Below are 72,089 nucleotides of genomic sequence, written 5' to 3'. Positions count from 1 at the left end.
TACAATTGTGTATCTACAGCTTGGTTGAGAAGAATGTTGGTAAGGCTTGAAAAGAAGCCCTATACATGTATCATTATTCATAAAATATACGCACACATAAATCTTACTCCAAATAGTAATTCAAAGATGCGATATCTATTTATTGATTTTTTTGACAAAGTAAAAACTGTGAAACAGGGTTGACATCTGTAGTGTCCTAAACAAAGACAAGTCAAGACTGTCACACTGCAAACAATGTCCAGAAGGACCAGCCCAGACAGTGGCCAGTATACCTGATATTGATGCTGCTACCTATTTGATTTACCCTTCAAGCTTTATGAAATGCAAAGTCTAAGCCACAAGATCCTTTGCCTATTTGACATCAATATTCTGATGAAATTATTACGTTGCTTGAACATAGTAGTTGAGAATGATCCAATTGCGCACACAGGCTGTATCTTTTTTAGAGACATCAAAATCCTATGCAATGTTAGCTTTCCTCTGTATACTCTTTCCTTTATGGTTGACTTGTAAGACTGATGGACAGTCTTCTTACCTACACCAGGTGTGAGGGACATGATAGGCTGAGCTGCAAATGGAGAGGAAAAAGAGAGAAAATCAATTTTGTATAATCTGATCAAACAGATCAAAGTACTTTACGATAACAGACTGACAGGAGATTCAATTCTCATTAAGAAATTGGATCTCTCAATCACACTTTTCTGCACATATAGATAAGACAGTGTTGCCCTGACTTTTTCAACAACAGACAAAAAAGACTAGAAGCTCATTACTGTGGAGTTTAAAATTACTGCCATCATCTTCCATTGAATGGAAAAATAAAGAGAAAACACAGACACATTCAAAAACTTTGCTACTCATGAGCTACCTAGCAGAAATACACACATACCTATAACCTACTCAGATCTGCTTTACACACATACACAACTTCCTTAATGGCATTCACTTACACTGCTCAAGAAATCTGCCATGGAATTTTTGAACTTTAATGAGTTATTGTCATATTGGATCAAACAAAAAACCAAAAATACATGTCTAATGAGTCACTGTTTGACTATAGGAATCTCAGGGATGCAAGCAGCAAACTTACTAGCGACAACTTTGCAGATGAAAACTCGGCTATCATCACAATCTCCTGTACTCCATGTACCATCACTTTCAGCTAGGATTCAATGAAATGTAGAGAAACATGAGAGAAATAATTTCAGCGTTGAAAACAAACACAGATATTATGTGAATATCAATTGAATTAGATGAAATGATACGTAGTGGTCTCATACTCAGAAGTCATACAGTATCAGTCTGAAATTCAACTTACCGGTACTCCTTATCTCTCATCATCCTACCATTAAAGGAACAACTGTATGTTAACACTAAAATGAAAGAGACATACACATTATTTGCATTAATCCCTGCAGTTCTGGTATCACTGCATTAACTATATACTCTGCTTCAGGTTTATTTTTGGTTAACTCTCTGATTGCCATTGCCAATTCTCCAGTACACATGGGTAATAGCATTTTTAGATGATGAATCTAAGAGAGTTAAAAAAGATTGGCTAACGCCAGTCACAATATTCTCATCAGCAAGCTAACTTGTCAAGGACTACATAGGTTTGCTGAGGTAACACATCCCTAAAAGATGAGATCTCCCAGAGTATATAACCCTAGTAAAACTATGGAGAGGAGAGGCAAAACACAGTCTCTATGAGAGTTTAACCCTCTTATTCCTACTGGTTAACACTGCTGGTATACTATACAAAATATCAATGGTCCTCTAAAGATGTGGTGCTGAGTGGGTTAATACCTGTTGTGATGTAAGCGCAGTCATCCACCCCAGTCCTGAGGGCTGAGCCAGAGGAGTCCCAGTTAGTGTAGCCAAGGCTGCTGCTCTCTACCCACTGTAGACTACCATCAATCTCTGTGTCTGAGAGGGGTAGGGGAGAGGAGAGATATACACAGATATATACCTTCCTCCTACACCAATTCACTAAATCACATCAATAACTGAAGAGAATCTTGCTTGAAAATAATGGAATGAGTTGGTAAACTGTTCTTCTAATTTCAAGCATCTATAATATCATCCATATTTCTGAGTTTAATTTTTCTTTTTAATCATCGTTACACATGATGACTGCCATTCGGATAGTTTCGCCCTGATTAAATAATTGAATATTTAATGAAAAATGTGTGGGACTATTGGAACTTACAAGGTGCCTTTTCACAAGTGTCTACAGAAAATTTAACACACATCTCTGCAAGTGCGACATACCGGCAATATGAATATTGCTATACAGTGTGTGAATTCAATAGAAATAAAAGATATTTTACAAGATATGAAATGAATAAGATAATTGAAATTGACATGTTTGAGAATTTTCTTAAACCAGTCTGATGACAATTAATCATGTAGCATTCAATAGAAACTTAAAAAGAATGGAAGCAAAGACAAAATAGTTGAAATAGTTAAAGAAATTATAAGGCAATTATTCCTTCTGCAGAAATATCATTAGGTATATCATTTTTTAATACCAGAAAGTCCCAACCAGACTGAATCGACATTGACGTCACTGAAGTCAGCCATCCGCTCGACGATGTAGTTGTTCTCTGCAGCACTTAAGTCGGTAAGAAGATATGTGCCTTGTGCTTCACAGGTGAACTTTGCCTTAGACCACGTTGAGGCCTGGTTGGTGTTGTACTGGTAGCAGTAACCCCTGAACAGGTGCCAACCATCAGGACAGCTTCCTGTTAAAGGTCAAAGGGCATCACAACATTGGTTTAAACTCTTCCTACTTCATCACTTGCATAAATGTTTAGAAAATCTTTAAAAAAATCCCTTTCCCTGCAGTCATTACTCAAGCTTTAGTTGCCCTTTATTGATATTTGCATGGTTGAACCTCTGTCTTTTTCCTGTGTTAAGAAAAAAAAAGAGAGGATTATTTGTATAGACTTGAGTCTGTAAAAATGCAGGATGCATTATGGGCCCCCTGAAGGTAGTAGGCATATGTGAGTACAAAAAAAAAAATCTGCATGGTAGATGTGCTGTGTGAAAAAAAAAAAAATTGCCCGAGACATGCTGCTCAGAAACTTGGCTTTCTGAACAAGCAAGAAAAATTAGCATTTTGTGAATCTGTATCTTGTTATGGCCCTCACTCACTGTGCTAATAAAATAGTTACGAGTATAAAGTCTAAATGGCAGCAATGGCAATGAAAGACTGGTACAATATCATGTCACCCTAACCCCTCGACACTCAAGATCCCTAAGCAGGAGACTACGTGACCATGAAAATGTGGTCAAGCACCCACCTTCTGGCCTTTCACACATGAAAGCCCTGGTTGATGTACAGGCAGCTGTGCTCCACTTTCCATTAGAGGTGGAAGCGATCTCCCCACAGTCACCACCTAGGTTGTAATAGCTGAAAAGAAATTGACATATTGAATATGTGCCAGGGACTTTGAATATGGCCAAAACATGAAGTGAACTACAGTGTTTCGAGTAATTCTACACTTTCTAGGTACAGAAAAAAAGGAAGGAATCATTGCAAAAGGTGGATAACAATAATAACAATAATAATACACACAATTTCTACAGCGCCATTTTCTGTTCTGATTATATGCTCAAGGTACTTTACACCAAAGCAAAAAGACTGAAAATACATTTACCATAAAATAAGAAGAAGACGAAAAAGAAGACATGAAAGTCTGCCTTCAAAACGCACTGTCAAACAAACAGGATTTTAGGTTACTCCTAAAAGATGGGAGTTGATATGGGGCTTGAGTCTTTCAGCTCACGAGGATGTGAATTCCACAGGGTTAGTCCAGCAAGAGCGAAAGCTCGTTTCTCCCCACCCCCCCCCCCCCCAGATTTCCAAGAAAGCTGAATGTGTAAGAGACCAGAAGTTGAGGATCGAAGAGTTCATGTAGGTTGGTACTGACAAAACAAACAGACATTGTAATCAGGAGCTGTTCCTTCAATGACATGATAAACCAGAAGAAGTATCTCAAACCTAACACGCTCCTTTACAGCTAGGCAACCAATGAAGACTCTATAGGATAGGGGTGAATTGACTGCATTTGCTTGACAAAGAAAGAAGACAAGTCCAACTGGAAGGAATTGTTCTTTATTTTCTTGACTGGATCAAAAGAGAATGATGTCTCTATAGAAAAATACACACAAGCCTCATTGTTAGACAAACAGTTGAGAAAATGTTATGTTACATTACAACAGCAAAATATGGTGCCACACCTGTTATCAGGTTGATTGGTTGCCCACTGGGCGTAGCTGTAAGCTTCACCATCACTCCATCCATAGTTTCCGGCAGCATTGCCTTCCTTCATAGCACACATGATAAAATAGGCATAGAACAGAGGTGGGGGTTTTGTTCCAGTAATAACAGGCAAGCAGGTTTTACGCTCATGATACAAACATCTAGAAGACAAGATATAAAGCTAAACATGCATATGGAGATTTAGAAAATGGATCATTAATCTCCCATACTAGCAATGTATGTAAAAATATTTGCAACCATGACTTATTACAAATTGTCGGTTGAGAATGAAAAGGGCGTTAGTTGTCTCAAAAACTATGGGTTAAGTGGCAACGTAACACTCTTCTCATTCTCACCTAACGAAAATGATGACATGGGCATGATGATACTGATGATGATGATGATGATGACAATGATAATGATGATGATGATGATAATAATAATGATGATGGTACTGATGATGGTGATGACAATGTTGATGATGATGATAATGGTGAAGATAATGATGATAGATGGAGATCATAAGAATGAAACACATTCATACCTTGTCAGTCAGACCAATCCACAAGGTCACACCAGCAGCTGTGGCAGTATTCGCCACCATCTGCTGTTCAGGGTCAGAGTGGATGGAGACGAGATCTCCCCCGACAGTCCTACAGTAGCTCACCGCATCATCCCAGTTCTTTTTGCTACTGTAATACTTGAAGCATTTGCTATCTGCCGTATACCAACCATCACTTTCATCGCACTTCAGTGGGATGTCTACAACATGGGAACAAGTACACATATCACAAAGTTAAACATATATTCTGCATCTTTTATAATCCAATGTTACTTCAAGATATGGCACCATCACATTGCTAGTATCTAAACTTCATTGTCGCTAGCCGTGGCAACTTGAAATGTTGCAACGAGAATGCAAAAAGTTATTTTGAGAAAAAAAAATGTTCACTGAGATTCATTTAATTGTCTTTATGTACTGACTCACATCTTCATTGATTTGTTTGAATCAAAAGTGTCGATATGCTTAATTTCCTGAAATTTCCAAACTAGAGTGTGTTCAAGTCAATAGGACAGTACTGAAGTATTAATTGATATGCTAAAAGAGGGCAAAATATAGAGAACCATAAAATGTCTGATTCCGACCATGACTTTTCACAGTGGATATGGTCTCTTATAACTGCTGCCTACATTTGTAGTAAAGTAGGGGCAGCTTTGTATATTGATACAAACAATGAAATACTACACATATGTCTTTCTAAACTGAACAACAAAAACAAGACAAAATAAAAAAGTAAACATTTATAGAATATTCATTTGAAAACTTTGATTTCATTCAAATCTAAACCGGACTACCTTTATCTAGCCTACCCTTGTAACAAATATATATGTAATATGAATGATTAGAAAAATTGAGAACGTCTTATCAAATATGAGAATTCATAACAGAAAGATATATAATCTAATGATATGACAGTAGCATACAACTGAGCAGCTGCATATAATATTGACACATGCATGGATAAATAATTGATTAAACATACATTGTGATTACATGTCATGAAAATATACAACAAATACTGAAAACAAACAAACAAACAAACAAATGAACGAACATACATCATGCAGCAATTCAACACATGGAAGATTCGTATTTGATGTTGCCCTCATCAAAAAGGAATAGGTAAAAAAAAATAATAAGTGAGCTCAGCACTTCTACAATCTGTTGTACTCTTTTGTTTGCAGCACACTGGGAAGCAGTAACACATCTCTGTGGTGTACCTACAGCAAAAGCTGAAATCAGTAAGGTATGACCTAAGTATGAATTGCTGAAGAATTCCACTCAACTGAAAAATCCAATGCATAAAAATTGATAACTGAAAATAAAAAAGAGAGTACCATCAACCACGGATTTATATTCCACATCTATGATTTTGCATACAGATGGGGTGCACTGAAATAGCGGTAATGTCATTCAATGTCTTACAGCTATCTACTTTAGATATTAACCTAGGGTAACATTTGTAGTTCTTTTCTGTTCTTTGGATTGTCCAGTAGCTACAGTAGAGTCATCAGCAGCAAGTTACAAGAGGGAGACATAGTAAAAGCAATGCAATAAAGACTATTGAACAAAACAATATTTGTACATAAAATGGAGCTCATCTATAACAAATAACATTTAATGCATACAAATATTACAATACTCACAAAAAATTTGGGGTGCATTCCACTTGGCATAGCAAAAAGCATGATGTACTAGTACATTATATGTACGTGGTGTAGAACATACACAGTGCAACAAAAACAAAACAAAGCGTGAAGACAGCACATACAGACAAGCAACTATTCACGACTAAAATGGATGAATACATAGACAAACACAATTGGGATTATACACAGATTGACCTAGAAACATAATGCACTAATTTATGCATGTCAGCCTAATGTCAAGTTGCACAACTTTGACACCTTGATCATGATTAGAGAATTGCACAATTTTCTTCTTTCCAGCCAGAAGCTTTTTATTCTTCACTCTACAGTAGTTACACACTGTTGACATTCAATCAAAAGAAGTTCACCTATTCCATCCAATTTTGACCCCATGAAGGTAATGATAATTCTCAAATGGCAAGTTCAACTATTTGCTGTGGTCACACTGGCAAAAGATCAAGAAGCTTAAGATCGCCATCTTTAAGATCTCAAAGTTTTGCCAGTGTGACCGCAAACTTCCTGCAAAAGTATCTGCAAAATTTTTGGCGAATCTTCCCACTCAAACTAGGGATATTTCCCCATCGATGCCAAACTTATTGATCTTTTGCCATTGTAACCGCTAGAAACTGAAACTTTGCAAAGTTTGTCAGGTGGCCAGTCCATCACCTGTTTTTCCGGGCAGTGCCTCAGAAGCGCACAGCCGTTGTGTTGTTACATCACAATCAGTAGCAATCAGAGGGCATGCTCTTTGTTCGTTCTTATGCATGCACACTAATGACCCAAACTTCTCGATCTAAAGATCAAGAAGTTTGGCTACCAGTGTGGACGGACGACAATAGATCGCCAAGACGTCGCGACCTTAAACTTCTCAATATTTTGCCAGCACCTTATATGAGAAATTCATCATTTCTTGCTCTATCTAAAATCATGACATGGGAGATGGATAAGGGTTAAACTCACAATACATAACTTGATGGGAAGACATGATTACACTGTAGTACAGATGATGGTATCAAAGGAATAGGTCAAGCTTGTTCAATCAAGCATATACGGAGCAGCCATTTGTAAGAAATATGAAAAAGCAGCCTAAGTAAAATGGTGGCCTTTCTTGACCTGTTGCCCGTCACATTAGAATAAGTATTAGAGTAAGCATTAGAACCAAAATAAGAATACATGCATGTTTTGTGCAAGATGAATGAAAGCAATAAAAGTTGTAATTCCACTTGCACTGGCCACTACTTTGTTCACTATTGCCCCGGTGTTTGAAATCATGTCTATCATGCTTTATGACCAAATATTTTACCTGCTTTTTTTCTAAACCTAATTTCACAAAGCAGACTTCATTCTTTTTTTTTCAGCATATAATGACAAGAGATTCCATGGCTGCAGCCTCTAAATAGCTAGCCAGGTACAAACACTTAACTCATCAAGACCGTAACCACCATTACAGAGACTACAATTACCCATGTCTTGAAGAATCAGAAGCCTCGGTCCCATTTCATAAAAAGTTGATCTATAATGGCAACTCTTGCTGGAATGGCAATTGTCATGGTAACAACAAGGATACAACTTCCAGATTGGCAGTTGCTATGGGAAGTTGCCATTCCAGCAAAAGTTGCTACCCTAACATATTTTCTAAAATGCGGTCCAGATCTTACAATACTAAATCAAAACAAATTACCTAAAGGGAGCCACAAATGCTATTCAAAGATGACTGGTGTGTACAAGATGATGCTGCAGCAGAGTTGGGGAGGGGGTGGGGTGGGGGGGGGGGGAGGGATATTGGTAGGAATTTGGGTAGTGTCCAGCCAATCTCAAGAAGACCTTGGATAATGTATTACAAACAGCGATGATGTGCATATATGCAGTATAACATCCCCATACCATTGTCTCGCTCACAAATGTAGGCCCTAGTTAGGTCACACGAGATGTCATTCCATTTGCCACCCTGAGCAACCACCACACAGCGATCGAAATCAGTATTCTCGTTTGGTTCACCAGTATTCCAATTCCTGTAAGATCAAAAGAAATACGGCTAAAGCAAAACTACGCTCATTTGATGCTACATACCATTGTCTCGCTCACATATGTAAGCACGGGTATTGGTACACTTTAAGTCATTCCATTTTCCGTTTTTCTTTGTAACAACACAGTCCTCTCCATCAGTGCCATAGTCATTAGGTTCACCAGTATCCCAGCGCCTGTAATAGAAATATATATTATTAAGAGTTGAGTCATAATTCACAAAAAAAAAAGGGATTTCAAACAACTTACAATGCAACAGTCTACACTTTCTAAGGTTTCAGGTTTGTGGAATATTATATTGTTGTTGTTGTTGTTGTTGTTGTTGTTGTTGAAAAGATGCCACAATAATTGCTTGAAAAATTGTGAGGTGTCATCAATATCATTTCCACTTAATGTTAAATACAGTAATGGTTTCACATCATAATTGTTAGATTAGTTTATAATGCATCATGAATTTACAACATGTGCTGATTTGCACTAAACTTACCACTAGTTGAACCGGAGTGATCTCAGCAATTCTGTGCATTAATTGATGGAAGATTTTTTTTCCTTCTAAATCACTAAATCACAAAGTATACTTCTAGCTGTGTGCACAGTGGATATTGTACACATTTAAGTTTTCCAGAGCTTTAAAGTATATAGATAGATAGATAGATAGATAGATAGATAGATAGATAGATAGATATATATATAGATATACTTTGCCAGATTCTCATACTCATGGAATATAAAAGTTTCTGGCCCATACCTGGAGCAAGTCATCCCCAAAGAGCAAACTAGAAATTCAAGAATTGGGTTGATATCCAACCAAAAAAGATAAGAGGAGAAGAAGAAAATCATCAAAATGAGGTGAATACATCTAGATTATTGTTGTGTTTTCTCTCATTCTTTTTTACTTACCATAATTAAACTGGCCCTTCACTTTCCCTTTCATGTAATATAAAAGACATAAATCACAGTCAGCCTCAAAGACAGAAGCCCACATGCAAAGGCATGGTAATATCCATTGTAATCAACTGTAAAACATGATATATATTCATGGCATGAAATTTTCAACAAATGGAACCAATGGCCTTTTGCAAGGCATGAAATTTTTGCCAATTGCCACTGGCATTCATTGCATAGCGTAGGAAAGAACTTTCGTGTGCATTTTATCGCGAATCTTGGCTCTCGAAAAATTTACAAAAATAGAATGCACACAAGTATTCCTCGTTTTACAGTATCTCAACTTACTTCTCTGAATCCTGGAGAGTAGACCCATCCGCCCACGAGAACTGGTCCTCTCCTGCTAGGTCTGACAATCCGATATAGGCAGCCAACCCAGCATCCAAGGTCATTGTATTAAGGAGAGCCTGTGAGTAGGTTTGGGGGAAGTCATTGGCATGACCTGGTCATGTGGTACTGTCCCTGACTTCTGGACTGTAAGGTCATGGGGTCACAACTCAAGCATAATTCATAACACTGAAAATGAAAAGCCACTTTCCAGCCAGATTTTAGTAAATGCCCTTTGACAAGTTAGTCATCACAGTAAATGTAAACTGGAAGTTCTAGAAAAGCCTGTGCCTCCAAGTGTGAAGGTGGCGCACATGAAAACTTTGAACCAGGAAAGAATCCAATAATCTGGAAGCATCAAAGTACAAGGACGTTTTATGCTCTACCAGCGTCGGTCGTTATGAAAAATCACATTGCAAGCTACAATGAATCCATATGCAGAGGAATTGATTGAAATCAAAACCCCAAAAGGAATGAATCGGAGTGACTGAAGAAGTATCTGAATACCAGCATTGCAGCATATAACAATTTACAATTTATTCCTCATGTCATACATATACATCTCCTTTCTGTGGATTTTTATAAAATCTACATAGCTACACACACACACACACACACACACACACACACACACACACACACACACACACGGTATATGTCCTCTCTTTATTCTCCTATATCCACTGATCAGTCCGAATTTACAGTATTAGTATTATTATCAGCAGCAATTACCATCAACTGCACTACACAGTAGATACACACATCTTAATGTCACAAAGTGTGACAGAGGTTGAATGATCCCAAAAAAGACCAAAACCGCAAGAAACACTCTATTCTAAAAAAAGGTCTAGACCCTGTTGGACTTACTTACAATAACAAATAATTGAAGATTATTTTCAAATAGATTATTTCTCAATGAGAACCCAGGTCACTTTGATTTTGTACCATTTCATCCGAGTTGAACAACAACTGGCTGCACTAATCCTTTAAACTACATTGCATATTGTATTTGATTAAATGAGAATAACAACAAACTATGGGGCAAATGTTCCCAAAAATACAATGACAATGCCTCTGAATTTTGGCAAGATACTTTGCATACTAAATTCTTTCAATCCAAATATCAAGATGACACTCACCTAAAGACACTGCACTAAATTTAGACATCAATTGATTTAAATTATATAAGTTACTTGTAGATAATTACAGATAAATCATAGATAAATAAAACTTAGACCTAGATTCACAGTAGATATCACAGATACATGTAGTTGCTCCTCAGTGCTCTCCACTAAGAGGAACAGCGGCGGTCATCTTGATACTTACATGGACAGCAGATGTTTTGTCCATGGCCAAGTCTCCATCCTCATTCTTACATGCAAGGACAGCTTCATGATAGGTCTTCTTATCAGTGAACATTTGGTAGCAACTGTCACCCAGCAACGACCAGCCATGGGGGCAGAGTTGACTATAAGCTACAGAGTTCATAGTATGTATAGTAGAGAGGATATGAAGAGATTCAAAAACAAGTACATATAGTATACAAATATACTTTGCCTTGAGAGTGTCTGGTTAAAACTATGGGCAGAGGTGACTCCCAAATAGTACTATTCACTGAGGGGCGCAGCCCCGAAGTGAATAGTACTATTTGGGAGTCACCGAGGCCCATAGTTTTAACCAGACACTCGAAACTAGGCAAAGTATATTTGTTTTATATTTTGGATCAAAAATTTGAATGAAAAGTGAAAATGATCATGGCTTACCTTATTGCTTGTATCCTGTCTTGCAATCCTGTGCATCAAAATTTAGTGAAATTCAAGGCTCAACAGTCAATGAAGATACATGTCTCGATGAGGCAAATTATTGTCCAAAAACTGTAACATATCTACACTATAATACATATTTTGCTCTGTGTGGTCTTGGACGTATGGCTACTTGTTGTAAAAATTTACAACACAGCCATGGAAATGGTACTGCTGGGGCTGGAGATTTTGCTGGTTCATGTTCATTGTTCGAAAAACACGGTCCTGTTGTGGTTGTGGTTGTGGTGATGGGGGTTCTGATGAGAGCTGTGGTTGTTGATCGGGCAACTCTAGCTCTCCACACGTCAGAATCCTCAGCAACTGACTGTTAGAAATATCAATCGCAAAATCTGGCATGCCGTCATCGTCAATGTCGTCATTTTCTTTATCATCTAGCGATGCTGTAGATGTTGATGGCTGATCAGGATAAAGTGCAGATGTTGATGGTTGATCAGGATGAGGCACAGATGTTGATGGCTGGTCAGGATGAATCGTAGACAATGTGTTAGACATTTGACGCTTGGTTTGCTCACTAGTACGTGCATAGTTCTTGATAGATGATTCAGAGCGGTGGCCGGACACTGACATGATGTCTCTAGATGCATAACCTGCATGATCTAACAAAGTGATGCTAGTCGCTCGCAATGAATGATTAGTGTAATGCTTCGAACAGCCAGCAGCTTCACAAATGACAGTAGTCATCTTGGAGAGAGTCCATTTCCCCAAAGGTGAATTGGCATACCACACTCCATCTTCATCAGAAACCCTCTGCTTTGGCCTCTGCCACATCCAATCACAAAGAGGATTTAGTCTAGACAAGTACTTTTTCATGTTCATGACAGGGCACCTCGGGTTTCCTTTCATTGCATGCATTTGCCCCCCTTGACTTTCTCCTTCATCAGTTTGATGATTTTTAGTGTGCATATCTCGGAGCGTGAAGTATTCAGAGTCACCTTCAACATGAAGAACAAAATCATTAGTTGTCATATCTCTGACGTTTTCCATTCCACGGTTTGCGAAGTATATCATTGTATCTAGAAACACCTTCCTTTGCAGACCTTCGGCCGTATCTAAATCAAGGCTTGCTTGGATACGCACCATATCATCGCTAGTGATAGGGGGGTGATGCTTCACATTGGCCTTGCCACTAGCCTTCAGTTTAACGAGAAGAGCCTTGAAGGTCTTGTTAGATCGAGGAAATTGCTCACCTTTCACAATGTCCACTCCTCTAGTTTCCATGAAATGGCGTTGAAGTCCAAATCGAATAGCTTGCATCGATTTTTTGCTATACAGCTCTCCCTTTTTGTTGCGTGCCCCAGCGTAAAACTGTGACAAGAGTCCATCAAGGCCTTCAAGGCTTAGATCCTCAAAATTCTCTCCAACCTCTGAACAAAACTCCCTGAATACTGACAGTCCATATTTTATTTGCTTCCTTGTGTTTTCGCTGTCCACTGAAGTGATGAAATCATCTAAATCTTTGTCAGTAAACTGACCAAATCTCCGATAGCTGGAAGCCGCCATCTTCCCACAGAGCAGACGACTAGTTGTTTACAATTTATTTCCTATCGAAAGCTGGCGCTCTATCGGTATCGTCAGGGCGTGCGTGCGTGCGTGCGGCGCGGGCTGCTAGCTCTCCCCGCACAGCAGCCGCAGCGCAGCGCCTTCAATGTACGCAACAGTGCGAGAGATCGGAAATCGAAAAGCGTAGTAGCCGTGACACCGCTAGAGTTGGCCGTCGCATGTATTCAAGCTCTCGTATGGCCGCTGAATGACACAAATGATTGTGACATCATTTTGCAAATAGTATACTATTTGCAAAATGTCGTCACAAAAGTGACGTCATTTTGCAAATAGTACTTCATGGAGTGTCAAACACATCAACATTCTGAAATAGTTCAAAATACCTACAATCACGTGAAGCTCTTTTAACCAATCAATGGAAGACAAATTTTTGATCCAAAATATAAAAACACATAACAAAGATATGCTTTCTGAATAGCAACTGATGTGCTATAAAAGGGCATATTAATGCAGATATATACCTGTACTCTGTGTCTTTGAAATTGTGATGCATTCTGACTCTGTACACGGCATGAATGATATCTCACCTAACGTAGGCCTGTAGTTTTGTTTTTTTTTACAGGCTACGCAATTATCTAAAAATGAAAAAATATATATATATAAATTTCACATGTTGAGAAGCTCCCTTTCCTATAGTGGATAAATATGTCACAACAGGCAATACACACACTATATGCACAAAACTGAAAGCACGTAGCTATAATCTTTTATCGTTTCGGCCGACCAATATTCAATCCCAAGCAGAGGAAAACAATAAAATGTTGATAAACTTTTCAGCTATCAACATTTTCAGCTATGATTCCAAAGTGATGGGCATTATTGGAAACAAAACATGCAATGCGGATTCTTGTGTTTACAGATTGACCTCCAAAACTTGATTTGGGAGGCATGTGACCTATCTTCCTACCACTTCCTTTAAAAACCATGTACTACACATGTATAAAAGGTCTATATAACATGTTGCTGCATACATAGCTGCCACTGCAATCCAAAACTTTGGAGTAACATGGCACATATGCATGACTCCTTTTAAAAATTCACATTCAAATCATAGTTTCCAAAGTTCCATGTGTATGGTCCAATCATTAGAGAAACAAATTGCAATTATAATTCCAACCTTCATTCCAATATAATTTTTTCTCTGTGTAATTGTTTGTAGTCACTGAAAAATGTATCAAAGATAAGCTCAGTCAACACGTTTCTGATAGAGGTCAATCGCATCAGTCAACAGCATCAGTGGAATGGTAACCATTACTAGCCAAAGTATCATTATCTACCTCCAAGATTATATTTCCAACTTGTCTCAGAAAATAACATGAAAGTTAGCAATATGTTGATGATTACATGTTACAGCTATGTAATGTCATTGCTAACAAACAACTCGATACCCAAAATTCCAGAGACCCCAATCCCAAGAATATTTGAATGTGGAGATTCTTCTGCCTGGTCTTGGGCAAACAGGTGATTCTGTTCAGCTCTGATCTCGTAAACATGTGCAAAATATTATGTGTGTGTTGAGCACATCACAAAAATAGAAAGTGGAGTTCAGCCTTCAGGGTCCTTAAGTGGGTCCTGAAAGCTCTATAGAGTTTTAGATGCTCTGTGGTATCATCATAACTTTACTTTTTACCTCGTACATGTGTACAATTAGGGTGGGAGAAAGCCAAAATCTAAGTGCGAGATGCAAAACTAAAGCAGGAGAAATTCAAAACTCAAGTGGGGGAGAAGAAGATTTTGTGAAAATGACTTCAATAAAGTAGAAGAGGGTCGGAGTCTTTGTAATTCCATCTAAAGTCTTTAGGCTTTTGAAATATGTAAGACTGTTACAAAAACTGGTTACATCTTCTTTTTCTTTGTAAAAGGGGATAGAGATACAATGTATATTTCATTCTATCAACTAAAAATACACTGTTAAACAGACTTTTTTCCAAAATAATTATCATTAAACTAAATCATCGCAACATATGTAATAAATCCCAGCAAGACAAGCAAAATCTTTTTATTCTGTAATATTATTTACACATTCTAAACTTCATTAAAAGCATGCACATTATGTATGAAGAGTCTGAAAAGACAGATACATGTACATGTACACTTTCATTTAATCACAAAAAATGGAAACCCTAACAAGTTAAATGTAACCAGGACTCTTCTCTCAAAGTCATTTCTCAAAAACTTATTAATAGTTGTTCATATTGAAAACAAAAAAGCAGAAAAATACGGTTTTATGATGCAAGACATGGTTACTTTTTTGCAGATATAGATCATATTAAAGTACTTGTAGCTTACATGGTAGATTTGACTTAAATATTTGAAATGAGTTACTTTGTCACTTTATAAAGCCAAAATTATAATATTACAACCTAGTTCCTATTGTGAAATCATGACTTCTGTACATGTCAGAAGGTTGCACGAGGTGATGGTAGAATCAACCAACAAAGAGTGTACATTCATTATTAACACAGTTGCTAGATCTATTTACATGAATTCAAACTAGTCCTTAGATCTCTATCTATCAATGGATGAAATTATATGAAATCATGACTAGTCTTGATATATTTACCAAGTAGTGGCTGCACCACAAGGATTAACAACACGTTCAGACTCTTCATCATAACTCCTTGTCTGGACCACTGTCTTATAAAATGTCCAGTTCACACAAAGTTGTTGAGCATCAAGCCTTGTCCAACAAACTCACAAGATGAATGGTGATAGTCCACAAACAAAGATAAACGTATACCCAAAAACAAGCTCACAGAGGCAGGTGTGTCCAGATTACAAGATATTTGGTGCAAATGACTGGCCAAACAGTATAATGGCACAAGCAGAGAAAGTTCACTCCCAGGAGACTAACAATCTGTAAATCAGAAGAAAAAAAATCCCTCAGAGCGAAAGGGAGAATAGCAACAGGTTGCTATGAGCAAGAGCCGAGGAAGCTGGACACAATATCCCCATCCAAAGCTCGCTGTGGCTCTGTAGAGAGACAAATGAAACGCCGTCTTTCGCTCCAACCTGTTTTGTCTATATACATGCTGGCAACTCCCCCTTACCAGACACATAAAAAAATCATCCTGCAATCAAAAAACAAATAATAAAAGAATAAAACATGACGGCAAGACATAAATGCTTGTACCTCCTCCCGTTTGCCTCTCTGTATTTATCTTTCTTACACACAATACACAATCCACTGCAGAGGTGAAAAAAATATTTCTGAAATTCGGTTTATGACTTTATGACTTTGACTATGATAGTACAGTTTACTCTGGCTGATCAAAGAGAATAATATCTTCAATAATCCATTTGTGTCCTGGCAATTTAATCAAAGTAGGGTTTATAGTGCCTTCATCCTCTAAATGCTATGCCAAGCTTTAAATGGTATCAGAGATATTAAATCTAAAGTATCTTTAGCATGGCACAGCATCATTCTACCCATGAAATATCACATCCGATAAACAGCAGATCCAACAGGCTTGTAATGTACACTCATGCTATCATGTTTTGAGAACTTTTGCAGAAACACATGACCTGATGTGCAAAGTGTTGGGTTACCTGCCTCAATTATATTTTGTTGGAATACTATCAGAAGACACAAACACTGATGACACGTACCTGTCACAAATGTTCACAAAGAAATGAAAATGGTCACAAGTAACTAAAAAACGGAAGTGGTAAACTCAGAAGAGAGTAGCGCTTCTCCAGCAATGATTTTGAATGCCATGTTTCAAAGGTCAAGTCTGACATTCAGCACCTGCGTTTGTTGATTTTTTTTTTCCTGGATTTAGGTAAACCTGGAGACCATACTTGGTACTTGTTTGGTCTGTGTTTCAACTGTTGGCTATTCATGCTTATGGAATTCTATAGGTATAATGTGTACTGATGCAACTTTGGCACTGGATAAGTTTCAAGTAGCTTTGCCATCAATTGCTGCTTGTTACAGGCGAATCAAAAACTCCATGCACCTATACTGATATCTAATTGGTCGAAATTGATTAAAACAAACACAATCCTTTCAGGAAATAAACAAAAATTCTAAATTAGGGTTTGATAAAAGTCATCTGTGGGTCTAAAACCATTTCTCGTACAATTCGAGATTCATATCTCTTCAATACTGATTTTTCATTACTTTCATCTTCTGCAGCTGACAGTGATTATTGATATTTTGTTTTTCCTACGATACTCTTGCTTTTCAATCTGAACAAATTCTGACTGTAATCAGGTATCTAAGGTGATTTTTTTGTGCAATTCATGTAATATGTGATATAAACATTCAAAAATAGCAGTGCAAAATATTATGTCAGCAATGCGCATATTTTACTTAGTACATAGAGGTGAGGGTACAGATCAGCACAAAATTTCTGTATTTCGTTTTGTTTTGTTGCTGTTTTGGGGGCAACACCTATTGAATGATTACACACTAGTTTTGTGTCCTATTCATTCTTAATGGTGAATACAATATGGCCACATTCAACATACAAGGTATACCACATGAGGCCAACATATCAGTCTTGCATGAACGCTGTGCAGTGTTAATTAATGTGGCAACAGGTCGTAAGAGTTCCCCCTTTTCTTTTCAATTGAAACACTGTGAAGAAGATAGACTGCAAGATATCAGATGCAATACATATGGTCTACTGTAAGCATCAATATTTTTCCCCATGAATCTTTTATGCTGCATGGCTCAAAAACGTACTTGCGGGTTCTTGAATTTATGCTGCAGAATTGGTTACTTGTATGTTTCATCCAAGGAAAAGACAGAATTTTATTTGACATTTCCTTGCGTGAAAATTGAAGTGCTGCCCAATCAATTTAAATGTACAGCTTGCACATAAACTACCGTACTGCATTATACACACATGGAGTCATGTCACTCATTTCCTGCAGTCTAAGTTTAGTGACAACTAGATGGCAATTCATTTGGGGAATATTCTTCAGACCTAGGCTAGGTATCTAATTTCATAGAATTTCATTGTAGAAGTACTGGTTTATAAGATTTTCTACATTTTCTACTAGAACTAGAATTTAGAACTAGAAGTAACAATGCTCGGTTCTGCACAGTATAGGAAGAAGAGGAAGAAGAAGAAGAAGAAGAAGAAGAAGAAGAAGAAGAGGAGGAGGAGGAGGAGGAGGAGGAGGAAGAAGAAGAAGAAGAAGAAGAAGAAGAAGAAGAAGAAGAAGAAGAAGAAGAAGAAGAAGAAGAAGAAGAAGAAGAAGAAGAAGAAGAAGAAGAAGAAGAAGACTTTTTTGACTTTTCAAAATGGTACTTTATTTACATCACTCTTGCACACTATTCACACAGTGAATATAGTGTTTACATACAAATTATTTTAAAAGAGGGGGTACATTCGCCCTCGACATTTTCATTTTTTTTTTTTTTTTTTTGCATTTTAATACACCACGTGTGGTTCACAATTTCCATGGGGTAAAGTCGAGGTGTTAAATGCAAATCAAATGAAGTATAACAGTATTTGATGACTGCATTTGCAGTCGGCATGATTACATTGTCATGACAACTAAAGGAGGTTTTACAACATTGTTGCAGTCAGCTTGTTAGCAGAAAGTTCGTAACCATGATATTGAGAACTAATTGTTGTTTTCAGTGGGTATATATGCATGATTGACTCAGATATCCTTATTTGGCCAGGTTATGGCGTACATGCTGTGGTGACAGCGGATGGTATATAAACGTCGCAAAGTACTGTGCGGCGTAATATGGGGAGCAATAAGCTCTACACCGAAAAAGAAGAAAACGTTATGGCTTTTCAAAAATTGCTTTGTTTACATCATGCTTGCAAGCTATTCACATTGATACATGTTATGATGTGTACATACAAGTCAAAACAATTGATGACTGTGCTTACAGTCAGCATGATGATTTCTCATAACGAGCTAAGAGTGACACAGAAGGCAATAATTTTTGCACTTTTTTTTGCATTTTTGCATTTTTGCGCACTTTTCACATCGTGGTGAATGCGGTGTAAACATACAAATCAACAAAAAGGGGGAAAACATATTCGCCCTCGACATTTTCATTTCTATGTTTTTTTTTCTTTTCTTTTCTTTTTTTTTGACATTTAATACATCACGGGTGATTTTACAATTTCCATGCGGTAGAATCGAGGTGTTAAATACAAATCAGGGGATTCAGTCGGTGGTAAATGGAAATGAACAGACTCTGTGTAACTGTTGGGTCTAACACTAATCGAGGACTGCGTTTGCAGTCGGCATGATTGCATTATTATAACAACTAAAAAGGTTTTTACAGGGTGCAGCCAGCTTGTAAGCAGAATGCTCGTGACAATATTAAGGATAATTGGCTGTTTTCAGCGGGTGTACATGAAAAACTCAAATGTGCTTGTTTTGCCAGGTTATGGCGTATCTATGCTGTGTTAGCAGCGGATAATATATAAACATAGCAAAACATTGTGCCGCGTTATGGGGAGGCAGTGAGCTCTACACCAAAGAAAGGAAAAACTTTGTGGCTTTTGAAAAAGACACTTTGTTTACATCACACTTACATACTTTTCACATTGGTACATGTTATGATACAAGGCGAACAATATGACTGTGCTTACAGTCAGCATGAAGAAATCTCATACTTTCGCTCAAGGTGTATTGAGCCAAGAGTGACACAAAAGCAAATGGAGGTCATAATGTTAACAGTAATATCAATTATTATATCAACCATGTGATGTTTTCCCTGTGCATCGTGAAAAGTGAGTTGTTATGACACCATCGTTTTGTGAAGGTGCTCGTGTTGTTCTGTAGCTTATAAAATTCATGTTCAAGAGTGATCCTGTTCTTTATCTTTGTTGTCCAAAAGGGGATCGGGTCTAGGAACCGAGAGGTACGATAGAGCCAATAGAGGGTGCTCTTTAGGCTGATGATTAGATAATTGAATAGACACACGGCTTCCCTGCTTCGACCCCGCGCGTGTGGGACCAGTGTCCAGTAGAGGTCGAAGTCGAGCTTAATCGTAGGTAGGAGACGCGATAGCAGGTTGTGGAGAAGGTCCAAAACAGGTTGTATGGCCTCGCAGGTGAGGAACAGGTGAAGAATGGTCCCCCTTTCGTTGCACCATCCACACATCGGCGAAATGTCAGGGTTGAAGTGGTGGAGGACTGTGAGTGGTGGCAGGACATTGTGCAACAGTTTATACTGTGTATCTCCATCTCGTTTGGAGGAGGGGGGACGATGAATGTCCGACCAGTGAATTGTCTTTGTTGGTGACAGCACGCCGTTTTCGTGCCAGGCTGTTGAGGTGAAAGACGGCAAAGAGTTCACTGATTTGTTCAGGATGCGGTATATGGAACGGGTGGGCGTGATGAGGAGGTTTCGATTGTCACTGGTTCTGGCCGGAAGGGGGGAAACAATACCTGCGGAGATGTGATGAGGGGGGTGTGTGGACGACCGAAGTCCGTCAATGGTGAAGAGGGCAGGGAAGTGTTCGATGAGAGATTCGTGTAGATGGGAAAGTTCGTGATCAAGAAGGCGGAGTGAAGATCGTCGCAGAAGTGGGGGAAGCTTGATGTCGCTGGTTGGGAGCCACTTGCCATGGGTTGGGTTGATGAGATCTTTGACGAGTTTGGTACCACTTGCGAAGAGTCTGGCGGGGAAAGCCGTGTGACCTACTACTGAACGTGGAATTAATAGGGGATGGTTCAGGGGTGTATTCATCACATGGTTGAAGGAGAGGGACGACGCTTCAATATGAGCTCCGGATATTCTCCAAGCACTAAGTAGTTCAGCATGAAAGGGTGACAAGCTATGATAATGTTTTGGTTCTAGGTCAGTGACAAAAAGTTGAGAGTCTAGTTTGAGATTCTTGTACTTTTGGAGATTGTGTGAGCACATTTTGTACGCGGGGTGAGGAAAGAGGTTCAGAAACCGTTGAACAAAACTAAGGCGAAAGGTAAAAATTCGTGCTTGGAGACAAGCTAGACCAAGTCCACCTTTTTCACATTCCTGGAACAAGGTTTGTTTCTTTAACAGATGTCTTTTGTTACACCAGATAAAATTGACAAGCATGTCTTGTAATTCAGACAGAACACGCTGGGGTGGTGAAAGAATAGTGAGACAATGGAATGTTTTGGAGGCAGCTAGTTGATTGGCAACTAAGGTTCTGCCTTTGAGGGAGAGACTTTTGGAGAGTGAACTCCAACGAGACAGAGTTTTACTTAGTTTTTCCTTGCATTTAATCCAGTTACAATTTATGTGTTTGTTGTTACTACCTAAGTGTACTCCGAGGATGACAAGCCCCTCATTACTCCATTTAAATCCGAGGGGCTTGTCGCTACGATTTGCCCATTGGCCAAGCCACAGTCCCTGTGACTTGTCATAGTTAAGACATGCTGCGGATGACTTACTGAATATGCAATACACATCATGAATAATATCAAAGGCAGTGTCAGTGGTAACAAAGATTGATATATCGTCAGCGTACGCTGACACTGAAACACACGTGCTGGTGTTAGGTAATAAAAAACTATGGCCATTGAGTCTGTGCCTGAGTGTGTGAAGAAAGGGTTCGATGGCAATGGAGTACAGAAGGCCGGATAATGGGCAGCCTTGTCGGATCCCCTTTTGTAGGGAAAACGGTGCGGTGAGGGACCCGTGCACTTTGACCATGCCTTCGGCGTTTTCGTACAAGAGTTTGATACAGGAGATAAATGAGTCGCCGATACCCATGGCTTTCATGGTGTTAAAAAGAAAGACATGACTCACATTATCAAATGCTTTCTTTTGATCAAGATTAACAATTGCGAGTCGAGTATTGTTATAATTGGCATAATTAATTACATCTCGGGTTAGGTGTAAGTTATCATGTATGGTGCGGCCCGGTACACAATAGGTTTGATCTTCATGAATAATTTCATCAACACACAGTTTTAGTCTGTTAGCAAGTACTTTGGCAAATATCTTATAGTCTGTATTTAGAAGAGATACAGGACGCCAATTGGCGATATCTGCTAGATCTCCCTTCTTTGGGATGAGAGTGATTACAGCTCTTCGGAAGGATGGTGGTAAACTTCCGGAGGCTATTGCGTATTGTAGAACTTCAATGTAGTCGTTTCGGAGAGTGGGCCAGAAGGTTTGAAAGAACTCGGATGTCAGGCCGTCAAGGCCAGGGGACTTATTTTTTCCGAGTTGTGAAACAGCTGTGGTAATTTCGTCAGGCGTGAAGGGGGTCATTCAGGTGTCGAGATTTTCTGAGTCTTCAGTATTGAGTTTTGGTAGATCAGACGATATAGTCTTAAAAGAGTTCTGATCAGTGTCGACACGTTTATAAAGCCTTTCATAAAAATCATGTACATGGGCTTTTATATCACTTTGATTTTCAGTGATAATGCCTGTGGGGAGTCTGATTCTGTTGATTGTTTTGGAGGAAGAGTTTATTTTTTCAAGGTTAAAGAAGAATGAGGAGCTCGTGTCTACTTCGTTTGCGAGTTTAAATCTCGATCTGACAAGGGCTCCTCTGGCCTGGTTCATAAGTAATGAGTAATAGATTCATTCCTTTGTTCAGCGAGGGCTTGTTGGAGGTCAGGTGACATATTTGATTCAGCCTGGAGAGATTTGATTTTTTTGTTTATGGTAATCAGAGCTTCTCTCTTTTCAGATGCAAGTTTGGAACTATACATTTGCGTGAGTGATTTAATATGTATTTTTCCGAAGTCCCACCATAGGGAGACGTTGGGAAAACTACTCTTTTCACTTCGCCAGTTGGACCAGAATTGTATGATGGTGTTTCGATATTCTTGATCTTCAAGGAGGGTGTTATTAAAATACCAAATATTCTTGGTTCTTTTTTGTGAAGAGGGGGGTTTTATTTTCAGGATGACAGCAGAATGGTCTGACAGAGCGCAGGGAACAATAGAGCATGAATGTATGGATGGCATTAGGTTGAAAGGTGTGTAAAAGCGATCTAGTCTAGCTTTCGAAGCGCGGTTAGTGATGCTGGGGTTGTTTCTCTGCCAGGAGTACTCCTGGTCGAGGGGATGTAATCTACGCCAGACATCACAAAAGTGGTTGCTCTCTAGGACGTGTTTAAGAGAGTCAGATATTTTGCGTCTGTGCTCTTGTGATGTACAGAAACGGTCTAATAAAGGATTTGGAGTGCTGTTAAAATCTCCTCCAATTATAATTACACCGTCTTCATGTTGTGTTAGGTCAACGGAGAGACGGCGGATAGCTTCCAATGCAAATTTGTCGTCTTGAGGTATCAATACATTGTATAAATGATAAAGAGTATCGTTAGACTCGGCTTTAACATACAAGATGTGGTCTTCAAAGACACATACAGAGTCTACAACATTAACAGTGTGTTTTAGAAGGGTCGCTACTCCTGAGCCTCGAGTACGACTGGGAGTGCATACCGGGGTGTACAATGGCCATACATTCCAGCAGGGGGAGTTTTGAGGTAAATCGTTGATTTCTTGAAGAAATACGATGTCAGGATTACAGGCAATGCTTTCAATGTATGAGTTTATGGAAGCATTCTTCAGTGGTGAAGAGCAGCCCCCAGAGTTTAGGGTGAGCAATGACAGCGTCATAAGGTAACGCAGAAAAGCATGTAGGGCTCTATCCATAGCTAATGTGTTTACATACAGTCGTCTAGTTTGTTGATTAATTTACTTATTCGCTGCTGTGTGCTCTTTTTAAAGAGCGGACTGTTCCTGAGTGGTCTTAGTTGGCGAACAAGTCCAGGGATGTTTGGGGTGAACTTCCTGGCTATTTCGAGGGGTTTTTTGCGGGACTTAACCACTTTCAGGAAGTGAATGAGTTGTTTGTCAGAGAGGGGCCCTTGGCCCAATCAACGGATTCGTCATCGGATGTCTGTGCATCTTCCCACATAGTTGCATCGGTGATGCTGCTATCCTGAACAGAGACAGGGGAGGAAGGGATTGGGGAGGGTGGGTTTGACATTAGTGTGGGAGTAGATGGACTTGGGGTCACGGGGGTGGGAAGTGTTGGTGTCGCCCGCCCGGGGGTAGGGGGGGCCGAGGAGGCGGGGTTGGAGGATTTTGTGGGGGTGGGAGTGGGGTTTGAACTTGTGGGAGAGGAGGCTTTTTTCATGAGTTTGCGTGGAGGGGTTCGAGATTCAAGTACAGTAAGCTGGGATGTTTCCACAGCTGAATTTGGTGGGTCTTGTTTCCTTTTAGATACGACGTCAGAAAACAGCCTAACCGGTCTAGGGGGTGAGCCCCAGACTGATGAACACGAGGGGGCGTCACGGTGAGGGGATTTGTTACTGTCATCAGGGGGCGGGGCAGTGTCGTTTAGTTGGCGGGTAGGGGAGTTTTCTTTTTGGGGGTGTGGCGATTCAGTAGGGGTGGGGTCATGGTTGGCATTTGATGGGCCAGCACCGTGGGTAGGGGTTTTGGGAGGGGCAGTGGTGGGGTCGGGGTGCTGGTTTACTGATTTTTTTTTGGGATGTTTGGGGTCCGATTTCCCTTTCCCGATGGGGTCTTGATTTGCGACTTTCTTGCACGCCCGGCTCACGTGACCAAGCTCGCCGCATTCAAAGCACCTTACAGAGTCAGTAGACACGAAGACACGGTAGGTCCCCCCATTGTAGCTTACGTTCAGATGGTCAGGTGGTGTTACATTGGGCAGAATCATGACTTGGACTTGGCGTCTAAAAGACATGATGTGGGAGAAGTTTTTGTCTTTGAAGCCAAGGGGGATGGGTCTGATTGGGGACACCACTTTGCAAAAGGTTGAGATATGCTTTGACAGAACATGATTTGGGATTTCTGGGTACACATTAGAGAGTGTAAGCTTGGTTGTGGGCAGTGCCAAGGGGTTAATCTGTATGAACATGTTTTGGTATGTCAACCCGCTGTTGACTGCTTCCAGAACAGCTTGTCGTGATTTCAGGTAAACAGCAATGCGCTGATTGCTTATTCGTGATGCAGAGATAATAGATTCGGCAGAGGTAGTCAATGAGAGAGCTTTCACATACTCATGAATTGAAACATCTGGCATGGCAGCGAAATAGATTCCATTGTCCCTGCTCACGGAGCTGAAGGGCTCCGCTCGCGTAGCGGGAGCATTGGAGGCAGCTGGTACGGGCTGCGAGGTACTAGTCCCCGGCTGGTCCCGGGGGGCCTGTGCAGCCTCGCTGGCCATAATGGCCGCGTACACAAGTCAAGGAATACTAGATGAAAAACCCTTTTATATACAACAAATACACATATATTTTGTGGGTGGACTTGGTCTAGGTACTGCTACGAAACCGTCTCTCACATATATGAGAGTTGTAATCAGGTGACCAAGTGGTCAGCGCGTGAAATTTTGAACTTACAGGAGCTCGTGAAAGGGGCGTCCTTCTCCAAGAAGAAGAAGAAGAAGAAGAAGAAGAAGAAGGACTTGTAGCGGTTTCCAATATCTCTGTATTTTTTTACTGTCTGGCTGCCGTCAATTATGCTGTCTGACAACCCAGCATTCTGTCAACATCCACGCGACACCTTCTTTGTGCGCCGGCACACGACAGGTGCGCACTACATTCTTCGCCTTTGTTATCGAGCCGAGGTACGCGTATTTCACATTCCAACAGTAGTCGGATTTTCATAAACACACCTCTTGTTTTGCTGTCACGGAAACAACCTACCAATTAGTGGCGAGCTGTACACTTTCACCAGCCAATTACCACTCTCAAAGCTCCTGTCCGTGACACGTTTTCTCTGATCGCGCTGTTTCATTTTCCACGCTTCCTCACTTTACGATTAGCTTTCATCCCGAGAGCACGTTCTAATCGTTGAAGTCACTCACGTCCGCATACTGTACTTCCCACGTCTTCTCGCGCTGACGATACCTCGCGCCGTGGACGGTCATTTCATACGGATTATACTCCATCATACGGAATATCACACTTCCTCGGATTTTACACTTCGCGGCATTCGCTGCTTTTCACATCGCGGCTCGCCCTTTCTTCAGGCTGCACTCCAACCTGGGGATCTTTACATCGCTACATTCAACGCGATCGGCGCCTCGTAAACATCGCTGCATTCAACGCGATTCGCGTCCCGTCACATCGCTGCTTCGGTCCTGCTAGCGAGCTGTCTGTGGTGTGCAGACTCTGCCACAACCAGGGACCGCGCAGTTCTTCTATCCAGCGCTCCAGCGGTGGATCGACTCTACCCTCGCTTGTGCTAGCCGCGGCACTCGGAGGATACTCCACGCTGCCGCTGGATATTTTGTACATATTTATATGGGACACTGTCGTCTTCGGACACCCAAAGTGCATTCGGAGTTAGTCCATATTATTTAATATCATTTCGGGAAGTGCAATACCCATTTCAAGGACACTGTTCACCTCTACTGGTGCCCTGGTGCTTTCTACAGACAGACCATACCCTACTGTCATACGGTCGGCTGCCATTCCTGCTGGTGGTACTTTACTTCAGCCCTGTCGTCCCGTTAGCCACTCGGTGAGTAATTGTTAGGTATTACATCATAGGCCCGTACCATAATACCTACAGACTCTTGTATTTGAACTTAGAAATTCTACTAAACCCTAATCAAACAATGCCAATGCAATGGTCAAAAATACCTGTACTAACAGTAGAATCTAGATGTTCTCACTCTTATACTTGTCATTCATTTGTCTGTACATGAATTTTGTAATGAGGCAAGGCAAATCTGAATAGAAATTGAATAGAGCGTGCACAAAGGTAAATTTCAGGTGTTTTGGCGTGCGGGAATCTAAATCATGAGAATTCTCACTGCACTACGCTCAAAATGCGTGCACGGGACTAAGTATCACATGTTCTACCTCTCGAGTATGAGTCGTACGCTTCATGCAGAACGTTGCATTTACCTTTGAAGTTGAAATAGTAATTATTTTCCACTAATGTCATTGCACTTACATTTGAAAGAAGTTATCCTTCCCTTTCTGTCACAAGTGCCGAGTGGGAGTGTCAAGTATCCTCCAGAGGGGGAAAAAAAAAAAATGTCCTGAAAATTCTCACACCCCGTCCCTGGGTTACACGCAGCTGCCTTGTCGTCTGCTAGTATGCCGATAGTACGATCGCAATATTTTTGACTTCTTTTCTAATGTCCGCCAGCCAACCCCCCCCCCCCCCCCTCCATCCTCCCAATGTAAGCTAACCACCCTAACCACTAGACCAGAACCAATTACTGTATTGCTTACAGCTCTGAGAGCCACAATGGCAGCAGTTTTATACTCAAGGGTTGTAGGACTACTCCAGTTTTATGGAACAATTTCACATCTTACTCTGCTAACTACTTTGCCTTCACTTGTCACTGTAACTTTGTCATCTCGAGGGCTCCGTTTTATCAAAAGATGTACAGTTCAGTAGTCGATAATAAATTTCCTTATCACACAGGCTGCTCTATGAATAGACTTACCATATAAATCAACTATATAATCAATTACAACTCTTCATAAAACAGGGATGAGACAGGAGGCTTCCGGACAAACATTCTATAGATTCGATCTATACCTAACAGGGGCGGATCCAGGAATTTAGTAAAAGGGGGGGGGGGGGGGGCGTAACTAATATTTCTGGTGCCACTTCCAGGTTTCATTTCATTTTTTTCTTTTTATTTCTTTTGTTTTCAATGATAAATAAAGGGGGAGTGCGCCTCTTGCGCCCCTTCTGGATCCGCCACTGCCTAAGATACTTAGGATCTTAGATAATGTTTTAGAATTTAAAATATATGTGACAGGGATGAGGAATGAGAGCAAAATTCATTACGAATTTCAGTGAACGATGATGATGACTATAGTGCAGCTTCACATGAAAATGTATGATTTTGGTCCTCAAGGAAGCAGAACAAAAAAAATAAAGCATAGGCCTACATACATCCTTCACAGGTGCAGCTCAGTGTTAAGCAAAACAAACAAACAAACACACACAACAACAACAACAACAACAAAACAAAACAAACCAAAAGCAAAACAGAACAGAACAAACAAACAAACAAACAAACAAGTATTGAAATGGAATTGTATTGCTTTATGTTCAATAGCACAATCAGGGTATGCAATTGCATGACAGGGAAATATGGGAAAAAAAACTCTGTGAAAATGCATTTTTTGCTGTTTGTTACAGCTGAGTATACAATTTTCCATTTCCTGTAAAAAAAGGGTCACAATTTTACACTAAAATGGGCATAAATTAGCATTTTAATTAGGGGGTGTCAAATTACATTGAAATGAATAATATTTTGGAAAAAATATCTAAAAAAGGAGTTTTTTTTTTCTGAAATTGCTTTTATATATTCCTGATAAATGACTCTTTTATTCCTCACAAGCACATAACCATGGCATATTACAAAATATGAATTTGTGTCATATTTTCACTACTCAAAATGGATGCTCAGTTTTGTAGGCATTACTTTGAATTCATATAAAACTACTTTCATATATTTCATATTGATATTTCATTTTTGCCAAAGAGTGAAGAGATGAAACTTTCAGGAATAGATAACAGGCATATGTTGGCCACTATTTCGAAGTTTTATGAAATTAGGGCTGATATGTTGGAAGATATGATATTTTTCATCAAAAATTCATCTTTACTCAAGTGTTTGCATAATTGAATGTTAGGGTCTATTCTCACATGTATACACATTGATGGAGTAATTAATATGAGATATATGTTAACTTGAGCTGATATCAAAGATGTGACACTCAAATGATGATATACATGTATTAAGCCAAAATACTATGTTTTTGCTTATGATATATTTAAAAAATGAAAAAGCATTGAAATGAGAACACTAAACACTCAGCATATGAACTTAAGATGCAGTAGAAAGTAAGCGTGGATCAGTTTTATTCTTCCTCAGCAATTTGTAAATATATAATGATATAAGTTCTCATTGCTTAAACTTGCAATCATCTATCTTTTGAATATATGAAACTTATGCAATAAAACATTTGGGAATGTGAGCAAGAATAAATAAATCCTATAAGATATAATTATTACACACTCTTCTTAGAATATTAACTGTCCGAGTCCACACGTCTTACTGGAATTTGCATCTATGCAAGTGCATTACAACAATATAATCACAAAAGGGAATGAAGTATGATATATATATATAGTTTCAGTAAAGTTACGGAGTAGCTATCATGATGTTTTGTTAACATTTAGTAGAGATTGTCTATGTTCTCTGAACTGAAAAAGGAACAAAAAAAGAACCAAAATATGTTTCAACTACATCATGTCCATCTAGACAAGAGTCATCAAATGATGACATAAGTATAAATAAACAATGATGTTGATTAGTAAATATGTAATATGACGTCATCGTGCATCAGTGCAGTCTAACAATGTTTCAGTAACTGGCTCATAAGATGGGTATAGAGTCACTTATTTGTAGCTGTCATAAATCTTGAAAGGTTTTATTTCAAGGAGCGTACATAAGCTAATGGACTTCATACGACCTAATGTCATATTCTTGTCAATCCTTTTACATGTATTAGGGCACAGCCCTGAAAATTGTAGTAGTAGTAGTTGTGTGTGTGTGTGTGTATGTGTGTGTGTGTGCGTGTGTATGTGTGTGTGTTCACGAATGTGATGAGTATATTTGTGTCCCCTTTTGCGTCATTCCTCTGATGGGTACACTACAACACATACCAACTTATTCGTTGTAAATGTTTTCACGTAACCCTACTATGACGGTGCACAATCTATGATGCCTGATGCCAATAAAAAAGGACACAGAAAAAAAGAGGGACCCTAATGCACCCATGAAGATGTTTATTTCCCCAATATATGTAGAGTGCACATAATATCAAGCCATGAAATGTAAACATCTGAATTCAAAGTCTAATGGTTGCTAAAGTCGGAACAGAAGTCAAATTGGAAGCCCATATTTTAAGGGGGAGTATTCTCTTGGCATCTCTTTCCGACTGAACGCGTGTCATTTTGAGTGCCAATTTGAATACATGGTATGTGAAACTGGCGTCACACATTGTCAAGACGTAGCCTACTATAGGTTTATTAGGAGAAGCATGCATCATGGTAGAGGCATACCAGTCGCCATAGCGACATTCCTAGTCCAGTTTGGTATAAATACATGTATTTATTTTCTGTTTTGATTTTGTTTGATTGTTTGATTGTTTGTTGGTTTGTTTGTTTGTTTGTTTGTTTTTTTGGGGGGAGGCATATTGAAAATAAAATGGATTACATCATTCTTTTATTTATGTTTATGGTGCTTTTATATATCATATATTGTTAACAAACTTCGCATTTAATATTACTGAAATCAATATTCTGCACTCTTTTGGACATATTTCTGTTCTTTTTCTCTCGTTTATTCTATGCAAACTGAATTGATAACAATTATTTATATTCTATTGATGCAATATTGAATTGTACTTGTTTTGTTTGAGCTTGTATGTTATCTTGATTATGTAATTTTACATTTTCATATTTTGTATGTAATACTGTATATGTATATATATTTTTATTTTTGTAAAATCATTTGTAATTCAGCCTAAGGCTGCGATGAATGATTTGAGGAAATAAATATACCATTAATAAGAATGATAACATTATATGAAATACTTTGTGCATTGTTGTTATTTTTGTTTTACCCATCCTTTCCTTTCTTTTTGCAAAGTACATGCACTGCAGTCTTATTCAGGTTCTTCATCAACACAAGGGTAGCCTACTCTGTAATAAGACAATTTGTTGAAAGAAAGTAAACATAGATCTACAAATGAGAGTATAATATATTAAACTGCAAACCCTGACCTGCAATTGCTTCTTGATCATTCTTTACATTAGCTGATTGTAGTAAACTATGTAAATTGAACAATAGCTCACTAAAACCAAATGTGTGATGATCAGAAAAAAAGCTGTTTCAAACGAAAATACAACCAGAGTACATATAAACTGAATTATACTCTGAAAAGACCAGGAAGACCCCAATGCTATGTCTGTGCTATACATTGGCTGCCAAATCAATTTTCAAGCAATCGCATTAATAAATTTCACTTATATTTCTGTTTCTTGTGCTTCGAAATCATAATGTCTTTTTTTTTTTCCTTACAAAATTTGAAGGGGAATTCACCCCAAACAGCTTCAGTGCAGGCATTCATGAATATTATTAGATTCATATCAAAGAAGTCTCTGGAAAATCAGACTATTGGTTAAAAAACTATAAAGTTTGGATAAATCAATGTGTTGTCATTGCAAAAAAAAAAAAAGCTACAATTTGTGACATCAATTATACAAAAATATAAAGAAAATGTGGAAAAAAATATCAAAACTTCAATTTCCAACATCATCATTCCCTGGACTTGTTATTGGGGCAAGTAAAGGGTAATACCATCTCCTTAAATTCTGAAGAGGTATGTCAAATGCTCATTCATAGTACTAGATAAATGAAAATACAATGTATGCTGAATTCTTTACGCTGTCTTAGGATTCTCCAATTTAACTCACACTTCACTAATGTGTTTACTAAATCCATATGCACATTGTATATGCATATATATTTGGGTAAATTCTTCTTCAGTAGAAAATGCAAATTATTCAAGTTATAGTCACAGAAAAGTTCCTATGTCTAGTAAAGTGAATTCATGATAAATTATACTTCCCTTTCACATGTGTGAATAACATTCTGCATATTTGCATACTAAACAAAAGCACATGATATAAATGTGGGCAGAGTGACCAATCACCACTAATCACCAAGTGCGCTTTTGTTGACCTCTAACACTGCTTTACATTTATCAGAATCTACTTGTTTATTCTTTGTATTCACATGATTTTGAGGGGGAAAATGCTGATAATAAAAGTACAATATGTATATTCTCTTTGAATGTGTATCTTTTGCGTATATGTGCTCAATTGCTGCTTTGATTATCTCTAGTTACAATGTACATGCAAGTTTATATATATATAAATATATATATATATATATATATATATATATATATATATATATACTTGGGGGGTGGGGGTGAGGGGTCCAACAAGACTTAGAGGTAAATAAATATATTTGTCCCCATGAACTCATTGAAGACACAATTCAAACAGGGATATGTCAAATTCAACATTTATTCAATTTATCAAAATATTACATATTCAAATTGACCTCAATATCAATAAATGTATTCTGATATGCATACATGATTAAGATTTACATAAAGCAATATACTGTTCTTATCAAAAACATGGAAAATATATATTACAATGTAATTCTGATTGCAGCAAATATCATACACAGGATACATTTAAAATTAGCTGGTCTAATGTGCGAAATGGACATGAGATTTTAGCCACATTTTTTTCCACATTCAAGCAGTTCTTTATAAAATATGTACTTCTTTACAAAGAACACAACACAATGACATACCAAGTATATCCAGATTTAGATTATTTCTAGTTCCTGCTCTTTGCATAGCAACTTTGTTTTTTCAAGAGATAGAGCCTTTGATAAAACACCATTACCATACTAGTAAAAGTATGTAAAATTCAGTAAATGGGAATGACTGGGAGAAAATGCTGCAAAAGTAGGATTATAGGTATTACCCATCTCCCATACATCAATATTGGCAGGCGTTGACAAAAATGGGAACAAAAGTTCCATGAAGCTTCTTCTTTTCTTAGAAACAGAAATGTTCTTATTAAAGTTGGCAACTATGCATTAACAGATGCCTAATCCCAAGTGCTTGCTGTAATTCATAGATGCCCAATAGTTCTAGAAAGTATGCAAGCAAAAAGATGACTTTAATTATTACTTTGAAAAATACACCCTAAAGAAATACACAGTAGACTTTCAAGTTTACAGAGCATGGACACACACAACATACAAAAAATATCACAGAGGATACTATGTCTTCATTTACACAACGAAAAAAGAAAAAGAAGAAAAAAAAGCCTGGTCATAGCTGTTACACTACACAGTGGTCGACGTGCAGCAAATGTCAGTAGCTATGCAGGGCTCACATATATCTTGCCAATCATGTGCATTGCAGATATATTAAATCTAATGTGGCAAATAAAAATTTGTTAACACAATATCTTCTGTTTGCATTTACTTGTCCTTTTTGTGAATACTTGCGCAAGCAAGATTGCATTTTCAGGTTCAGCATTTGCGCTTGACAAGAGTTGATAAATAAAAAACACATACTTGTACCACAAGGCACTTCTTGCAAGCATTGCCTGCTATTTTTGGAACAAAAAGCTTGCATGCTTGCCGTTTTCATAGATAAAAAGTCTCCAGATATACTGGATCGACCTGTAGCAATTCCTTCAACATGGACTGCACATGAACAGTATTTCTGTTCACCATTCTCAATTCTATATAATTACAGTTTTCGAGAATCAGGCATTTGTTTCGAATGCAGACAACTTTGTGCCATTTTTCTCATCGTAGACCACGTTCTCAAAACCGGTGCTGCCAGGAATTGTTGTGGGTAATTTTGGCGTGGACTTCTTGGAGGAATGAATGAAGAAAGCAATAAGGCCTGTCAGACACACGATGATGACAACTGAGATGACAATACCCACTATGGCTCCAGTCGATACACCTGAGGGGCAAAAATGAAAGAAAAATAACGATACCAGATTTAGAAAACAATTGCTTAATTAAGTCTCCCTGAATACTGAATGAATGCCAATAACACAGGACAAGACTCCAAGTATGCAAAAAAAAAAAAAAAGATGATAAAACCAGCTGATGAAAAGCGACCTTTCAAACACCTTCAAAAATGGGGATATATTTTTTTGTATGTTCTGATATGAGGTTTCTTGATCTGGGGGTTACATGCATAATGCAGAAATAAGATTACGAAACAAACAGATGTAACCATGTGCAGTAAAATGAGCTACACCTTGCATAGAAATTAATTTGTAATGAATTGAGTCGTGTTGCTGCAATCAGCATTTATTTGACAGCATGTTCTTTTTCTTATACACGTCAGTTGTATTACATGTATTCAGAATCTAATTTTTTGACAGTGAACAAGACCAACAACAACAACAACACTATACAACAATTTTGATCTTGCTGAATATACCTACAAATACATGACATAAAGTTTATGAGATTTGTGCCAGGCCGCTCTATTTAAAGGTCTTTATGGAAGTTATTCATTCAATTGTGCTTATTTCCCTGCATTCTTGAAATTGGCCTAATCTCTCCCATCCTCTCCCCCTTCCCAAAGAAAGAGGGGAAAAATAGGAAAAAAGGCAATGATGGTGCAAGCTGGGGCGAGTCACATGAAAACATACAAACATGATAAGTGGAATGATTGCATCTCAGCCTGCGCAATATGTTCAAGGCTCAAAAAATAGCATGCCATAACTTCTTAATGTCTGTTGACTCTTGATTTTCAACCTCTTTAGCCCCAACCCTCCCCCTCGCAAAGGCAAACAATGCTGTGCCAGTAAGTGCTTGGGATAGTAAACTCACCATTGCTGCTGATTGGCGCGGAGGAGGGACCTGCTTTAGTGGCAGGACCTGCAGCAATAAAACACAATGAAAAGCAAACAAGGTGAAAGTACAGACTGGTTCCTCTACACAGATGACTGCCTATAAATGTTTAGAAAAAAAAAAGATCTCATAACAACTGATTAAAGTCTACTACACTTCCTCGTGCATGGCACCACTGCTGCTATAGAACATTTTTGTCTATAGTAAAAACAGACGTAATCTGCAGTCAGTCACAGTATGGTACAAACATATAAATTCTAATTGATATAAATATTAAAGTTGTAATTTTAAGTATAACATAAGACTCTCCATTATCAGCTACTGTACTATAAATGTGAGAGAGAGTCATTAGAAGAAGGTTCTGCATTGCATTCTGTTTTGAAGCATAATGCAAGGTACAAGTGTGTACCAGGTACAACATGCCTCTGACACATTGCAAGAAAGGATTAAAAAGAAAGAAGTGAATGAATCAACAATGGAAATTTAATGTACAGAAGATGCAGGTTATGATAGTCATAGGTGACATTTTTCCATAAAAATCAGAAGTCATTACATATGCCAATTGTGCTTTTGCCTGTGATGAAATTCAAATTATGTGTACTTCAAGTAGATATGCCAAACATTGCTTCCTGTTAACAAATAAATCCATCAAAGCAAATTAAAACCATGCTGCGTCACTCTCATCAGAGTTAAATTTGATGACAGTATGCTGTTTATTAAGTCATACTCACTCAGTAATGCATACCGTACCCGAGTGATGTAAACTATTGAGAGGTTGGCGTTTTCTTGACTTACCTTGGGCCTTAGTTGTTTGACCTCCAGGACCTTGCGTCTTTGGTGGTGGAAAAGTTGGTTGACCTGACAGAGGTGCTGATGAGGCAATTTATGGAGGGTATAGAAATCGATAGTTGGGTAAAGGTGAAATGTACAGGCACTGACTAGCATGTTATATCCATGCAAATAGCTCTGGTAAGAAAAAAAAATGATAGTGCAGGAAAGAGAAATTAAATAATCTAAAGGATAGATAAATGGAATACGTAGTGCTGAATAGATGCTAATTATGTTGCTGGCGCCCATATCTACTAGCACTGACATATACTATTTATCACACTTGGTGAAATCATTTACATTTCAGCCTCAGGCTGCAAAGAATGATTCTCATCAAATGCATAGCTCTAGATACCATGAATCAATAATATCAATAATCTTGAGATGGACGAGACAAAATTACAGGAATGTGCAGATGGAGCACTCATTCTTTGCTCACCAAACTCTTATAGTGAAGAAGAGAAGACTGTTATGCTTGTCAGTATTCAGGACTTACTCTTTGGTGTCTTGCACACATAGCCTTGTATTGAGAGACAATCAAGGTCATTCCAGCGTCCTGTCTCAAGGTACATCTCAGCGCAGTCCTCGTCACCGAGGAAATTAGAGTTGGGTTCGCCGGGATTCCAGTTGGTGTAGTCCACTGGAGTGTTGTCCGTCCAGGCAAAGGACGCTGCATGCATTTGGGGGAACAGAGAGAGAAGAATGGAGATAAAATTGTATCACATTATTTGTCCGTCCAGGCAAAGGACGCTGCATGCATTTGGGGGAACAGAGAGAGAGAGAATGGAGATAAAATTGTATCACATTATAGGTTTTCAGTTAAAGGATTGTATTCTGCTGGATATATGATATGTGAGATGAAGGCTGAAGTGCTATTTGAGCTGCTGTGACACAGATTTCTTTGAGGCCACTTGGCTTAGTTAATATCATGCAATTCATAATAATATTCCAGTTAAATCATATATTGGTCAGTCCCTCTTCTTATTTCCCCAAAAGGATTTAAAACAGTAGAAATAGAACATTATTGTTTGCTCTGTATTTCACTTCATCTTTGAATAATATCTAATTATACAAATAGTTTTTCTCTTTCACAAATTAAATGCACCTATATCGTTATCAATTTTAGCACAACTTAAAGTACAAGTTGACCTTAATATACATGTGGATTGAGTGAATGCAGCAATTTTAGTAGAACACATCAGTGAAAGTTTGGGGAAAATCGGACAATCTGTTCAAAAGCTACAAATCTTCACAGTATCTGCGCAGTCACTGCTAGATTAGAAGACTACTACAGTGTATGATGTCATATGTGTAGAACTATATGAAGAAAACATAAATAGAATTTAAAAAAATTTAAATTTTTGTAAAAAAGTGCACATTTTCTTGACTCGTCACTGACGTATGTTAAGGATAATATTATTCTTCCTGCCTTCTGAAAGAGGCAAATCAAGTGTTCTTTCATTATGTGAGAAAAGTGAAAATATGTTGATTTTTCCTCATATTTTCTTTAAATCGTCGCACACATGTGACATCACATCTGTAGTAGTCTTCTCATCCAGCAGTGACTGAGCAGAAACTTAAAAAATTCATAACTTTTGAACGGATTGTCCTCTTTTCCTCACACTCTCACTGATATGTTCCACCAAAATTGCTGCATTCACTCAATCCACATGTCCATGAAGGTAGACTTTTCCTTCAAAAATCTTTAAGCTCTGACTTACATGAAGGAGTGGCTTCAAAGCCAATCCAGACGTCACTAATCTCTTGCTTGATGTGTGACCTGATCCATTCGTTCTCTTGCTTGGTGTGGATGCTGGCCAAATTGCCGCCAGCCTGCTTGCAAGTGTATTCTGCTGTGGGCCATGAGACCCTTTCAGCGATGTCCTCAGAAAACAAGTAGCAGTTCATGCCATAGGACGACCATCCGTCTGGGCAGGAGCCGGGAACATCCGGATGCTCCGTTGGGGTGGCCACTAGGGGTGGTAGTTATGATAGGAAGATAGATGTTTAAAGATTGGCAGCTACCATCAGGAAGAACTTTCCCTTTCTTACAAAGCTCTCAAAGCATTGTCCTACAGCATCTGACAATGAAATATGTGAGTATTTGTCATTTTCATTCACTCTTTAACATGATGATAAGTTTCTTTGAACCATTCTTGTATTCGCATTAATGATGATCAAAACGAAAAAAGATAATCAACACATTTGCATCGAGAGGGAAGCAATGGGCAGAACTGCGACTCCAAGAAAGAACTCAAAGAATGAAAGTAAAAGGTGTCAACCATACTTGGGGACTTTCTCTGAAGAATCCTGAGCACCCTACACTATATCATAGTTCTCCCGCAGTTTGCATCATGAATTTAGTTTCATGTGAAGAATAAACATTTTTCTTCCCGATTTTATGTAAAAAATACAAATTTACTAAAAATTAGTGCATAGGTTATTGACAAATTTGGGAGGCCATGATATTGTCTCATATAATATGCATATCCTATTGCAACTGACATTACATATCACAGTGTGAAAATTGAGAAACTTAAAAATGCCATAACTTTCTTTTTTTTTCCTATGTTGAATATGAATGAAACCTTAACTAATCTGTACATTTGGTTTTGCATTTTTTTTAAAAATCAAAACCAATTTAACCATGGCGTGGGATTGCACATTAAGATGGTCACTTTCATTATAGATTGCAATAACTCACCAAGACTGTACTTGCAGAGGGCACCAAGCTGGTCTGAGCAGGAGTGGTCATCCCAACCGTCCAGGCCCAGGGCAGTGCATCCCTCCCCGCCTTCCTGGCTCGGTTCACCCTGACCCCAGTTGGTGTACCAAACAGGGTGGCTATCAACCCACTTGTACTGGCCGCTCACCTGTGGGGGAAAAGGGAAAAATTATATCTTATTCACATATACACTTCAGTGCAACCAGTGGAAGAAATTAAGTTCTTACTCCCTGTTGTAAGAAGAATGGCTGGTAGATACATGCAAGCATATCATGTATTGGACATGAGGACATCTGTACTGATTTAAAAGGCAATTTAATCTTTACAATATCTACTTCTGTCCACGTTTACACTTATACTACCTGGTAGTTTTTGATGAAGGTGAGTGGGAAGAAATGCAACTCTCCGTGTAATGTCACTGAGTGTGACTAAATCAGCGAAAATCTTAAATTACTTTATTCTACTGTGAAAAAAAAAGATCAGTGCAACAAACAGAACTGTTAGTACAGGAGTTAAGAAGATGATATATCAAAGTTTGCCATAGACCAGCAAAGACTGTGCACTTTGACATATTTTTGTCTGTGTGACTATCCCATTGCAAGTAAAAAATTGATCATATTTGAAAGGCATCTCATCTCTCTGCTTGCATGACTATTTCTTCAGTGTCCTTCTCTGATGTCATAGTGCATTAACAGGTGGAAAGATCCAAAGGTAACCTATAAGATTCAAACAGGCTGGAACAGGTAGATATGATATATGTTACCCCACCAGTTACGAGCAAAAGATCCATAGAGGAATGTATAACAAATAATTGTGTCAAATGCACATTACAAATTATCAGACAAAGTGTCCATGTATCCCCCTCACAATTTATGACATGCAATCGACTGTTCCACTGGAGTCATAAAGTATGTGAAGTGTTTGCTTTATTGACATTTCAGGAAACAGCTTGGGAAGTATGTGTCCATCATGTTTACAGCCATACACAAGAAAGGCAAGCCAAAAAACAAGCTTGATATAAACATGACATCATAGATACTGGATCGAGTAGTGATATGAAGTTCACCAGAAAGTTTGCAAGGAACACTACACGTGTAAAACGTGATGTGATAAAGGTCAAATCCTTAATGAAAGCAGCCCATGAAATTTGAGGTGTTCTTTGATATCTGCTCTTTTTACTCTCTTGCAAACATCTAGATATGAAAAACAATGTATGACACACACACAAAAAAGCTCACCTCGATCAGTAGTTAAAATATTTATCCTTGATTCGTACACAATACGATCGATGAATGGTCTCAGAACTTACACTTGTTTAAGAGTCTAAAGTTTTCAGGGCAATATGCAGTTTCTAATGAACTTATTCCAAAGTGATTTAAGGTGTATCCTTAAGGAGCACAGTGCAATAAAAAAATATCACAATCTGGACGAACTAGGTTGATAATATGTTGGTCCTTTCTGGTAAATATTCATTCCTTTGTACTTCATACTTTGCATGTTCTTCACCCTCACACAAGCATGTCCATGTTGGCAGATGAACACTTAAAGGGATGGTATAGTTTTGATTTAGATGGGGATTCAGGTTTTAACTTTTTGCAAGACAAATAGAAACCAATAATATGAAATATTAAACAGTATGTGATTCTAAGAGGAATTACAAGTTTATTTGATGAAAATCAGTTTTAAAATGGCTGAGTCATCCAGGAACAAGGGTGTCCCAATAAAAGGTGGGTCCCACCTATAATTAGGACCACTTTGTTTTACTTTGTTTGAATTCATCATGTATGCACAGTGGAAAATCAGGGCAGATTGTGGGTTTTCCATACAGGGAAAACCCGCAAGTGCATACATATGAACACATGGGAATACACAGTCTACATTCAGTCAACCATATACATCTGTCACATTTGTGAGGAAACTGGCAAAATTTTTAGAATTAAAAGGGTCGTATAGTTTTGGTTGAGACCTAATTTCAGGTTTCTAACATTCTTTGGTGAGATGATGGGAAAGTGTGGGACCCACACTTTATTATGATCGCTTTGTTTTACTTTGTTGTTGGATGTTTCAGTCATTCCAACCCGATTTTCATCACATAAACTTTGAATTCCTCTTAAAATGGTATGCTCTGTACTATTTCATAAGTGTTTTCTTGGTATCTCGCAAAAACTTAAAAGCTCAATTCTCATCCTTACCAATACTGTGCCATCCCTTTAAAAGTGGGCCAATAGATAGCTATTGTACATGCATGCACAACAGCTACTGAAGCATGCAAGTCACATGAAAATACACAGTATGATAACAGAGGATCCTCTTTCATGCATACTATTGAAAGGGGGTCATAATCTGACCTCTTCTCTCTCAGGTCAACACTAGCTGGCAGCAGCCACCCACCTTGTCATCCAGAAGACCAATCCAGAGCATAGCATCACCGTTGTAGTGGACCAGGGTATCTGTGTAGGCCCCCTCGTAGACGTCCACGATGCTGGCCAGAGTGACGTCGGAGCCCTCGTTGCGGCATGCCTGGATGGCATCGGAGAAGGCCATCGTCCTGGAAACAACCTTGAAGCAGCTGTCTCCGTACTGGGTGAAGCCGCTGCGGCAGGAGTTGGGATCATCAGGAGGAACTGGTGCAGAGGGGTCTGTTGAGACATGAATAAAAAGGGATTGTTTTTCTTCAGCAAAAGTCAATAAACACAGTGGTATGTACAGACGAGGAAATATGAGAAATACACGGTACAAATACAAAGGGCTAAAGATGACTTCCATTTTATTTTCTGACCTTCTACACTACAGTTCCAGACAATCTATGGTCTACACCTCTAGGCCTTTCAATGTCTGCTGACAAGTGCAGCTGTATTAAGCTATAACACAACAATGGTAGAAGTTTCATAAAAACTGGACATAATAACGGACAGTTAGGGCAATATTGAATGATACAATTTTGAAATATTAATTCCCCAGATAGGGCAATCATCAGAGCAAGACTCACCCAGTGACATCTGACAGATGAAGGCGTTGTAGTCGTTACACGTCTGGTCGTTCCACCTGCCGACTCTCTCCATGTTCTCCACCATCTCAACACAGTCTTCCTGCAGGGACACAGACAAAATGCAATGTGGATTTTCCAGGAATGCACAGAATGATATGGAGTTCAACATTACTCATTAAGTTCAACATTACTCATGTAACCTTTTTACTTTGAGAATTGAAACAGGTTATTTTAATGATACATCGCATCAAAACATAGGTACCTGAGTCACTAAAATTTGAGGTTTGGGATGGATGCAGGGGTGACAGAAAGACTGTCATGCTAATGGAGTCAGATGCAGTGATGGCTATTCTCATATTTGCAGAGAATACATGTTTTTTGTATAATTTAAAACAAATTCTACTGGTACTTATTAGAGTATGGTTTTGTTTACCCAGTGTCGTCTCCTTAGTGGTACAACTGCTCTTCCATATCATCATCATGTGGGGGCGCTGTGGCATAGTGGATAAGACTCCCGACTCCTAATTGGAGGACCCTAGTTCAATTCACGTCCAGTGCTAACATCCTTGGACAAGATGTTTTTACCCACCATGTCCTTCTCGACCCAGGTGTATAAATGGGTACCAGGCAACGCTAGGGTAACAATAATGGCAGGGCCCTCTGGTAGAGCAGTGGCAACCATGGAGAGGTTACCCTGGATAAATAAGACCTTATTATTATCATTATCTAGCCATCAACTGTTACCCTTCCATTGGCAGGTACTAATTTTTGAACAGGGACAAAATGAGTGGAAGCTTCATGTTGATCGTTGTGTGCAACAAGTAGGAATCAAACTTCTGATTTCCTGTCTATGAGATTATGGCCCTATCTACCAAATGCAGGTGTTCCCAGATGAAATGACTTACATCTCCTGTATGCTCATTGGGTTCGTCAATATTCCAGTTCGTGTAGTCCACTGATGAGCCGTCTGTCCATCTGAAGAGGCCATTATTAAGAGAATCGCTGAGTCCGATGTAGATCTGGTAGTCAATGCCCTTCATCTTCGTCACAAAGAAGGCTGATTTTTGGGATCAATGAGATATCAAAAGGTTGAAATCATCTTTTCAAGCACTTGATTAGAATGATTCATCAGCCAAAATGCACAATTAGATTAGCTGTACGAAAATATGATAAAAGGAGGTGCAAATATGAAAATACAAACAATGACATCGAGGGTACTTTCGCTGAGGATCTGCCCTGATTTTCCACTATGCATAAATGCTGAATAGCTTCCAATGAGCAGTTTGAAAATAATAGATATTCTACTATCATTCTACTTACAAATAAAAAAAATCATTCATATAAGGAATTCTCTTCTCCCCTTGGACTGCATATTTGTAACAGAAAATTAGAAATTGTTCTCATATGTAGTCTAGTTTCAACACTGTGTGACAGGAAAAGAGAGTTGTGTCAACTTGAACCTGAGACATACATGATAACATCAAAAGTTGTTACTTGGACAACAGATGTGAGCTTACACTGCAGAGCCTGGCTGTGAATGGTTGCAAGGTCCCCACTGTATGTGTTCCTGCACGTGTCCCTGGCATTGTACCAAGTGTCACGGTCGGCCGAGTTGGAGCCGATGATCTTGTAGCAGGAGTTGTCGAAGCGCATGGTGCCGTAGGGGCAGTTGCCGACGGGGGGTTCCGTCGGGGCCGGAGTCTTGGGCACGGTGGAGGTGACTGCCTTTTTGCAGACGAAGGTCAGCTTGTCTCCACAGTTCAGATCATTCCAGGAGCCATCTGGAATGCAAAACGAGAGGTGATACAGCAAGGGAAGATGAATGCAGAAGTCAGACTCAAAATGGTGAATTCTTCTAATAAGTCGAGGTCAACAAGTATTCTTCATTTAAATTGAGACTTGGGCAACATGAAGATATCTGATCTCATTAAAATGAGACTTGCATAAGATTGGCTGCTTGGATTACACCTTAATTACATTTTCTTTGCCTTACTTGCAATAATCAACTTGTTTTGAAAAAGAGCATGGTAAAAATGCAATTGAAAAAAATTAGGGTTAACATTCTACAAGAAGGAGCCATTTCATATGAAAAGATTACATTCTATTGTCATTAACTGCAGCAACCTAATCAACAATAATCTCAAACGAAATAGAAACTACTCACAAGCACAATTATATGAAGTTTTAAATGTCTTCAATAATAGTACTCTTCAAAATAGCTCAAACTAATAACTGAAAGAAACAAAGATTCAAGTGAACTCTTGGTGAGGCAGACATGCAGATTCCAGTGATCATGAGTCATGACCTGAACACCAAAAGGGCATGAAAATAGATAAAGGGTAATTACTGCCTTTTGCTTCTCATCATCTCAGCTTCTAGCACCCTCCTCACCTTGGTAAAACTCTGCACATTCCTCTTCACCGTTGGCATCATTGGGTTCATTGCTATTCCAGGATTGGAAGTCCAGTGGAGAGTTGTCTGACCACCTGATGAAAATAAGTTTCACAAAAAATTGAACATTTGAAATTGAGAAGTTAAATGAAGGTTGCAGGTACATTTACATGAACATCTGAAATGAAATATCAACAGATCATCCAACCATTTATTACATCCACCAAGGAGGTTATGTTTTTGCTGGCGTTGGCTTGTTTGTCTGTCTGTTTGCAAATAACTCAACAAGTTACACAAGGCACTGATGAAAAAATTTTGTTAGTGTTCCAGAGCGCCGTCTGCATCCAGGTAGGCCCTACTGTTGTTTAATTTTCTATTTTTTCATTTTTGAAGGATTCTTTACCATTGGTTTTTCTCAAACAGATATTCAACTCCTCTTGTTCTTTCCAACTGCAAAGTGAAATATATTGTGGGGGGAGGAGGAGATTATTATGATTAGTGATTTCTTGGAGAAACAGTAACACAAAGACAGCAGTCCTTGTTGTGGTTAGACTTACTGGTAATATCCACTGCCACTGTACTCCCTGAGGCCAATCCAGTCATTGCTCTCTGGGTAACGGGTGAGCTGCGAGAGTGGAGAAGGGAGTGAGAACACCATTCTAAAATCACTTCCATGCACATTTCATTCAATAAAGTGAATATTTCCAAGTCAAGTCTCTATTTTCCATTCAAATAAATGTGCATACACATCCATCCTAAAAGATATCTTGTCTTATGTAACAAGTGATGTGCCAGCATGTGTTGTATGGGTTATATAATTTTCAAATGCCACACAAGTATGTGTTTGATTTGACTGAATTTTCAGACAAAATGACGCTGCATCCTGAAAAAAGAAGAAGAAAGAATTCCAGCAATGAAATACTGGCATTGGTTACCAGGCAAGTACTCATTTGTTTACTCTTTTCTTTTTCTTTTTTTTTTAAAGTGTGTATCTGTCATGCTGACGTGGTATTTCTCCCCAGTTTCATTTTTTTCTCTCTCTTAATATCTCTGACTCACCATCTGGACAAGGAAGTTGTTCTCTGGAGTGGAGTGGATAGAGACCAGGTACCCGCCCCTTTCCATGCAGTAATCGTTGGCCGAGGACCAGTCCATCCGGCCAGTGGTTCCACTCAGGCCTCCGCTGAAGAAGTAACAGTTGTCCTGGAACAGGACCCAGTCTGGAGCGGTTGGGCACTGCGGCCCTGTGAATGGGAGCAAATCATTCTTCGTCGTCAGACATCTTCCAATAATGCATCTTGGCCACGATTGAGGGGCACAAACAAAATTCATTTCAAAAAGCTCCTGTTTACCTCTGGGAGCAGTGATTTGAAAAATTAATGTTCAAGATGTCACATTTGATGTATATGTGTAGGTTTGTTGTATCACAAAACATCCTACCATATGAAATGCTTGCAATAAAGCCTAAAATATAACGAGATAGCACCATTTTTCTCATTAACTGTAGACGGTTTACTCTGGAAACATCTTTATTATAACTGTTGTTCATATTTTTTATATTTAAAAATACATAACATCAGTTATACTGGTTCAAATTTTTACATTGCTTGTATCTATCCCTAACTCACATTTCAGAACAATTTTGAAGCACTAATGCTGGGTTTTTGTTTCATCTGCAAATGGTAAATAATGCCTTTAATCTCAAGAGTGTCAGGAGAGATGGCTGACTGCACTCTTCTGGGTCATGATACAAAATTTGCATTCACATGAGCTCCTAATTTAAACATTGCAAAAGATTTTGCATCCTAATGTTCTCTCATGTAAAAATTATAATATTATCCATTCCTCTCATTGGTGTCTGAGAAATGTTCATTGTCAATTTTACTTACATGGTGTAACAGTCGACGGTGGCAGTGTACTTCTTGGCTTGACGCCTGTGACAACAAAACAACAAACAAACACACAAATTACATGTTGTTGCAACGTTGCTTCTTGCAAGGCAAATTTTATGGTAGATCACAGATGGTTTACAATGCTGCAACACACAACTCATGGTAAACCATCAGAGGTTTGAATAAAGCAAATTAAATCCCTCATGAAGAAGAGCATGACTGTCATACAATGCTGAAAATTCCCTGCAAAAATAACATGTTCATCGAATGGAGAAGATGATCAGACACAGTTTATAAGGCTGGCTATGGAACAACTAAGTTATCCTTTATGTCATTTATATGAAATGTATGCATGTGCTTATGAATGGAACATTAACAAGTGATTAACAGGCCTTTTCTAGTTTATAATAACAACAACAAACAACCAATTACTGCAAAAGTGGCAATTTTCACACATTTCACGCAACAAGAAACCAGCTCAAAATTAAACGAACACAAAATATTTTGCTTGTGGTGTGTAACACTAATTAAGGCAAAATTTCGTTGTGTACACAACCAGAGAAAACTATTCACCTTGTGTGAGTATTTACCTACTGTCTGTTATAGGCTTCATGAGACTGTCTGATGAAGCCTACATCCACGGGTGAAAACTCATGCAAGGTGAATAGTTTTCTCTGGTTGTGTACAAACAAACTTTTTGCCTTAATTAGAGAATTACCAATCAGATGAACCTCTTCCAAGGTGTGTAACACTATTTTATGAATTGAACATTTATCCTGCCTTACTGAGCTCAAAGAATTGCTCTTGCAAAAATTCCAACTTTTACAGCCTTTTATGACGGGCAGTCTGGATAGTTTGTTACAAATGGGGGTAAAAAGGTTTGATCTGTCTTATTATGCACCTTTGGCCAGTTTGCAGATCCAGTTGCGCATCTTTGTGCACTGCAAGTCATTCCATCCGCGATGTGAGCCAAAGACTTCGGTGCAGTCCTCTCCCGTGTTGCCATCGTTGTTGGGTTCTCCATTATTCCAGTTAGTATAGTCTACTGCTGTCTGGTCACTCCACTCAAAACCTATGTAAAACAACACAGTATGGATAAGCACAGAGCTCAGAGTGAGCAAAGACATAGAATTCAACGAGAAGGTCTCATATCTATGCTAATACAGTTGCTTAGTTCACAATTCTGCAATGGCATGAAATTCAAATCTAGTTTCTTAAATAATGATGGTATGTCAGATTAAACAGAATAATTGCTTATTGCAAAGATTGCATGGTCAAACACTTGATCAAGTAACAAATGTTATATAGAAATTGGTCACCCACCCATATCCTTACTACCCAGTTTCTTTCTTTTTTTCCAGTAGCAGCTTATGATATTACAATTTTTTGAATGCTGTAAAAGTGAGCCAGTCAGAACTCAATCTGAATCCACCTGCTTGTGTACTGGAAAAGTAAATGATACTGGAAAGAAAGAAATGTCACTCTCTCACTTATACACATAAATTCTCAAAACAGAATATTTTTGGCCTAGAAACTTACCACTCTCCACAGATCTGTCATGTAGACCAACCCAGTAGCCATCATCCCTAGAAAAAAAAAAGAACATTTGTGTGTTTAAGTTTCATGATAGTTAGAATAAGACAGAAAAAAGGGTGAAGTGATTGTATTACTCTGTTTCTATAAATAGACTTCACTCATCATGTATCACAAATTCAAAATCATATTTGTGATATGTAGTTGTACGAATCCCTGCTACTGCAACAAATCAAGCAGACTCACGGCATAGGAAGAAGGGCCTTGATGTAGTTTTCTTCATCGGCGGTGTGGAAGCTGGCAAGATCACCTCCGTCAACTACGCAGAGGTTGCGAGCCGATTGCCATGTGCGCTTGCTCTTCTCCGGATCCACATCGACGGCAGGGTCCACTCCGGTCTCGATCTAATCATAGCAACAGCAGCATCACGGGAGTTACATAGTGATAGTTTCCATGAGAATGGTCAATCTCCATGAGGAAACAAAACTAGCTACATCTACTTGTAAAATTGATGGGTAGAAGTGCTTATGTTTCAGTGGAATAATCACTCCTGGAAGGAGTGGTTCAAACACTCCACTTCCTTAGCAGCAGTCAAATGAGAAAGGCTTCCTCAATGATGATCAAATTACCATTGTATGTATTAATATCTGTATCTATATCTAGCTACCTCCTGTGTGAGATTCACCTGTCTATCTATCCATCTATCCATCCATATATCATCCATCTATCTATCTATCTATCTATCTATCTATCTATCTATCTATCTATCTATCTATCTATCTATCTATCTATCTATCTATCTATCTATCTATCTATCTATCTATCTATCTATCTATCTATCTATCTAATGGTATAGATGCAGAGGTGTAAAAAGAAAATCTTGACAAGTGTCCCTGGAATGCTTCATAACCTGCGTTCACATTAGTCCCCACGATGCGGGGAAAGTCCCAAGCTGTGGTACTTTCTCCTCAAAAATCATAATGTGAACACTCGCTGCGACCAATTGCCCCCACAGCTCGGGGACAGATGAGAGAGAAGTGTGGACGGTCGGTCGTAAAAATGACAAGATCTCTGGTGAGTGTCCCCGCAAGACGGGGACTAATGTGAACGCGGGGAGGGAAGTACCCACTCTGTTAAACAGTCTATTGATGCTTTATCATTGGAAGTCTGAGGATGGGGAGGAAAAATGCTTAATGGTTTTCCTTTTCAAGATAAGGGGGTATTGAGCTATTCAAAGGGGTGTATCGGCATGATTATGTGTGTACAATGTTCCACCCACCTTATAACACCAGGCACCATAGCCAACCCAGTCGTAGTAGCAGCCATTATCGTTGGGCTGGGTGGGTGGCCCAGGGGCGGGCACGGTGGGGCGGGCTGTGTAGCCATCACGTACTCTCTCACACACATACTTGAGGGCAGTGTCACATGCTACATTCTTCCAAAGACCAGCGGTGCCACCAGATGATGCAGCCACGCACATTCCAGCAGAATCATCTTCGTTAAAGTAGAGAAACAAAAACACAATGAAATGCAAAAGCAATGAAAATCGAAGGAATGCACCCTATATTGTGGCTTCAAAATTTTGTTGTGCAAACTGGACATTTGCATACTGTGAAAATGTACACAATTTATGAATTTTGTGCTGTGATATCAGTCAGAACAAAATTCAAATAATTCCAAATTTCCATATGCTTTTTTTCCCTTTAACGTACTAAGATGTCATGCATTAGCAAACTGTAGATATCAAAAGCAATTGTGCATTGCCATCAACAATGAGCTACAAAGTTTCAATTTCACAAATGCTCGTATCATTCACTTAAAACAATCTTTTCACTCTTAAGCAGTGAATACACAGGCTGCCTCAGCCTCGTTACCTGGTTGTGCGTAGTCCCAGTGGGTGTATGTGACGGCCGTATTGTCGGTCCAGCTGTAATCCCCAGACATGGCTTGGTCATTCAATCCGATCCAGAAGAGGGTTCCATCCTGGATACCCAGTACACTGGTCAGTACGGACTGCTCATACCTGTCATGCAAATACATTACAGTTCACAAGTAAACCAATAGCATGATAGGAAAACCATAGTTACACACAGCAGACTAGAAATGTACATGAGGGTATCTAAGACATGCATGAATTTCAATATCATTTAATCCAACTTTATGCTACAGCAATACTCAATAACATGAAACAGAGTATGTTATAGTGATAAAGTTGTGAAGGACAGCTAGTACACAAAGGTATTTCATCTATTAATTATGTCAACTACTCAAAGCTTTCTTCCAGTCTTTGATATTAATGCTAATACTCTTCACGAAGAATCTTGTGGAAGCACAGTAGCATATTGGATAGGACTATGCATTAAGCAACAAGTAATAGGTATGGATCCCATACAATGCTTTCATCTATTGGAGAGATGTTTAGCCCATAATGTCCAACTTGACCCTAAAGTATGAATGTGTACCTAGCGATGCTAGGGTAATAATAAGGGCAGGGTAGTGTGGGAGAGCAGTGTTAACAGAGTAGGCAACCCTGGATAGATACAATGTAGGCCTCGCTATCATTTCTTATTAATATACTCTGGAGTACAGATATGAGAAAAATATGATATGTGTGATATCTGTTATAATGCTCTCTAAGCAGTGACAGCGGAAATATGCCAAAATAACCCAACAAACAGAAAAGTGCATGAAAATTACTGCATTCAACATATGCACATTAGACAATGATGACTGCTCTATCAGTGCTCCTACAGTACCTATCAGCAATGGAGACAAGATTTCCACCCATGGTCACACAGTCATTCATAGCATCAGAGTAGGACATCTTGGATGTCACTGCCCGGTAGCAAGATCCACCGTAGGCGGTCTCGCCCTGTTGAAGAATCGATGCACGATTTGGCAGCATGAAGGTTAATTATGCTTCTAGATATCCTTACTCTATCTTTCCAACTCAAAACCATATTCACAATGTTCACAACTGGAGAATCATTAGCTTGAAGTGACATGTAACAACTTTACTCCACAAGAGGTGTTCCACAACCACCGATACATGATGGGAAGTATACATTAATATACAAGTACTGTTCCTACATCACTTTCTAAAATTCCACAGACTATTACCTTGAGGGTGGCTTGATTCATAGTTCACATTGTGACCTTATGTGCAAACCAATTTTGAATAGCTCAAAGTTAGTCAACTGTGAGTATGCATGTATGTCATGTTCATTTGAAACAGAGTATGATCTTTTAACAGCCCTCTGGGGCATAGAACTGGACCTACATTGTATATGGGAAAACAAACACTCAAATTATGCTATTAAACAAAACCCCGATGGCAGCTAAACGGTCAGTACTCAGCAAGCTTGCACGTACTTTTCAAGACCATGCCGAGACAGCAGACTCGGCAAAAATTTGTCCACCATACAAAGGCTCATTCTTTAGTGGGTCACATGACCTTACCAGTGTGCATCCTGAGGGTGTGATTGGCTGATCAGTGGGAGGCAGGTCCTCCTTCTTCAGCTTACAGATGGATGGGATGGTGCTGGCACAGGAGATGTCGTTCCAGGCTCCCTGCGAGGAGGAGAGGGCGATGAGGAAAGAAAAGATGGGACAGAAATGATATAGGACATGTGAATTAATGTGTGTCTAGGGTCTGAACACAAGACTAATTGCCTAAAATAAAGCAAACTTTACAAATCAAACAATCCATCTTCACGGTCATGGTGTAATCAGTGAAGTACTTTCACTTCAGTTATAGCCATAGAAACATTGGTCTACATGTGATAAATTCTAAGAAAGTGAACATTTGCTTCAGTTGAAATGCACATGTTCATGAGTTTGTTGGAGTAAGAAGCCAGAATAACCCAAAATAAAAACAGTGTAAAGAATATAGTCAAAAAACATATCTACTTATTCTGAATGAAAAAAAAAATCATACCTAAAATGACTGAAATTAACTATTAGACAGCTCTGGGAGTTTACCTGTACAAGGAGGAGATCAACTACTATCAACTCTGTATCAAATAAGTTCACTCCAAAACCCCTCATGATTATACATAACACACTTATAGACAGCAAGGTCGCATATGAGCCGAGTATGTGGCACTTACTGAGGTGAACATCTCCACACAGTCCTCTGTGTTATCGCCGTAGTTGTTTGGCTCGTCATTGTTCCAGAAGGTGTAGTCCACGGAGGTCCCGTCGCTCCACTCATACACCCACTGCACCCGCAGGTCGGTGAGTCCAATCCACACAGCGCTGTTGATGCCAGCTGTAACGTATGAACAACCGTACATTTAAAACATTGCCTCATACATGAACTCTCTCCTAAACTTCAATACATTTTCTGCCTTCCTACGTACTGCACTTGACATTGGAACACTGATCAAAACTACCTATGACTCTTCTGAGGCATATAAAAATCAAACTAATTAGTTGTTTTACTGAACTTGAAAGACATATTTGATTCAACTTTTGTTATTACGTCACATAATTCTCAGAAATTGTGCACTTCTGGCTGTCTACAACAAGAATTTTGTAGATATAGAGTAAGGTGTTGAGTTGTACTTGACAAGTTTGCACATACAATTGGAAGAAAATCATTCATAGTTATCTGGAATGAAATATATTACAAGCTTACCTTTATGGGGATTCACAACTTGTAGAATGTTTAAAGAAAACACGATTTTGCATATACAGGAGACAGTTCTTTTAATTCAATTCTTTCACCATACTCTTAGCTCTCCTCAAATATCTTACACATTCAACAATTTGGAACTCCACAGATCATCAACACAGTACGTTGTACCAACCTGAGGAATACAGTGTCTGCACAAAACTGTTCTCGTTAGCATCGTGGATAGAAACCAGGTCGGCCCCCTGGGCCTGGCACTGGCTCAGGGCCTGGGCATAGGTTCCTGCTGCAATCTGCAAATAGTAGCAGTAGTCGCCGTACGGCGTCCAGCCATTCCGGCACCTGTATCCGGCGGGTACTTGTGTAGTGGTAGGGTCCACAACATCCATTACTATATTTGAGGGCAAACATACAGAGGAGGGCGGAGTTTACCATGAGTGACAATCAATGCTGCAAACACATCTTTTGATATGTAAAATGGCAGCAATGTAAATGCTAAGATTGAACTGTGATAGAAAGACTTACCAATGAATTGACACACACACCCATACATTATTTTTGATAGGCATTTTCAATCATGACAGTTAGCTTGTCTCTTCAGAGTTTTCCTATTTCAACATTGGAATCAACTGACAAACTTAGTATCCATGATATAAGAGAATACAGTTTTGATTATTCTAAAATTGCAAAGAGCAACATCTTTGTCAAATATTTCCCTTTCCCCTTGAATTGTGACTTCCTTACGGATACATCAAGTACATATCTGGGTATGCAAAATAGCAGACTTTCCTTTCCTTAGAGAGGAGACAGTCGATATTCAAACACTCTCCTTAAAAGAGCTAACATTTTGCGTATCCGGGCAATTACCCCCAGAGGGCAATTACCACCCGGCTAAATACTGGTTAGTGGTAAGGTTAGAGTTAAGATTAGGGTTAGGGTTAGGTTTAGTGTTAGGAGTTTGGGTTAGGGTTAGGATTAGATTCAGGATTAGGATTAGGATTAGGGCCAGGGGAAGGGTCCGGGGTAATTGCCCAGGGGGTAATTGCCCTAGACCCAACATTTTGGCTCCAACTATGCCTTGATATCATTGAAATTAGCAAGGTCAACTATAAAAAAAAATGTTTGAATGAAAGATAAAGAAAAGGTCATTTGAAATTATGGATTTACAGTACGTATACATGTCAATCACCACAGATAAACATGCACTGTTTCAACTGCAACAATTAACTTTTGTTTGAAAGCTTCCACAGTGCTTCGCCCTGACAGAGTCCATTCTCAACTTACATCTCTCGTAATAGTCGCTGTTGCTGTCACCCACAAGTGATGCGCCCATGTCCTTCGTCATGTCACTGAGGGCGCAAACCATGGTGTCCCGGTTGTAGTCGAATGAGCGGCAGGTAAAGTCCGTCGCCATGTAACAGGCCTGGGCGCAGTCCTCTGGGTACATATTCTGGAGCATGGCAAAGTCGTTGCCTTCCAGGAATGTGTTCGGGACGACGTTGAAGTGGGTGGTCAGATAGCCTGAGGCAATTAAGAGAAGATGTCAGCCTTTGTTTGGTAAATTATGTTTATTGTTTCCACCAAATGTATGCCATCTCATTTTTGCCATGAATTACTCTACATGCAAGATACACATGATGTAGAAAAAGTCCGAAGATATTATAGATGAGCTTAATAGAGATATATGGTACTGTGAAATTATTACACACAGGATCAATCTACAATTGTATATAAGAAGAGTGAACACTCATAGATGTCTGTATACCTGTGTACCGTGTACCTTTCTCATCAACTATGCAAAACTAAGAAGCTGCATTGCATGGCAAGGTTTGTATTCTATGACAACATGAATTCAAGATTGCAAATTTGAATCAATCATCTTAAATCATCATCACCTTAAAAATTGATTGAACAAATAATGTCTTTGGCATTGCTTTTTATCAGAGAGAAGGAAGAGAAATTGTTGCTTACCATTCTTCTTACAGATGTAGCCAAGCCCTCGATCACAGAAAAAGTCATTCCACTTCCCGTTTCCAGCGTAGATCTCAACACAGTGCTCGCCATCCTCATAGTTGTTTGGCTCATCTGTTGATGAAATATATCAAATAAGCCATAGCGCCAACTTTTGGGCTAACAATTGTGTCAAATTGACTATTAAATGACAGATAAAGTTCAAACCCTTTCTAAAAGATATGGACAACAGCAAAAATATAATACATTTAATTGTAGGTAAAATATCATTGGAAATATGTTGGATACACTTCTACCGTAGGTAATCTGCAAGTTGTAATTGTTGTTTTTTCTGTTCCACTTTTCATGCTCAGGAAAAGCACATGCTATATCATAACTTCTGCAGTAAAATTGCATCTTCCTTTCAGCACATGTATCCATGACCTGTCCCCCCACCCCCCCCCAAAAAAAAAAAACAGAATTGCTTAAGTTGCTATAATTGCAGTTCCCCCACAGCACAGATTTTACTGCCATCGTAGTTACTACAATTACTGCAACTCATAACACAGTTGTAATCATAATTTTGAGATGGTCCCTTGCAGTACAAACTCTTTTATCAGAGGGCCAAGTTTGCTCATTTCACCTTAAAGTTCAAATCTATGCAGAAACAAATATGAGAACCATTTTCTCACCAACATTCCAGTTGAGGTATGAGAATCCACTGCCGTCAATCCACTGCCAGCCACCTTCTGAGGAAAGATCATTGGCTCCAATCCACAGACTTGACTGGGTAACGTAGAGCAGGCGGGCTGGGGGAGGGTAGGGGGAGGGGGAGGGGGAGGGGAGGAGGGAGAAAAGACAAGTCAAGGCATAACACTCACTTAGGAGCATTAGAGTGAAGAGCTAACAAGAAGACGAAAATATCCAAAGTTGTACTATATTTATCAACAGAAATAGACAAAAGACAAGTAGAGGAAGAGAGTAAGAATGAGTAACATGGTATCGAAAAAGCAAATATGACCAAAGAATGAAAAAAGATATTCACTGTTGGTGGGAAATTAGGGGCGGGGGTATAACTGTAAGAAGTAGACAACTTCTACAAAGAACATAGCAAAATAAAATTTCTTTTGTAAAGGGAGAAGCATACACAAGATGCATAAGAACGAAAGAATGTAAATTCTGAGACCAAAATATGGGCTACCTTGTAGAAACAAATATGAACAGTTATGGGAAGGGGATGAGAAAGAAAGAAATAAGAGGAAACACAGAGAAATGAAAGAATTGCTACAGCAGTGATGTAATAGTAATGTACATGGTAGAATAAGGCAAAGACAAGGGGGAAAAGAGAGAAACTCAAGCAGATGTAATACTGTTAGGATAGATCATAGAAAAGGAAAACACAATTAAAGATAGAGACAGCTTCAGATAAATAGAAAAAAGGGATGGATCAATGTTTTCATTTCTACTGCTGTCATCACCTCACTTTAAGCACTTTGATCTCCGTTATGACAAGGAGACATGCATTTGTTAATATTTGAACATGCCCCTGCACTAAAAAAGAAACAAACAGATGAGCACAAAACTTGAACTGTTACTACACAAGAGATGCCGGCAAGAAATCAAGAATAATAAACTAGTCCTTACTGGTGATGTAGGTCTGTTCAGTGTTGTCAGCGATGCTCAGCAGGTCTCCACCTCCCAGCTTACACTGCATTTGGGCCTCGTCCCAGTTCTTATAATCAGTGTCTCGGAACAGGTAGCACTTGCCGTTCATGGAGTTGTACTCCCATCCACTTCCACAACGTGGGTCAAACACAGCTGATGGGTTCAAAGGTAAAGCAATATCAAAAAGAAAATAATAATTTAAGTCAAATGAGACAAAATTAGATTTGTTTGCATTCTAGCCAATTGTCAATCAGTGCTTTTCGAAATTCTCTGAAAAGTGGCTACAATATCAAATTCTCATTGCTATAAATGTATTTTCTCTTTCCTGTCTTTATTCCCTACTCTTTCACTGCAGTGTCACCTACAAAACTCCATGATTACACAAATAATATGATATTACTATCTTATTCAAAAGACTGGGTGGACATTACCTTTGAAATGTGGTATTGACTCTTGGAAAGAGACTGCACCTTATAGATTTCACTAGTAAACAATCATCTCATGAGAGAAAAAAAAACAAAAACAACAAAAACTGACTGACTTACGTGTAGGAATAGCAGGCGGAGCTTGACTAGCTCCAGGAACTGTGACAGAGAAAATAAAAAGAGGTATGCATGAAAAGAGATGAGACTCATGATATACTAATACTGTACTTATCATTAGATTTCGAAAACTCTTGTCATTGGCTATCCGTTCAAATAATGGAGGATCATGGGTCTCAACCTGCTCTAATGCACACACGATGTTGCTAATTTGGATAAGTCTCTAATATGCTTTACTTAGGAATATTGGAGCAGTTACTTGTCATACATATTTAAAAAAAATCCATTACATTATTGAATTGATCAACCAGTAATGCTGAATATACTGGAAATGGATATGATAAATTATGTGCATATGTGAATGTATCATTAGTGCCAGGAATACTGTTACATTACTACACATAGAACTGATCAGGGTCCCTCAAAAGTTCTAAAATGTGAGCAAAGTCAAGTGATATCATTCTATGACAGAAAGATAATGTAACATGCAAATAAAGGATTAAAATAATTGACATAACATTCTAAGTTCTCAAGTGACAATAAACTGTAGATGAAGAGAAAATAAAAAGAACACGGTATTTTGATTAACGTGTACTGGATAGTTTGATCAATCATGACACAATATGTGTTGAGATCCATGCACATCACAGATGTGTCTGATTTTCTTTGGTACATTCACCACGTGGGACACATGTTCACGGTGGACCAAAATGCCTGCAGCTGTATGAGGTAAAGACTGTTCAAACAATCTCCATCACGGGAGCTTGCCCACACTCACTCTTTGCCTTCTTGCAGGCGTAGGCATACTTGGCCTTGTCACAGTTGACATCGTCCCATTCTCCCTCCTGGTCCTCAGCGTACCTCATGTAGGCACAGTCCTGCCCCTCATCACTCCAGTCATCTGGTTGGTAGGGAGCCCAGTTAGTGAAGCCGAGCTGAGGGTAGAGTTTGTGCAGAAAGTTTTTTCAGCAACAACACATACATTTAATGAACTGCTGATAAAAACATGCACTACAGACACATCATAGAATACAAGTAAAGCGGCATAAAGAATAACAAAAACACAAGACGAAGAAGAAGAGAGGAATAAAAGACATGGTGTACTACTGAAATTTACGACGCAAGTACCAGCCTTCATACATGTGTCACAGAAGAAACTAAAATCTAAATATCTTACTGGTACAAGTTATAGTTCATGCATCTTAACCCTATTCCCATCGGGGGGGCATTTTGCCCCTCCCCCTCGACGTTTTGCGTGATTATTCCGCAACGCGCGATGCTCTCGCCGTGACATTTTATGACTTTTTTCTTTCAAGTATCGCGCAACTTTTGAGACCAAATTTGTCACTCCCGGGCATACCATTTTGAAGCCACGCCCCTTTGAAACAAATTCGTTGACCCAAAAATTGCTCAAAAACATAATTTTGTGTACAAATCCAATGTAAATTGTGTTTTAGCAATTAATTCATATAAAAATAAATATTTTTACTGTCAATGGCTGATAATGATTTATTTTAGCCTGATTATGCTTTAAAAAGTTTCTGCGACAAATTTTCATGAAAAAACAACAAAAACAAAAAGTAAAAAACAAGGAAATACATAAGAAATTCAATAAACAATAAAATACATAAGAAATAATTATGAAGCCGAATTTTTGCTTCAATATTATTGTTGAGGATATTGAATATGTTCACCAAAAATTAGAAGTCTTGGAGCTTTATTTTTCTATTTATAGGCAAAAGAATTATTTTTGCATAAATTAGCATAAATTAATTAAGATCAAATACATAAATCAAAATTTGAAAAATCTAACTACACAGTTTTGTAGATTACATTGGCCTCTACCTTAGTGCAAATTTTCGCGAGGATCGCGCGATCCAAGACTGAGATCTGAAGGGGGGGGGGGGGGCAAAAAGGCCCCCCCGGTTGTTTCAAGTCCCTCAAAAAACCCGGTGGGATTAGGGTCAAACTGACTCCCTTTAATGAAGATAAATCAATCTTTTTGTCTACAATCATAATATAACATTTACAGGAAGAATCCTGTTCTTTTTTGAAGACCACTTGAAGATAAAACATAAAACAAGAGAAAATCCAGACAAATAATCAAAATATTTTCACTCACCATTACTGTAAAACCAGCAATACCAGCAGATAACATTTTTGCAAATTGGAGCTCATGGCCTTTTTACACGGTATGAATTTTCAGTATTTGCCACTGGCATTCCATGCATAGTATAGACAAAAACTTTCGCGTTCATTCTAGTTTCTCAAATCTTCAAAATTTGTGAACATTTCATGAACGTGAAAGTGTCTGGTTTTACAGTATCTCACATGGTGACAAGCTACTCATAGTTTAAACATGGCTGCATATAAGAGTATGAGAATCCACTGAACTAAGAACTTTGGCATGCTGAGCTAGGGACACAGGGATGCATGCCTACCGGTTGGCCGTCAGTCCAGATAAAGTTGTCCTCGCTGTTGATGTCATGAAGACCAAGGAACACATTCCTGCCAGCCATTCCAACACGCACTGAGGAGGGAAACAGCATCCAATACTAGACTAAAACACACCTACTTCTGGGAAGCAGTCAGAGACAAGATGAGGATGATCAAATTCTTTCAAGAATCAGTCCATTGGAGCAAGAAATTGGCAAAATTCTTACTGGAGTTCGAAATTTCCATAAACTTTGTATAAAATTCCACAGGTTACCATAGCCACGGAATTGGTATCTAAAAATATGGCTCATGAAAACGTGAAACACAGTCAATGCTTACATAGATTAAAATATGACGAAAGGAATTCATTAAATATGACTTTTATATGTATAGGAATCAATAAAAGAAATGCTACAAAAACAACAACTACTACTGATAGTACTACCGGTACTACTTCTGCTGCTGCTGCTACTTACTACTACTCTTAGTACTACCACCACCACCACTACTACTACTACTACTACTACTACTACTACTACTACTACTACTACTACTACTACTACTACTACTACTACTACTACTACTACTACTACTACTACTACTCCTACTACTACCACTACTACTACTACTACTACTACTACTACTACTACTACTACTACTACCACTACTACTACTACTACTACTACTATTACTACTACTACTACTACTACTACTACTACTACTTCTATTGCTACTACTACTACTACTACTACTACAAAAATATAACTAACAATAATGTTTTGATTATGACAATAATGTCATCTCCTAAAAACTGCATTTAAAACTAAGATTTGATCACAGAAAAATGATCCTAATATTTCTGAGTTGGTGTCTCTGTTGGGGGTCGTCCTGCTTGTTGACTCACTAGAGAGGAAAGACTGCTCCTCCTGGTCATTGATGCTGGCCAGGTGAGCCCCCATGGCCTGGCAGTCATCCTCCCCCTCCTGCCAGAAGACGGCCCTCGGGACGATCTTGTAGCAGGAGTCTCTGTTCAGGGTCCAGCCTGGCTCGCAGGATCCGATGGCTGATGATGCACAAAATATCACAAAGGGTGAAGACTGAATGAGCATCATCTAGATTTTGATGTTTCTTGAAGTACATTGGAGTCAACTGAAAATGTAACTATGGCACAGACAGCTTCTTCTAGATTTCAAAGGATACCCAGCAAATAATTGGCCAGGGGTAACTTCAGTTTACTATTGAAGAACCATTGCAATTTGGCCATGCAGGATAAATAAATATTGGGATATGATTTTGGCACTGACGACATCACTGGCAACAGGCCAACATCCATGAAAAGTGAAGGACTTGGGGATGAACTTGGGGATGTTAATCCATATACATAATGCAGGCATATATGAATTATTCCGGTTTTACAGAATAGAGATTACATAATGGATTAATGACATCAATTTTGGTTTCACACATGACTATCAATAAATCTTTTGAGTCTGAGTACATATATTAAAAGTAAGACAAAACCCAAAACAGATATTATAAAGTATGCAAACACTTACCAACATTTGGGTTGATGGGATAAACAGGCTGACCTAGAGGAAGAAAACAGAAAAACAGATAATTGAATTTGCTGGGGTTGACAATCAGGTAGTATGCTACTACCTTTACAGACACAGACAGATTTTTTTTTCTGTCATCCTTACAATCAATTCTAAAGGTAATCAGTCATCACATAACACATGAGCTTAACTTGGGCTCTTTAGGGCCCAATTCCTCCATGAATTCAAAGTAAACTTGGAAAATGATTCGAATATTCCTCTCTTTTTTTCTCATTCACATAAATCATCAAATTGCACTCACCTGCCCTAACTTTGCACACATAAGCATCAAGGGTGTAGCAGTTCTTGGTTGTCCAGCTGCCTACGCCACCAGCTGCAATGGATGATTCAATGAAAAATGCTCATTTTGAAATGATTTCTTTTTAAAAAAGTACGCATTTTTATTAATAGAAAAAAAGTAAACTGAAGCAGCAAATGTCAGTCAACTTGGTCTATTACTACAGTGTATGTAAAGAGGCTCTTCAATATAAACCAGTTAGACAAGACAGAATACTTTTACACATCTATATTTGATACTGCAATCTGGAAAAGAATATATAACTGGCAATTGCCATAAATATTCTGACCAAAGTCAGAATTGGGGATTAGGCTTGGCATTTGCTTAAATCACACTGGATATGAGATCAGTGTCTCTCCTGTAAACCCTTTGATTCTTGAATGTTGGATTGATTTATCTTCTTTACTCTTGTCATTTTCCACAAGCGTAATCTGTCTCGGAACTTACACAGTAGGTTGTCTGATGATCACGTCAACAATCTCATCATCAGTACCACATAAAGAAACCTGTCCTATTTTTTCTTTAATCAAACAGGAATGTCAGGACTAGATATGAAATCATTAACATCCTCAATACCTATGGTTTTAGTGCCTTACTGTATTACAGTAAGAGGGAGAGTAATAAATATCCAGCTGAGGAAGTCAGCTGCGTACCTGTTGTCATAGAGCCACAGTCTGCCGTGTCAGTATTATCTGTAGGCTCATTTGCAGCCCAGTTGGTGTAGCCGACAGAACTGTCCTCAATCCATGCAAATGAGCCATCAAATTCCGTGTCTAGTGAGGTAGAAACATGGAACAAAACATGTAAGCTGGTATGATTTCATCAGAAAGTGATTGACATTTGTGCTACATAACTTAAATGTGACTTCCCAGGTATTTAGGGTCATGGATATATTTGTTAAAATCAAATAATACAGCTGCAAAACACTCTGTACTTGTGCTTAAATCTATCAACATAAGGATATGATTGCATGAGACTGACTACACTGTATACAGAGTGAGGTCAACTTAACATAATGAAAAGATTTATACTCATTGAGGTATCTTCACATTTGCTGTTGACACATATTTCTATTAAAAACATGCTTATAATAGTTTCAGAATACTGGTAGGGTTTTTCAAATGACTGAAGTGATACCAAAGTTTGTGATGCATTTTTGAGGTGTGAAAAGAGCAATTCAATAAGACAAAAAAACAAACCATGCTACAATGAAATAGAGGAATGATAGGACAGGTATATTATGCACAAAGAGTCACTTTTATCCCTCTGTCTCTTCTATTTATTTGTCATATAAACCCTGGCTTGTTATACACTCCATAGTAATTGATCACTCTTCGATACAAACAGAAAGAATTGGGATTTGAACGCTGACTGGGAAGAAAGCTTGTCAAAGGCTGTGCTGATCAGCACAAAAAGCAGAGAAAGACTCTGTTTCTGTGAAGTTCAAGTTGATAAAGAGCACATCTTCCCCTCTATCTCCTCCACAGCTGTGACATGAGTCCCATCTTGGATGCTACCATCCAAACCCACTCCCATGATGACATATGAGCCACGCCCAGGATGCCATCCCAACTCACCCGAGATACCAAGCCATGTGCCCGTGATGCCCACATCCTCCAGCTCAGTAAAATGCCTGTTAATGAAGCTGTTCTCCTCCCCGCTCAGGACGGTGGTCAGGTACGCACCCTGGGCCTCACATGTGTGCTTGGCATCGGTCCACGTCGCCTTCTGAACGGTGTTGAACTGGTAACAGTAGCCCCGGTAGAGCCGCCATCCCTCGGGACAGGTTCCTAGATGGGGAGTGGGAGAGGGTGGGGAGTGGGGGAGAGGGTGGGGAGTGGGGTAGGGGTGTTGGAAAGAGAAGATAGTTATAACATAGTTGCATTAGTAACTTATTGTTTTTATGCTATTCTTGTTGAAGGAGACATTCTTTTACCAATTGTGTAAAGTTGAAGTTTGAGACAGCATGACATTATCCCATCACTATATGGAATTCAATCCACACCTGCAATCACTCTACACCCTGTGTAGCATTCCACCTAGGCTACCGCTGTCAGGAACACACATGTTAAATCAAACTACAAATAGGCCTATATTTCTGCTAACTACCTGGCAAGCATTCAAACAGCCACTTGCTTTATGACATCTAGCCTCCTACTGCAGATTGTTTCTCTGTTCATGATACCAGTGTGAAGCCATAGTTATGAATGACAGAGAAAGCTACATTTAGGTATGTGAAAGAAATACTGAAGAAAACACTGCAGCAATCAAACAAGTCACTACACTATGCTGTTCATCAGGCTTGTAATTATTTGCTTTCAGTGTTGTCTCGCTTTAATCAATATTTCAAATTAAGCCTCTGTAGGTCACTTTACAACACTTCCTTGAAAAATAAAACAATCTCACAAGATGATTTTAGCATTTCACAAGGAAGCTATTACTTCAAAGTGAAAGATAATGCCTATGCATGCAGTAAAACTGGTGAACTTGAGACATTCAACAATAATCATTCTCTTCTGCTATAAAGTACATTGTATATTTATATGTACATCAGTGCAAGAAAAAATGGAATGAACACATTAAAAAAGAATTAAACTTTCATCCATAAACATTACCCACTGACCAAAGAAAAAAGTTGAAGGCACAAGGTGCAACATTTGCCTTTGGACAGATTTTGGGCCTCTAATGAAACTAATTTGATATATACCTTTAGAAATCTGACAAATTGAGCACATATTCCAGCCACCTACCTTCAGCCCTTTCACACATGAATCCCTGAGTGGTAGAACACATCATAGTGGACCACTCCCCGTTGTTGGACGTGTCTAGGATCTCCACACAGTTCCCTCCGCTGTTGGAATACCTATCATCACAATCAATACCACACTTTTTCAAGCTGACGCACTGTATAAGTTGCTTAATCATCTTTTCATGCCTCAATGATAGGGCTACTAACAAATTACACACAAAAGTAAATTGGGCAATTCTATACCCAACCTGCCAAACCTCTCTGAAGTATTGTTTTCCAACAAAGTCAGCTAGCCGTGGGTTAGGAAGTGAGAGCTACGTTTCAAAACATGGCTTAAGTATTTGAAGTCATGCTCCTTTCTAAAGAATAGCACTATTCAGTTTACGGCAACATGATATATCGTGTACGTATGACATGGCAGATTGCTACAATCTGCTGGAATGCTGTAATTGTCATGGTTAGAAAACAAACATACATGCTTCAATCTTCATCATACCAACATCAAAAGTAGAATGTCCCATGAATGCATGGTGCATGATATTTGAGAGCATTCTTTTTTTTTCTTTTTTTTTTGGCTTAGAATATGATATAATGTTGGAAAATATAATATGATACCTGGCACTAAAACTTTTACTCTTTTCTTAGTCGATACTACAGCTTGGAACAAGGAGACTCTTCATTTTCTGCACCACGGCTTACCTGCTGTCAGGTTGGTTCGGTGCCCAGTTTGTGTATGTAAGATCCTCTCCAGTGCTCCATTTGTACATCCCAGACTGTTGAAGCAAATAAATCAATTTCTTTTAAAAGATATGTGAAATGGAAAGAAACTAACATATCAATCACAATCACTTAAATCCATCCACGTGTCAACATATTTCTGCTGCACATTCAGTCTTTCCCAACATTAAATTGCCGTGACATCTACTTCCCAAAGAAATCTTTGCATTTGAACATGTTGATGTTGACAGACTGCATTGCATTGTAAAACTGGAAGCTGGTGACAACCATGAACACTGTAAATGGAAAAAACTGACACATTCATAAAAATTATATTGCAAAAAAAAAAAAAAACAACTTCCACTATGTAAAACAGACGTTTCACTATTGCTTTGCTTACACCTTCCATATATGTTCAAGGATGGCTAGACCTCATGTTTGGCAAAATAGCACAAATTGTCATTTGTACTCTGCCTAATTGTGACAGGTTTTGTCAGTTGTTATACTGTTAAATACATTGATTTCCGTAATTTCAAGCATATAAATTCATCATTTCTATCTAACATGGATATTTTGCCAAGAAAGGTTGATGTTCTTTTGCATAAGAGACAAATGACTTGAACAAAGTGATCTGATCTGAAAAGAGTTAAACTGAAAAGAGTAGAGTGACTATGGACTTGGGTATTGCAGAATGTCAGACATCAGAAATGAGGCAAGATAGGATTACAATGGAAATCAATGTATAGCACAAAGAGGACAGGGTTGATGCTCACCGTGTCAGAGAGGCCTATCCACATGGTGGTACCCCCAAAGTTGGCCTGGGTAGTGGCAACAGCCTGCTCCTCCTCGCTGGCTATGGACAAGAGGGCGCCGTCGATGTCCCGACAATAATTCTCAGCGTCCTGCCACGTGGACAGTGTGTCATAGTACTTGTAGCAGCGGCCATTGGCAGACATCCATCCATTGCCCTCGTCACAAGCCACTGTAATATCTGGAGTCACAATTTCGTTTGTAAAGCCATGAAACTAACACAGACAGTTCTTCACAAGTATGTTCATAGAGGTTAGAATTGTCATTAGGGGTGAAATACACAATTGTAATGCCTTTACTGTAATTGGCATTGGACTTTCTATGTATCACATATCGTGGTTGCATTTCTTAACATTTACTTAATTTCTTCTTCCAAATTATAATCTTGTATTTGTCTGTAGCAAAAAGTGGTTGGTGTAATGTAGAGCAATGAAGTCAATGAAGTCATTTAACACAAGATGACATGCCCTTCTAAGACAGTGAAAGTCATAACATATCATTTCTGCAGTATGCTCTATACACTTTCTTTATTCCTCCTATATCAAGTGCCATTATACCATAAGCATTTACAGGAAAGTATATCATTTTGCAGGAGTGTCTGAGTTTTACAGGCATTTGCAAATTTGATTCCAGAAATCCATGTTTCATCTAATTCATTTTGTTGGTGTGGAACCTCACTTGACAGCTTGCAGTATAGATTTTATCACTCCTTTCAGCATCCAGTGTGTATAAGATTTCAGCACTACTCAGGGGAAAGTGGTCCCAAACAAAAGGGTTATCTAAGTTGACAGCAGCAGAGTATGGATAGAACATTATGAATTGAAACACAGTCTATGTATTTTCTGCATCTAAACCTACCGTTGTCCCTTTCGCAGATGAATGGTCTGATGACGTAGCAGTCATTGTCATTCCAGAGTCCAGAGCTGATGAGTTCCACGCAGTCTTCTCCCACACCAGCATTGTTGGGTTCACCTGCATTCCAGAATCTATGGGGGAAAAACAGAATAAAACAAAAGAAACAATCAAACCCAAAACTGTTCAGCAACAAGTTTTCGTTTTCCACTTAGGAAGGATTTTGTGGCTAACTCATACCTTTCAGAGCTGTCAGAAATTTGTGACATCTCCAGAGACAAGCCTTTCATTGGGATGGAGCAGAATCATGGACAAGTAGAGATATATCACCATGCAACACATCAATAACTACCAGGAACATTTCCATTGTAAGATTTCCCTTTTAAACTTTCTGATGGCTTCAACTTTTCATCCTTTAAAACATTCAGCTAACAGTTTCCAGATGTCAGACCATAATGCCTTCATGTCCCACATGCCTCCTTCTTTGTTTCTTTTTCCTGTCAGAAGATTTTCTTAATCACAATCCGTAAGCCATGCACAGCATACATGTCATTCTGATGAGTAGAATATACTGGTTCTTTTTTGTTAGCAGTCCAAGCATGAACAAATTGAAGAAGTTGCTTATCACATGCAACCTTCCTGAGGCCTGGAAAAGGGTTTTTCTTCAATTTATCCAGTCTAATTTCTCAGAAACAATCTAAATCTGATGGCACACAGTCATTCCCCACAGCACGATCATTCTTGAAATCAGTGAACTCCACGACAATATGGTCTCAAGAGCAGAAAGTACTGCCTAGGAATACTACTTGATAAGAGAGTATCCAAGGAAACCTGTCAATTTTCCTCTGGTATGGTGGGAAGAGTTGATGGAATGCACGCATTCCATCCCGTACTGTGAGGTTGAGCCGTACTGTGAGGTTGAGCCGGACGCAGACCAGAGAATCACGCTGTTGGTTTTTAAAGGAAGAGACTGTCTGTCATACTCACGGATTGGTCACTGGTGTGGCGTCTGAGAAGACAAAGTCTCCCTCTCCATTGACATCATGTACACCTATCCAGTGACTTCCACCTGAACTTGCCAGGAGCAGCTGTAGCATGAAGTCCTGTAGGTACCAGGTGGGAGAGGGGTACATTGGTTAGTGACACCTATTGTAAAAGTTGGGATTACAGGAGGCAAAAAATGCTACAGAGATGGATAGATAGATAATTAGATAGATAGATATAGATAGATAGATAGATAGATAGATAGATAGATAGATAGATAGATAGATAGATAGATAGATAGATAGATAGGTAGATAGGTAGATAGAAAGGAAGAAAGATAAATGGATAGATAGATAGGTAGATAGAAAAGAAGACAGACAGATAGATAGATAGATAGATAGGTAGATAGATACAGCAATCTAGACAGACAGATAGATAGATGGATAGATGGATAGATAGATGGATAGATAGATAGATAGATAGATAGGTAGATAGAAAGGAAGAAAGATAGATGGATAGATAGATAGATAGAAAAGAAGACAGAAAGATAGATAGATAGATAGATAGGTAGGTAGGTAGATAGATAAGTAGATAGATAGATAGATAGATAGATAGATAAATAGATAGATAGATACAGCAATCTAGACAGACAGATAGATGGATAGATGGAAAAAAATGGATAGATAGATAGATAGATAGATAGATAGATAGATAGATAGATAGATAGATAGATGGATAGATAGATAGATAGTGTTTGTATATTGTGGTCAGAATCCTCCATCTCAGAGGCCCATTTTCTTTGTAGATAGTGAAATCACATGAGCATTTCATAGGTGCAAACTCCCATCTCAATATGAAGGTAGTGAGACAAAATACTATCTTTTCAACAACAATGTCATACAAAAGGTCCTTTGGAATGGTGACAGGAGAGTGTTGTTGTCTGATGAACAATGTGTAAATTAACTGCAGTACAACTGTTTCTCCATTCTACCATCATGAAATGATACTGGAAGTTATTTAGTTGTATATTTCACTTGATTGAAACTCTTGCATCCATCCAATCAAGAGAGGCCCAATAAAAATGCTACAAGTGTGTAAAGCAACCTTCAAGCTTTTGTTTTGGAGGCAAGTTCGAAACATCTGAAATTCTAAGCTTTTGCTGGTCATGAGTGACATTTTCTGAATAGTGTTGCTATTTGAAAGAAAGAACATGTCCCAACATTTGGCACATTTACAAACAACAGACACCATCCCCTGGAATATAGCTACCCTGGTCTATCAATGTCCACATAATTATCTTCAGATGGGTACTTGAGTTAGCATAAATTGTGTCAAACATAAGATGAAAAAGACATGCTCATAGATCTTGGTAGACTCTCCACTGATTTTTTTTTCTTACTGTGTGTCAGACATCTCCCAGTTACATGAGGGTGAAAGCATGCAATTTGGCACTATATAAATTCTGTTCATCATCACCATGAAATAAATGTTGACAAAATTGATTTGTTGGGCTATAATCTTGTGCTATAAAAAGCATTCTTTTTTTTTTTTGTCATGCATGTAATATATCTTCTTTTTTTTAATTTGACTTTCTAGCAATTGAAAGATTTCTCCTTCAAAATAAGAGCCATCAACAACCCACACAAACAAAACAAAGAAACAAAGAAACAAACTTACATTGACATCTTGTGTTGTGGGCATGGCCAAGTCACCCCCAGCATTCTCACACGAGAGCTTAGCCTCAAACCAATTCTTGCTGTCAGGGGTGACTTTGTAGCAGTTGTCCCCATACAGCGACCAGCCGGTGGCACATACCTGACACAGCACTGTCATTTAGAGAGGGGATGTACAAACATACACACATACAGATGATGAGAGATATAGATATAGACATAGATAGATACAATGTAGATAGATAGATAGATAGATAGATAGATAGATAGATAGATAGATAGATGGATAGATAGATAGATAGATAGAAGGATAGATAGATAGATAGATAGATAGAAGGATAGATAGATAGATAGATTGATAGATAGATTGATAGATAGATAGATAGATAGATAGATAAATACATACATACATACATACATACAAACAGTGGATAGAGAAAAACAGAGAGGAGGAGTTGAGAGGAGAGAGATATGGAGATAGATAAATAGATAGATAAACAGATGGAAAGATAAATGGATAGAAAGGGTGAAGAGAGAAAATAAGAGATACATGTATCAGATATCACAAATCTCAAACTTGGAATGTTATAACTATTGTCTAAGTTCCACTTGACAACGATACTGATTTATATCATTCACATCTTCTCTGACTAAAAAGCTAAAACATATCCAACTAGAAAAAAAATACATAAAGAGAGAAATGATAAAATAATCCAAAGAAAAAGAAAAAACCCCAAACTCCAAATACAAAATGAAAAATCAATATGTTACTTAATTGCTTTCTTTTATCACTAGTGAGCTAGTATAAACTAATCAGGTATAAGCAACACGCCATAACTGTTTTTTTTTTTTGGTTTACACATTATTTTGTTTTTCCCAGTGCCTACATCCATGAAAATCAGCAAGATTTGGGTTAGAAGGGGGTGGATCATGTGTAAAGAAGATAGAATATCTTTACAGCGCAAATAGTTGGTCAAGACTATTTTATTCCGACATCTCGTTATTTCTTGACATTTATCAGCAGACCAAGCCACGGACATTTAATGGGCTTAGTGGTCTAAGGAGATGGACATTGATAAGCAGAGATTGGTGGTAAAGGGATGCCAAATTGTCCAATGCACTGATTGGTAGAATTGGGTTAATATGGTGATGCAAATGTGGCTATGTCAACACAATTTGCAGGTAGCTGGGCAGATTAGAAGAAGGGAGAGAGAGAGAGATCAACAGCAGAATCAGAGCTACAAATCTTTGTGTGCTTCCCCCGCTTGGTCAATGATACGACTAGGTCAGTCATGACCCTCTATTCCCCCCCCCCCCCATATCGTCAAGGCGGACACAGTCTATTGATTCTACAATCATCCCCCAGGTAGTCATCACATGGACTACCACATGGTCTAAGCCAACTCTGAGTTAAAGGGACCATATAGTTTTGGTTGAGACCTAATTTCAGATTTCTAACATTTTTTTTTTGTGAGATAATGAGAAACCTCTTATGAAATATTAAAGAGCATGTAATTCTATGAGGAATTCAATGTTTATGTGATGAAAATTGGTTTTGAAATGGCTGAGATATCCAAACAAGAGCGATTCTAATAAAGTGTGGGACCCACACTTTATTAGGAGCACTTTCTTTTACTTTATTTTTAGATGTTTCAGTTATTCCAAACCCGATTTTCATCAAATAAACTTTGAATTCCTCTTAAAATGGTATGCTCTGTACTATATCATAAGTGTTTTCTTGGTATCTCGCAAAAAAGTTTCAAGCCCAATTCTCATCTCCACCAAAGTGGTTTCTTTCGCGTACAGAAATTTTCGCGGTTTCCATCGCTGCGGACTTTTTCGCGTGTGTTTAAATTCGCGGTCGGTAATGATTGCGTTGTACAAGCGACAAGTTCAAAACATTTTCGCGTGATGTTAGATTCGCGGTTCAACCTCAAAGCGCGAAAAGCGCGAAAATAAAACCACCACGAAAGAAACCACTTTTACAGTACTGTACCATCCCTTTAAAGTATGCCTAGGTGGTATATCACGCTACAGTATATTGAGATATTATCATTGTCACACAATATAAAGACTTTCATTTCAAACTAAGACTTACAAAAACCAGATACATTTTGTATATCCCAAGACAGAGGAAGAAAAAAAAAGAAGAGAAACCACAATATTAAAAGAAAATAATTGTATTTGCCTAAATTGACTGCTGACAGCTTGCATATATAGAGCTAAAATGGGCTAGAAAAGCATGAGGATTGATTCAAAGCAATGGGCTAAGTTAACGTAGTTTACATAAAATTCATTGTTTAGTCCATGGACTAAATAAACAACAGTAATATCTGCAGGCATATATGGCAAATTAACATGACAGTGCAGATTCAGTTATATGTACATTTGCCCTGCTGATATGTCGAGCACATTTACAGAATCTGAATGCATAATTAGTGAACTAGATTTAAGATACATGAATTTCAGCCAATGCCTCAACGAAAGTACCTAGAATATATAGTCCAAACTACATGTTCAAGTGAACTACACATACATCACACTGGTGGGGCCAATTGAAGTGAAAAAGAAACATGTTTAGAATATTTGTTGAGAAAACCACACTTTTTTGAAAATCTATTTCATAACAAGATGACATCTGCAAACTCACACCTTTCATCCAATCAGATTACAATCATAGATTTGAGAAAATTTTTCTAAGCACAGAAAATCAAACTCCAAGTGGAATAGATAAGAAATTAAAGGCTGGAAACTAATACTCCTCGTCATCCAATAAAGGAATATCCATGCCTTGAGTAGACTTCGGTTATTGATATTTCTTGGGACAAAGATAAAAGATTTTATAGCAGATTCAGTCTGAAGTAGCCCAAAAACTTGCTTAGATCACTCCTCCTCACCTTGGAAAATATGGTGATTCAAACAAGTGTGCACAATTCTTAATGAATTCAGTTTTATGTGTGAGGGGGACTACTCCTGACCTAAATGGTTGACAAAATATACAAATTACAACCATTTCATAGAGCTGTTTTGCTTCTTAATAATTATTCTGACACTCAAGTTATCATTCAATGTAACAAGAACTAAATGTTGTAAACAAGGTTATCAAGATACTTCAATGGCCCAAACAGCATGCATTTTAACTTACTTTCAAATCCTTACTGATTTATCATAGAACTTCTAAATCATGAAATCTGAAGGAGATTTACTTTTTTTCAATACATATCACTAACATAATATTCCATGATTACTTGTGAGATGCTAAGTCAGTGCATAAGTGTGCAAATACAAATAACATCACCTGTGAGAAACATCCATTCTGTAAGCATTGTAATGAAGAAGATGAAATTCAAAGTCAATTTTCAATTCCTAAATAACTACTGGTATGCAATGAAAAAAATGCTTGTACTTACCAACTGCCGGCTGCAGTAACAGAAGTATTGCAAGTATTTTGTACATTCTCCAAGCCTCACACAAACCTTTCCTTAAAAAGGAAAGTTCAAATTTTCAATAAATAATGATAATAAAAAAGGAATAGGATTCCAGTGTCTGTCCTTATAAACTTAGATGACAAACTTGTTGGCAGGCCCAGTTCATATTCCTGCCAAGTTTCCGGAATTTCTGTCAAGAACGACCAGATTTTCTTCTTTTCCTGGTTATCCTGGATGTGATGTTATTCGGAATGGTATCAGAAGACCATCATAAGATGTGGGGATGGGGAACTGGATTCTCTACCAGATGATATTGCCGCCCGCTACTTGCCAAGAGCACTCGGGACGGAACTCTTTCACACCCCTACCCTCAAAAGGAATCAGCCAAGAAGTGATGCTATGGGACCAAATCCCAATTGAAGTACCTTACAATTCTTGGGGTTACAAGACTTTTTTCTCTCTCTTAGTTTACCCATGATGCTCTTGAGATATTATGTAATAGTGACCCAGACCACATCGCAAGTTTTGGGGCTCCTCCCCCTTGACCCGTCAGGCACAGTGTCATCAGCACAGATATCATCTCACACAGAACTGAGCTTTTTTCCAGCATAATGGCAAGGGGCAAGTGACACTTGGACCAGGGCAAGTGAAACTTCAAATGGAGCAAGTTTATATATGTATGAAACTTCCCAAGAACTAAGAGTATGTTAGATGCTTTGTGGTGAAAACAATTAGGTCTTATGCTGAGGGAAAAGCTGAATTTGATGTATAATGACTACTATCTAAAGCTTCGTCTCATCTGTGAATTTCAATTTGTCATC

At 38.6% G+C, this 72,089-nt stretch overlaps 1 protein-coding gene across 1 annotated transcript; it reads right to left on the bottom strand.

Annotated features, from left to right (window-relative positions):
- Window positions 1-33,467: 33,467 nt before the first annotated feature.
- Window positions 33,468-71,296, bottom strand: LOC139740316 (macrophage mannose receptor 1-like). Its single transcript, XM_071650910.1, has 42 exons — window positions 71,251-71,296; window positions 67,845-67,993; window positions 66,171-66,286; window positions 65,190-65,317; window positions 64,295-64,512; window positions 63,504-63,577; window positions 62,806-62,918; window positions 61,633-61,845; window positions 60,709-60,828; window positions 60,020-60,091; window positions 59,719-59,751; window positions 59,067-59,225; window positions 58,168-58,256; window positions 56,505-56,661; window positions 55,730-55,768; window positions 55,164-55,337; window positions 54,212-54,328; window positions 53,541-53,654; window positions 52,854-53,090; window positions 51,748-51,960; window positions 51,046-51,206; window positions 50,396-50,506; window positions 49,693-49,808; window positions 48,811-48,959; window positions 48,216-48,430; window positions 47,183-47,340; window positions 46,943-46,989; window positions 46,305-46,475; window positions 45,401-45,445; window positions 44,571-44,755; window positions 44,069-44,136; window positions 43,512-43,606; window positions 42,638-42,901; window positions 42,026-42,177; window positions 41,121-41,220; window positions 40,523-40,770; window positions 38,111-38,279; window positions 37,128-37,379; window positions 35,903-36,076; window positions 35,374-35,448; window positions 34,558-34,605; window positions 33,468-33,673 (listed from the first exon to the last, which is right to left on the bottom strand). Exons 1-42 carry the CDS (start codon window positions 71,294-71,296, stop codon window positions 33,468-33,470), a joined length of 5,790 nt encoding a protein of 1,929 aa, XP_071507011.1.
- Between the last annotated feature and the right edge of the window lie 793 nt (window positions 71,297-72,089).

The sequence above is a fragment of the Diadema antillarum genome, unplaced genomic scaffold, assembly GCF_040938485.1.
Source record: "Diadema antillarum isolate AM-2024a unplaced genomic scaffold, OU_Dant_1.0 seq00000847_RagTag, whole genome shotgun sequence".
Taxonomy (NCBI): domain Eukaryota; kingdom Metazoa; phylum Echinodermata; class Echinoidea; order Diadematoida; family Diadematidae; genus Diadema; species Diadema antillarum.
This window is presented reverse-complemented; position numbering and strand designations above follow the sequence as displayed.

Coding starts and splice junctions, on each gene's coding strand:
- LOC139740316 (XM_071650910.1), bottom strand. CDS start 71,296: ATGTACAAAATACTTGCAATACTTCTGTTACTGCAGCCGGCAGTTG. Junction 54,329..55,163: donor TGAACAGACCTACATCACCA/GTAAGGACTAGT, acceptor ACCCTCCCCCAG/CCCGCCTGCTCTACGTTACC. Junction 48,431..48,810: donor CTGGGACTACGCACAACCAG/GTAACGAGGCTG, acceptor ACTTTAACGAAG/ATGATTCTGCTGGAATGTGC.